Source organism: Salvia splendens, chromosome 16 (assembly GCF_004379255.2).
Source record: "Salvia splendens isolate huo1 chromosome 16, SspV2, whole genome shotgun sequence".
Taxonomy (NCBI): domain Eukaryota; kingdom Viridiplantae; phylum Streptophyta; class Magnoliopsida; order Lamiales; family Lamiaceae; genus Salvia; species Salvia splendens.
In genome coordinates this window covers 15,768,153-15,837,250 of record NC_056047.1, presented here as the reverse complement: position 1 = coordinate 15,837,250, position 69,098 = coordinate 15,768,153, and the positions used below count along the sequence as shown (strand labels likewise).

The window sequence follows — 69,098 nt, the reverse complement described above, 5'->3', positions numbered from 1 at the left end:
ATTATTGTCATTATGTCAGACAGATGTAATTCCAGCCATTTAAATTATTGATTCAAAAAGAGATGGAGATGTGATTTAAGTAAAAAAAGAAGTGCCTCATTAAATTTGGAAGCATTAATAAACTCGTTGATTGATAATTGGGCTTAAAACATTAAATAACATGAATTGGGCTGTCATGTAAAAATATTTTCTGAAAATAAGCCCGTTAGAATGAACTCAAATATAAATGGGCGATTCTGTTTGGTCTAGCTCATTATTATTGATATACACTTCTTTTTTTCCACAAAAACTTATGCGAGCTCATATTAGCTATACATTAATATTAAACTAATTGTTTTTTTTATTAAAAATTATAATTACTATAAATTATTATTATTATTATTATAAATTAAAGTTATAATAGCTATTTACCTCATGAAATTTGGTCAAATTCTGATTTTTCCCTTGAATTTTGAAAATAGAATATTAAACCACAAAGTTCAGTTTTTCTTAATTGTCTTATCCATGCACAAATGACATCTTTTGGTGATGTTAAAATATTTCAATAAACTGGCAGGGTTGATAACTCATCTAGGGATGAAATTCTATGAATAAAAATATCCTTTTTATTCATAGAATTTCATCCCCATATGAGATATCAATCCTACCAAACATGCACAATAGATAAATAAGAAAATAAATGAATATAAAAGAAAAAATTCTTATTTTATTGTTACATGTCGTTTTGAATATCGTTAAAAGACGACATTTATGCATGAATATTATGAGACAATTGAGAAAAATTGAAACTTCATGATTTTTAATATTCCAGTTTCAAAGTTCATGGGACAACCACTAAAATCACTTCTTCTCTTCTCGAACTTTAAGTTAGGTTTAAAATCTTGGATTGTCATTTTATTTCTAATATATCAAACCATTCACACAATAACATAAAATATGGAAGTCCACGAGCTCTCAAATCTTTTGAATGGAGTATAAATTCGAAACCCATACGTATATTGTGGAGGCGCACACTCCCATTAAAGAGCCATCTTCCACGATATCTATGCAAATTATAAACTTTTCTAACCGTGCAACTTTCCTAACCCAACTCAAATAGAATTTTTTTCGGCAGATTTTGATCTTACGTGACTATAATCTATGTACTAGTTTAGTCTGAATTATGCATAAAAAGACGCCATTTTAATGCCATAATTCTTGAATTTAATATTGAATAATATGTGCCTAATACCTCAAAGATTTATTGGATTTGAGAAAGACTTAGTCATGTGAAATTAGCACCAATCTTAAAATTTTTATTTTTTAAGATCATTTTAAAATTTAAATATACAAGAAGTTATCTAAAATTTATACAACTTTTAAGTCAAATAGTAGTACTATATTGTAAATAACAGACAAGATTAATCGATCAATCGAAATAAGGGTGGGATGATATTAAATCTAAAAGTATGATGATTTGTTAAGAAAAATAGTAAAGGACCTAATGAGACAAAGATTAGAAGTTCAATGACTTGTAGATGTATTTTGCCAAAGAGTAGTGATAAATTAACAAAAATTGTATATACAAAATTGGACATTTTAGGTATTTTACATTCACAATAGTTTATACATTACATATTTACCCTTTTATAACTATTTAAGGAAGGTTGAGTTTCTAAGTTTAATAACTGCATATTTAGGAAAGATAATTTATTCTATTATAAAGCCATATAATTATAGCTAAATCAAAACTAAAAGGATAAATTTATCACTTTCTTCACCATACATTTTTATAAATGTTGAGTAAGTATTTGAAGAATATAAAATTTCTTCTATTTTCTCAACACTCAAATACCTTAGGCAATAAAATCTAATTAATAAATTGATATATAAAATGTTAGTAGTCATTAGAAAAAAGTCACAGAAGATATTTAAATTTTAGTATTGTCATCCAATTAAATAAATATTATTATTTTTACTTTTATTACAATCCAATTAATTGAAATTATTATTAAGATTAATCAGCAATAAAAAAATAAACTGAAACAATAGTAATAGTTATTCAAAACAAACTATTTCATTAGTAAAAATTACATTAAATATCATTACGTCGATTTCTTTGAGTATTGTATATCTTTACTCAAAAATTATGAAATGAATGTAAAATAGTAAAAAATAAATATTAAATGATAAAATCATTCAAATAGAATGACTATTAAATTGTAAATTATAAAAATAATTACAGTATATATACTTAATTTCTTAGTACTATCACTCAATCAATTAGTGATAATAATTTTGGTTTACTTATGTACTCTTATATTGACTAAAAAATCATGAAATTAAATTAATTTTTATATTTATTAATAATAAAATTAACTTAAAACAATAATAGTCATTTACATTCAACTAATATATTATTGAATAATTCTAAAAAGTGACTACATGTATATATATTTAGTTTTTATCGTCACCCATATAATCGATAATCATTAAATCAATTTTCTTGTGACACGACCTTATTAAAAAACCAAGAAACATAAATAAATTCAATATGTACTACTAAAAAATACACTAAAGCTATATTAGTCATTCGCATCGAAAAATTGTAAATTATAAAATGACTACAATAAAAACTGTAAACTATAACAATGATAGTATAAGAATATGTACTTAATTTATGAGTACCGTCAATAAATTAATTATCATTAATTTGATTTCATTTTATTCTCTATATCCATAATAAAAAATCATGCAATAAAATTAAAATTGATATGATATTAAAAAATAAGTTAAAATTTTTTATTTGCATCAAACTATTTCATGATTGAATAATTATAAAAATTGTAAATACAAATGAAACTACTTGTATATTGTAACACCCCGAGTTTTCGTGCACAGATTTTTGGAGTATAAAAAAAATTTGGACGAAGAAACACTTGGAATTAAAGTGCAAGGAATTTAATTTTTATGAACTACAGTTGTTGAAAAGAGAAATGCCAATTTATCAATTAGATGAATGCTTTTGTTAGAAGGACAACTTGGAGATACAATTAATACAAGATCACATATATGAAAGAGACAACTCCAACCTACATTATACCATGAATTATGGGCTATAGCCTTGCTACTCTAGGGATGTAAAACTCCAGGACTATGTTGCTAGCTAAAAATGGTAAAAGGATCACTTAATCTTGGAGCAAATCTCTCCTCTGATCCTCTCCAGATTCGATGGCCCCATTAACCTAAGGAAAGCTTGTCTTCTTCTTTCCCTCTATACTTCTCGGAGTTCGATCCCCATGAAGCTCCAAGCAATTGTGGCAGCCAAGTGCATCTTGAGGACCCTGCCAAGTTACACAAAAAAAGGGATTAACATAGACTCATAGTTTGGGAAATAGGGGGAGACCAAACCAAAATGTGGGAGGGGACAAGATGAGCTAAACAAGATAGCTAAGAACCCAAATCAAAGCTGTAAGAGTCAGCCAATCTGTTTTTTTCAAGGTATCATCAAAGAGGGAATGAGACCAAAAGGGCCTCGGTAAAGTGAGCTTATCACCGAGCTCATCAGAGCAAAGAGCAAACCCCAAGGCTTGCATCAATTAAGTATGATCCCTATAATCATAAAGCTCAAAAGGGGGATGAGCTTGTAGCCAAAAATGGGAAGCACAATATACAAGGAGTAGGTCCTCCAAGAATTTCACAAATTTGGCAAGAAGGCTTTTTAGCTCAACTCAAAAAGAGAAGTGAGTTGTTAGCTCAAAATAGAAAGTGGAGCTCTCCAATGCCTTACACCAATTTAGGCATAGAAGCTTTAAGCTCAAATTCCAAAGTGAAGAAATCTTTATCCCAAATTAGACACAAAATGCCAAGGAGTTTTGGCTATAAATACCAGCCCACCACCACCTCCTTCCTCACACCTTTCTAAATTCACAAATCACAAGAAGTGCAGCAAGAGAGGAGGGAGTGGCGGCGAGCTTAAGGGCAGTCCGGCGTTCGAAGGAGTCATCGAGAAAGAGGTAAAACACTAGCACACCCTCTGCTTATGTTTCGGACATCATACTAAGCCCAAGAACGTAGAAACATGGCTATAGGAACCTCACAACAGTAGCAACTATGGAACATATACCATATAGATTAAAACCCCATTGAAACCAAGCTTGAGGTAAACATAGGGGTGAACTGTGAACAACAAATAGATACTTTAAAAATCACATAGCTACTGCCAGCTCACAATAACAACCAAAGAGCAAGATTAAACTGGATCACAACTAGGCAAAGTCCTTAATCACCAAAATATTGCATAACTCGACATGAATCGAGTAAGAAGGGGGAAAGGGGGTGAAGACTTAGCTTAGACCGAAGGGCAGTCCGGCGATGGCGGAACCCCGGAAGCTCCGCGGGGTGGCTACGGGCCGCGGCAGAGAAGAGGGAGAAGGAGGCGAAGCCTGCTCTCCACCGATGACTTCACTAAGAGAGGGGTATTCGGCGGAGACGACGGAGGGACAATGGCGACGTCAACTCGTCGGGAGAGGGGAGAATGCGATGGTGGCGGAGTTTCCGACGGGGGAAACCGCAAGGGAAGCGGGTGAAGTGCTGTCTCCCTGAGCGCTCGACGGAGCGAGTTAGAGGCAGACGGAGGTGGAAGGACCGGCAGCGACTCTGAACTGACGGCGGTGGCTGGACACGGGCGAATAGCAGCCCTGTCTGCGAGCAGCCACCGAGCCGGCCAGCTTGTGCTAAGATTGCCGAGTGGCAGCGGCGTGGAGCACATTAACTGAGTGAGAGTCTTCAATTTAGGGATTTTGATGGGAGAAAGAGTAATTGAGAGAGAAGAACGATTTGGGAGAGATAGAATGTTGCGTTGGGGAAGAAGAGACAGAAAGGAGTATTTTGTTGAACTCTTGACTTGGGCCAATCTAATTGATAAGTTGGGCTTAGAAAATTAAATAAGAGGAAGGATGATTTTATTTGAGGAAGTTGGGCCTGCAGTTTTTAATTACTCCAAGTTGGGCCTATGTTACATTATTGAGTGGGAAGATTAGAATAAGGAAAGATGGGCTGTGATTTGTATTCTCATATTGGGCCGGAAATGGGTATGCTTGGGCTGAGAAGATTTGACAGTTGGGCAGAGAATTATTTGTTGGGCTGAAATAATTGATCCTTAGGGCAAAATAAACCAAAAAAGGGAGAAGATCAGTTGGGTCGGATGGAATTAATTTACGGAGGAGCTAGGGCTGAAATTAATTTGGTTTTGAGCCGGAATTCTAATTAAGTTCTTGGGCCATGATTAATTAGGGCATGCATTCTAATTCTAATTAAAAGTTAAAGAATTTTCTTAAGTCTTGTTAGTAAGTTGTGTTGTTTTCAAAAAGGTTATCTCCGCGAGCTAAGGTCGGAGTCAGGAAAAATCAAGCTAAGAAGTTTAAGCAAACGAGGTGGGCTTTCGAACTAAAGTATTTTAGTGAGCTTTCTATTTATTATGAGATGTTACGTGGGCTTTCATAACTAAGTATTTTACGAGCTTTCTATTGTGATATACGATTGTAGGCTTTCGAACTAAAGTGTTTTTATGTGGGCTTTCGAACTAAAGTATTTTAGTGAGCTTTCTATTTATTATGAGATGTTACGTGGGCTTTCTGTTTAGATTACAGTTTTTATGAGAAGTATTTATGTGGGCTTTCGAACTAAAATGTTTTTATGAAGGTTTACAGTTACTATAAAGTTTTTATGAGAAGTATTTTCGTGTGTTTCTATTTAAGATACGATGTTAAGTGCGCGCTCGCTATTTGATGTGCAGTTTTTATGAAAAGTGCTATTTGCTTGATGCTATAATATGATGTTATGTGTTGCCTTATTGGTGCTTATGAAGTGTAGCCTTCGTTGATATTTGAGTTCGGTTTTGACCGATAAAAAAATGAGTTTATGTTTCAAGAGTGTTTTATGAGGAAATGGAAGTTTTGAAAGTTTTGAGTTCGGTTTTGACCGATAGAAGTGAGTTCCGTTGAGAGAACGTTTACGAGGAAAATGAAGTTTCGGAAGTTTTGAGTTCGACTTTGACCGATAGAAATGAGTTTTGATTCAAATACGTTTACGAGAAAAAAAAAAGAAGTTTTGAAGGTTATGTGTGCGGCTTTTGATGAAAGAAAGATGAGTTACGTCAAAAATATTTTATGAGAAAAAAATAAGGTTGCAAAGGTTATGTCAAGCCATGTTTTGTTTTGAACGTTGCCTATCCGACTGACTAGCAAGGACGATGTCCCTACTAGACCAGGAGTTTCAGTTTTGTGAATTCGGGTTTGTAAGCGGTTGAAGCCCATACATTCCGTTTCACCAGGAGTTAGTGAATTCGGGTTTGTAAGTGGGATGAGCCCATACATTCCGTTTCACCAAGAGTTAGTGAATTCGGGTTTGTAAGCGGTTGAAGCCCATACATTCCGTTTCACCAAGAGTTAGTGAATTCGGGTTTGTAAGCGGTTGAAGCCCATACATTCCGTTTCACCAAGAGTTTCGTGAATTCTATTCACTAGGAGGTTAGTAGGCTTCTGTTCCCCAGGAGTTAGTCAGATATGGCATATGTTCCAGGAAAATCTCGACTCGATCAATACTCCTGGACGTTCAACTGAGGTGAAAGTTAAAGAAGTGAGATTTTGAGGTCGCTAGAACCAAGTGCGACGAGAATGCCCACCTGATAAAGAAAATAAAGAAGAATCGAAAGGAAATAAGAACTTTCCTAGAGAATGTAGTTCAAATTGGAACTAGAAAGGATGAACTATAAATCCTATGATTGCTTCCCCGAGCAGTCGATTTTTGAGATAGATAATGTATCACGAATCTAAGCACATAGCGTGAACCCAAGAGAAACGACTTTTACAAAAGAAGAGCCAATGCCCAATGCATAAGAGCACGAGAGGGGGCAACTGTTGAAAAGAAAGACGAGGAACGATGCTATAAGGGAATAGCACGAGATAGATCCTCACTGTGGTCAAGCCACTCGTTTAGATCCGAAAAAAGATGATGTCTTCACCACGTTTCACGAAAGCAAGGAAAAGAAAAATGTTTTAGTGTTCTCGGACTTTTCCTAAAACCCCGAGTTCACTCAAAGAGTGGCTTGACAAAATCTGTTTTTATGAAAATATATTTCGGCACGTGTCCACTGAGTACACCAAGTACTCAGCCCTGCATATGTTTTAAAAATGTGCAGGTTGAGCAGTGATGACGGCGGGCGGTGTTGAGCATAGACGAGGAAGATCCTTCGATTGAATAGTACTTGGATGCGTCGTGTCTCCATACACGATGTCATCTACTCTTGACTCTTCCGCTGCAATGTAAAAGTCGAGTTTGCACTCATTGTATCATGCACTCTGATATATATATTATTCGAGTTATTTCAGTTCAAGTTCAGTTGTGCCACAGTTTTCCCCTTTCTTCCCCGCTTCTTTCATCCCCCTATTATTCGCAAACTACCCATTCTTATTATCCTTAATTAGAATTGGGTCGTGACATGTACTTAATTTTCTACTATAAACCTTAATATAAAAATACTCACCACTAAAAGTAAGTTAAAAGTATTCATATATCTGCTTTTGGATATATAATGAAAACGGAAACAAGCTAAGGAAAAATAGTATTAAAGGAAAATAACAAAAAATTCAAAAGATATTGCAAGAAATGTCAAATCATTATTGCTATAATATTTTCTCATGTAGTCCACATATCAAATATAGAAATGCTTTATTATTTTAATTTACTTTTTCGTATATTAAATTATTTTACTGTCACAACGTTGATGATTTATATCGTATGATAATTTGAAATAAAAAATTAACAAAAAATAATGAAACAAGTTATGAAAATATAATAAAAATGACAAAAAAACTAGATACTAAAGTATAAAATGATCAAATATAAATTTCTTTTAAAAAATAAGTATATGGTAATTTATTAAATTATACACTAGTCATTATTTTACAATTAAATATAATAGTTTAATTATGTAGTGTGGTAATTAGTATTACCATAAATAATTCATAATCTAAATCAATGATACTTTACTAAACCAATAGAGTTAAAAATATCCAACATTAAATAAGGAGAAATTAGTCATAAAATTATATCCTAATAAACAGAACTAAATTAAAGGGTAATTTGTATATACAATTTTTGTTAATTTATCTTTTCTCTTTGCCAAATATAAAATATAGCTACTTTGGTCATTGTTGTTTCAGTTTATACATTCACGTGCCTGCTACCAATTAAATATTCCGTGATGAATGTTTCCTTTAAAACAAAAGGCAAAAAAAAGTTTATACCATGACATTTGACCTTTTTTACAAAATATCTACAACTTAGTACAAAAAAAATAAAAATGCCTAATTTTTAATTTTCAAATTTACTGTAACAATTCTTTTAGGTTTGGGGCATTGAATCAGTTGTAAACAATGTTTTAAAAACCGGACCGGACCGGCCGTTTCGACCGGTTCAACCGCGAACCAGTAGGCAGTCCGGTCCGGTTCACCCCTAAAAACCACTAGCACATTGAACCGCCGCGAACCGGTGGAACCGGCCGGTCGGACCGGTCCAACCGCGAACCGGAAACCGGTTTTTCAATTTTTCAAATTTTTTTTTTTTAATTTGTTCAATTTTTCAAAATTTTTTTTTTAAAATTTGTTGTTGCTAAGACTTGAACACATGACCTCATCTCTAAATATCAACTTCTTTACCACTCCACCACATGATCATTTTGAAATATTATGAACATTAATTATCCTTATACATTAAATCTGAAATTCTTTTTCCACCAAAACTAATAATTCATATTAGTTTTGTATGCTTTTAAGATAATTCATTTTAATTTTATATGCTTTTAAGATAATTCATTTTAATTCTATATTCTTTTAAGAAATTATTAATTATAATATATTTCTTATATTTTAATTATATTTTTACAATCACTATATTTTACAATATAGGAGTTTATAATTATACATAGACTTTAATACTAGTTTTTAATATTGTGTATTATAGTTTATTATTGTATTCAAACTTAACGTCATTAAATATTCTAATATACTAATATAAGACTTGTTTTCTATAATAATACAATTAAAAGTATAATACTATAATATTTATTGATAAAACATTTAATTAAATTTTATTATTTATAACTAAATAAATAAATATATATGTATAAACAGTATTACGGTTCAACCAATGGTTCGACCAGTGAACCGGTTGAACCAGTGAACCAGTGACGACGCCGGTTCGCTGGCCGGTCCGGTTTTTAAAACATTGGTTGTAAACTACCCAACTACGGGTACCTAACCTTCAAACACTAAATTCAAATCTATCATAATCTAAAGTGTCAGTTTACTGAAAAGATAAATTTACTCTTTTTGACGGGAAAATGCAAAGCTATTTTGTTTACCCTTTTGGTCATTTAAAAAATGACAACATTAGAGGAAAATTGGTCCAATAAAATGATAACTTCCCAAGTAAGCTTTGGAACAATTAAAAAGCAACATTGAATCTGCAAAATGAAACTTAAGGGTGAGAAGAAGAAAGGGTGCATCGAGGACTAAAACAAAAGAGGGTGGGGGGGGGGGGGGGCTTAGCTACTGGCCGACGGGTGGTTGGGCTCTCGATCAGAACCGGAGCTCGGAGGGGGGGGGGGATCGATGCTCTTTTTCCCTCTGCCGAGGCTGGACGACGACAACACCAAGGCTGGAGGCGCCGGGTCACCGTGGAGTGACGAGAGGAGACGACGGACAGTGGGCGCATGACACTGATGAACGACGGACGTATTCCTACCGTCGTGAGAGCGAGCTAGCGGACGGTGGCTTCCGCCAAGGCGTCGGTGCCGCCCAGAGCGGTGGTCGACGGGCGGCGAAGGGGGGGATTCCGGTTTCACGTCAAGCTAAGGTTCCTACCTAAGCTGGAAAATTTGAAAGCGAGGCGAGAGAGGAGAGGTGGAGTCCGGCACAATGGTGGTGGGAAATGGCGGTGGCGATGGAGCTAGGATGGGAGTATATTTTTAAAATTGGGCTACTTTTTTTTCTTTGTGTTAAATTGAATTGGGCCACAAAAAAATGATAAACTTAGGCCTGATTTTAATTTCATTCGGGCCATCAAATTAATTCTTTTGGGCCACTTCCTTTAATAAATTTGGGGCCATGGAATTTAATTCCTTTGGGCTATGAAAAATGTTAGTCATTTCAATACTTTTACCAATAAATAATTAAATTAGACTTTTGCCAATTTAATACAATTAAGTATTTTAATCCAAGTGGTTTAATTTATGTTGCACAATTAATAAGACAAAATACAGAGATGGCTACTAATTAAAAATTACTTATTTGCCCTTTTGGCGGGAAAATGCAAAGCTATTTTGTTTTACCCTTTTGGTCATTTAAAAATGGCAACATTGGACAGAAAAGAGGCAGATATTATTGGACAAAAAATTGGGCTTTATTTGTGTTGGATTTTATGGTTTTGAAAAAATTTATAAAAATACAGTTTTAAATTGGGTGTTACGTATATATCATTATATTTATATTTTAAAATTTAGGTTTTAATTTTGAACTATTAATTTATTGGACTTTGTATAAATATTTTTTAATTTAAACTCATCTTTGTAATTAAGTTTATGTATTATTATTTTGCCTTTTATTTGAGTTAAAATTGGAATTGTGCTAAAGAGTTTAATTTGCCTTCTATTTGGGTTAAAATCAAAATTTTATTCATCATTGTAATAATTTCTTCTCTGAATTAATCTATAAACTAAATGGCAACACAAATATATAATTTAAAATATTTTTGAATTATCTAATATGAGTATACTGTTATTGTACGTTTCTTATTCCAATTTCTACTCTTTGATCTTTAATCACACATATTTTCTTTATTTGTATATTTATTCTAATTAACTTATATTCTTTGATCCTTAGTGACACATATTCTTTTTGTTATTAATTTTATTGTTTTTACTCCACTTGGATCATAAAATAAAATTTTATATAAATAATACATTCATTAAGGAGTAGTAAATTCTTCATTTAGAGTGAGAGAAGATAAGTACATTTTTTTTTAAATCTTCACATTGCTTTGAGTTCTTCTTTTCTATATTTTTATTATATTTTGTATTCGTTATTTGAAACTCTTATGTCCCGTGCATAGCACGGTGGTTAATACTAGTTGTTAGAAAGTAAGAGTCATTTTTTTTTCTTCTTAAAATTGTCACTGTAACCTATAGTGAAGAACTTCACAAAATATGATTTATGGAGTTGCAGATAATATTGAAATATACTACTACTACTACTACTAATTTTAGGAAGGGTTTGTGACTTTGTGTTGGTCCAAAAAATGTATGCCCTCTCAGAAAAAAAGATGGAGAGGACCACAGCCATCACTAAGCATTAGACGTGTGTAAAAACATATCTTCTAATAGGGCCAACGGCATAACCTCCCTGATTTTCTGCACAAAACTAATAATTCCTTTGTCTATGTACGAATGCGATGTTTTTCTGTATACTCCAATTTTTTATAAATTCTTATGTTTTACCTATTTATATTGATAATTTAGAACATGAAGATTATGAAATCGTATATAATTTTTTTTTATTATAGAACTATATAAAGCACCATCTTAAGAAACTATTTTGAAAAAGATACTTAGTTCCTTTTTTTTAGATAAAAATGCTCAAATGATTGAAGAATGATGAGCTGAAAAACAACGACGAACCATAAGAGCTCAAAGAAAACATGCTCCAAACGAGATGCTCCAGACAACACAGTGTACTCAAACATAATAAAATGAAACAAAAAAAGACAATCAAAGGCACACACGGGCAGTGTAGCCAGGCAGCAAAAAATTAAGAGAAGAAACGCAGCCATTGAACCTATAATCAAGAGAGCAACGAATAGCAATCGAGAGGCGGGAAATAGTACAACTTCAATCCAGAGAGAGGGTGTAGAATAAGCAAGTCGTCTTCATCTCGTCAAATAAGCAGATCAAAACAGTTAACTTTCAAAAATAGCCATTGAGTTTGCCCAAACTTCTAAATACCATCCTCTCATCCATATACAAAGGCACAAAAAAGTAGATTCTTTTCAAACGTCCGATTGGACTTAAATTCATGGAAAGTACTCAGTTCCTTAGATATAATAAAAATTATTCTTTGGGGTGCATTATTATTATTTGGCTATATTATACACTAATGTACTATCTATGTATCCCCAAGGCTTACAAACAAATCTAGCCAGCCTATTTATTTTAATTAATAAAAAGTCAGTTGGGCTTTTGAAGTTTTATGATAATAAGCTCAATAGCATATTAGTCATATGAAAAATTGAAGAAAAAAAATAGAGAGACACTAACTGTGATAACAAAATTATACTACCTCCGTCCAAAAAAACTATAATTTTATTATTTTGGATTATCCACTAAAATAAAGAATGTTTTATTTAAACAAATAGTACAACTCTATACATCATTCTAAATATAGATCTAGTAATTCAAAGCACTACTTTCACTACTTTTTTACTCTCTCTATCTCTTATTTTACTAATTACACATTAAAACTTTTATCTATTTTTTTTAGACGGAGATCATAGAAAAAGGGGATAAAGGAAACAATAGCTTACATGCTTTAGCCACTACCTTCTAATCTTCCTGGACTTTGATGCTTTAAGTTATTGTAATTATTTCCATAAGTATAAAACCTATGGATCTATCACTATACATTTACTTATACACTATGATAACTTATTTAGTCAAGGTCTATAGATCAAGTTATACAGTAACCATATTTCCTTTCAACCAATACTCCTCTCTTACTTATATATCAATTATCAGATGTTGACAGAAAACATAACTTAATATAATAATATCCATACTTTATACGCCAATATTATAATGAAAATAACCATATTATAACAATATTAAAAGAAACACATCACCTATATATTTGAGTAATTTTTGTGGGAGGCGTAGTGAACGCGACTTGCTAGTTGCTCCTACTCCTCTGCAAATCAATGTCACATTTCTTACTTTCTCCATATAAAAATCTAAGATATAAAAAACATTATGTCAACAAATTAAAATTAACACATTTTGTCGGTAAATATCTAACTTTATAATTATTTACAAATAAATGCATGCAAAACAGTACACGCACATGTCGCCACCCTCTTAAGTATAAATTCCCGAGTAGGCAACTACATTTATGAATTAAATAATTAAAAAATATTGCTCTCCAAAATAAATTTATAAAGAATTACTACTACATACTCGCATACAACATTGATGCTATCATTTATGATTAGAGGGAATGATGCATGAATGCAATAAATACCTCAACCAATAAGGGTAATAGTAATATTTTTTTTAAAACAGGGTGGTGATTAATTTATATAAATGTATATATAAAGTTAGGGTAATTTTGTCATCTTTCACTATTTTTAAAACTTAAAGAATTTATCTATTAATTTTAACTGTTTTTTTATTCTACTTTATAGCCCTCATGTTAGTTAAGAAAAGAACAAAACAACAATACTTTTAACTTACTTTATAAAAATGCTTATTTTTTTAAATAGGCGAAATAGGGCAAAATTATCTCAATTTTGTATATACATTTATATAAATTTATCTTTACCCTTTAAAATAATATTGAAAAACATGTGGTTATGAAATGGGATGCTCGAAAATAAAGAAAGGTTGACAAAAAGAGGTAGCTCCATTGCACCTACAAAATGGGGGAAATTGGCCACTTGTAACCATAATAATTGTAATGATAATTGTAACCTACTTTTCAGTACATATTTATCAAGTACTATACACAAACCACACAAAAAATTAAGGGCATAAATTCTCAATCATACAAATATATATACTCCATAATGCCTAGCTAATAGCATGAACGCGTTTATTGACTTTAATGCTCGCAATAATTATGACCAATCAATGCCAGTGAACTAATTAATTACTGATCGTCGTGTATTAATTTGTAATTATTTTTTTACTAAGATAAACACAATTTTTTTTTTAATTTTTTGTTATTTCAAGCAATTTTTTCTTATATATAGGAAGATAATGACATAAAAATAAGGCATAATGCATCTTAATTAGGGTCCTTATACTATTGTCTTTTAGTATTTCATTAGATCCCCATACTATTTTTATGTTTTAATGAGACTTTAGTTTTTACCTCCACTTTATTTTTCAATAATTCATTATTTAACGATGGATCAGAATCTATATAGTATTACTACATCTTTTTGCTTATCCAAAAAACTAATAGCATGCTTCCTATCTTGGTTGGGCACTCCTTTTCATAAGTTTGATGTACATTAGATTTTAAAGTTCGATTAATCTAAATTAATTGACCTTTTTGTGTATTGAGACTAATTTATACTCCATATACGCACTCTTTAACTTTTTTTGTTTTTATTGTGCGAGTCCAGATTCTAAATCCGTGGATTAGTCCTCTTTTTCTATTTTTTTTTTATTCTCGTTTTGGCGTGTTTATATTACTTTGCACATCAACGTGCGGAATGCACTCTATTACAAAAAAATGTTTAAAATTTGCATTTTATTTCCCTAATAAATTACCATTCGAATTATATATTGAGTATGAGCTAAGGTATTTTAATTAATGATAGCATCAAACCAGTAATAAATTTAATCGAAACATAATCCAACACAAACACTTTTACACTACTATAAAATCTCATGCAATTTAGCTTCACCCAGACAATAAAATGCATCTTAATAAGTACTCATGTGTTACTTTTGATAGAATTGATAACTTATCAGTCTTTGAGTCATATAATTAGAAAAAAGATTCATATAATTAGAAATGATCTAAAATGTGTATTTTTATCATGTCAAGTTTATTTATTTTCTTTATCAAAATGTCCATCCTTCAATCCATAAGTTTTTCCAACTAATAAATTGGGATTTGAATTATCACAGCTATATAAGAAATAAAACTTTAAATTACTATAGCTCCACAATAAATAAATAAATCATTATTACTCTCGATTATTGAATTCTTTGTCTTCACTCATTTCAGCTTAAATTTAGTAAAATAAATATCTAAACAATCACCGAAATTGTACTAATTCCAAATAAGGTTAAAGAATTTATCAGCACATCATATTTGTAGTTGTCTTTTCATTAAATGGGACAAAACTAATAATTGAAGGATTAAAGTGTAACAATTGATATCTAATACTCCTAGTAAGGAAAAAACATACTCCATTAGTTAAAAAATTACAAATGGAGGATCCCTAATTTGTGGTATAAAATTGATAAATACGTGCGTAATATTCCATACCAGTTCTTGGTTAGAATCGTTCGATAAGATGCTCATTTTTTCGATTGAGAAAATGTGCATTTCAAGAATATTACTTATAAAAGTACTCACATGATACAAAATACACACATTCAACTATATTTTGCCAAAAAGGTGGCTTATGAAATCAAATAACAACATAAAAGAACAAATTCCATTTACTTAAGCTAATATAATAACACTTCTTTTACTCATAAACACTCCAGTTTTACATTCGAAATCTATCCAACAACCCAAACTAAAACTCTTCCCTAACTCAGCAAAATATTTATATATATATATATATATATATATATATATATCAAAACGCCTCCTCACAGAGTTACGAGCGGATCCGACCCGAAGACATCCCCAAACTCAAGAAAGAAATCATCACCCGACCCGAATCTCGCTCCCAAGTCCGCACCCGACTCCGAAACCACGTCAGCGCACCACGCGATACCCGTTCCGTACAAATCGGTTTCCTGATCAAACCAACCGGGTGCGCCAACCGGTTCCCCCAAATCCGAGAACAAATCGTCGCCGAGAGGGAAAATCGGGAAATCCGCGCCGCCCTCGGCTTCTCCCGCCGCATACGACGTCTCCGCCTCCGCCTCGGGTGAGAAGAAGCGGAGCACCGATTTGGGTGACGCGGCATTATCGCGCGACGACGAGGTGTACCCTGACCTGTCCTTGTTGTACCCTCCTGGGTTGAAATTGGTCAGCGCGTCGGGCCCACGCAGCTGGATGGCCGCGTGGTCGTACACCATCGCGGCCTCCTCCGCCGTGTCGTAGGTCCCCAGCCACAGCCGCACCCGCCGCATGGGGTCTCGAATCTCCGCCGCCCACTTCCCCCACGGCCGCTGCCGCACGCCGCGGAATTTCCTCGCGCCGCCGCATTCCGCCGCCTTTCCCGCCGCATTCTTCGATTTTCTCCCTCCGCCGCCGCCGCTCCGCCTCTTCTCCGGCGGCCGCGCCTTGTAGTCTCCGTCTCCGCAGCAGGGGCGAATTGTGACTTGGTGGATGTATTTTCTGACTCTCCGGCGCTTGAGGTGAGAGGCGGCGGCGGTGGCGTCATCGTCGCTGGAGGAGTCGGTGGCGTCGGCGTCGGTGACGGAGACGCGGAGCGTCTTCATCGGGGAGAGATTGGGGGAATATTCCATCGTGGTGATTTGGTGGAGATGTTCAGTGTATTTTGTAGGCAACATGGTGCGTGTGTGTGTGTGTTATCAAAGTGGCATTGAAAGCGAAAGAGATTAAAGAGAGATTCTGAGAGAATAAAGAGAATTAAATAAGAACCGTTAAAGAGAAGAATTGAGACAAGGAGAAAAGGGGACAAAATCAGAGATTATAAGGAAAGTTTTTGAGGAAAGTAAATTATACTCCTACTAGTGAAAAGAAGAGCTTCGTAAAAGCTTCTCTGCGGATATATAGAATCAATGGAAAGCTTTTTTGGTTTGCAGATGAATATGTTAAATGGTATAGACAACATATTTAGAGAAGAAAGCAATGGGAGAAGATTATTGTATTTTGATTGAATGATAAAAAGGTACTCAACACCCATATATTTATAGGGATGTTGGTGACTTTTGAGATCCTACAATAAATGTATATTCATGGAACTACACTACTATTGGAACAATGCATGCACATCTTCAATGCTTCTTGGAACTCTATTCTTCTTTAATGCTTATTGATACTTCCCCTTTTCTCAACACTCCCCCTCAAATTGAGTGGTGGGATCTCCAAAACTCAATTTGGAAAGCACATCTTCAAAGCTCCTTGAGTTGACTGCTTTAGTTAGGATGTCGGCAAGTTGATCCTCAGAGCGAACAAAAGGGAGTTCGACAATCCCATTCTCAATGTTTTCTTTGATGAAGTGTCTGTCAACCTCCACATGCTTCGTTCGATCATGTTGTACTGGATTTTGTGAGATGCTTATAGCGGCTTTGTTATCACAATACAACTGGCACTTGCTTGGAGGGAGATTAATCTCTTTCATCAATCTCCTTAACCATAAAATCTCGGTCAACCCACTTTTAATCCCACGAAATTCTGCTTCGGCACTCGAAAGAGCCACCACCTTCTGCTTCTTACTTCTCCATGTTACCAAATTACCTCCAACAAAGGTAAAGTAGCCTGCTGTAGACTTCCTATCGTTTGGGTTCCCTGCCCAGTCAGCATCTGTATAACCATGAATCTCAAGATGCCCATTTTTAGCGAACAACACTCCATGCCCTGGAGTTCCCTTCAAATACCGACAAATCCTAAGTGCTGCCTCCATGTGATCTGTCTGCGGCTTATGCATGAACTGACTTACGACCCCAACTGCATAGGCAATATCTGGCCTAGTGTGCGAGAGATATATGAGTTTTCCGACTAGTCGCTGATATCGACTACGGTCAGCCAACTTGGCTCCTTCTCTGATTTGTAATCCGTGATTAACCGCCAGAGGAGTGTCTGCTGGTTTACATTCCAGTAGGCCAGTCTCTACTAGGATGTCCAAGATATACTTCCTTTGTCGCAGAAAAATTCCTTTGGTTGACCTTAGCACTTCAATCCCAAGAAAGTACTTGAGATTCCCCAAGTCCTTCATCTCAAATTCCTGAAAAAGATTTTTCTTTAATTCCTCAATCTCTTCTAGGTCGTCACCTGTAATAATCATGTCATCAACATATATGATTAAACATGTGATCTTGTCACCCTGCTTCTTAAAAAATAGCGTATGGTCTGAATTGCTCTGTGTATATCCATAGCTAATCATTGCCCCAGCAAACTTCCCAAACCATACTCTTGGAGATTGCTTCAATCCATACAAGGTCTTCCTCAATCGGCACCCTTCACATGCTTTAAAATCTGTTGCAAAACCTGGGGGTGCCTCCATGTAAACTTCTTCTTCCTTCTTCAACTCTCCATGTAGGAAGGCATTCGTCACATCAAACTGGTGTAATGGCCAGTCCCTATTAGCAGCAATGGATAACAACACCCGAATTGTGTTCATCTTAGCTACTGGAGAGAAGGTCTCAGAATAGTCAACTCCATATGTCTGAGTATAGCCTTTTGCGACAAGTCGTGCCTTGTACCTTTCTATCGAGCCATCAGGTCTTCTTTTGATAGTGAAGACCCATCGACAACCCACTGGTCGTTTCCCTTCTGGTAGAGCACATTTTTCCCATGTGTGGTTTCGAATCAGTGCATCAATCTCTTTCTTCATTGCTTCCCTCCAATGCTTGAATTTCATAGCTTCTTCCCATGTATGTGGTATTTCTTCTTCCTCATATAGTGCATTCTCGAAAGCCCGAGCCATCTCTGATAAATGACCTTTGGCTAGGTTCACAACAGAGTACCGCTTTTTCTTGTCAATCCTCTCTGGCGTATACCTTTTGGGTGGAACTCCTCTGTTTGACCTTGGTGGAAGTATGTACCTCCCAGTGTCAGGGTCAACTCCTTCGACCTCGACTTCCTCAATTTCCCTTTCTTCGGCCTCAATTGAATTTTCTTCTGCACTTACAGTGTTAGCCAAACAATTATCTGTATCCACGGGATTACTTACATTGGATAACCTTAACGGAGAAATATTTGAGGCGATGCCACTTTCTACGATGGACTCTACCACATCAGAGACTTGCTCAGCGGAATTGCTTACTGTTTTCTCTGATAGATCCGCATCAGGATTGCTTGGCGTTGGCAGTGGCATTGAGATCCAACTTAGCGGGTCCGTATCATTGTTATCCCTAACATTACTCTCCCCCTGACCGCTAAGATGGGTAAAGAAGTACTCAGTTTCAAGAAAGTTGCAGTTCATTGTAACAAACATCCGGTTGGACTTTGGATCGAAACACCTATACCCCTTTTGATTTACCCCATATCCTACAAAAACGCATTTGATAGCGCAAGGGGATAGTTTAGTTCTTTCATGTTTAGGAATGTGGACAAAAACGGAGCATCCGAAGACACGAGGTTCAAGAGTCAAGGGCGGAGGAATTTTTGTGAAGGTGGACAAGACTTGTAGAGGAGTTTTGTGTTTGAGAATACTTGTGGGCAATCGGTTTAAGAGATAGGCTGAGGTGGCAATGGCTTCTGGCCAGAAGTGTTTCGGGGCTTTTGACTCTATAAGCATAGAACGAGTCATTTCGAGGAGAGATCGATTTTTCCTTTCAGCCACACCGTTTTGTTCGGGAGTATGAGCACATGTGGTTTGGTGTATAAGACCTTTGTTTTGGAAGAGTTGTTTCATGGTAGAATTAACGAACTCCCCCCCATTATCTGACCGAAGGACCTGAATGGTTTTGTGAAACTGAGTTTGGATAAGGTTATAGAAATGGGTAAAGTGTGACAAAACTTCAGATTTTTGTTTCATGAAATATATCCAGGTCATGCGAGTGCAATCATCCACAAAAACTAAGAAATATCGAAAACCTTGCCCCCCAATAACTGGTGCGGGCCCCCAAACATCAGAGTGTACTAAGGCAAATGGGGTTTCAACACGAGTATTACTTAATGGGTAAGAGTTCCGATGACTTTTGGATAAAAGACAAGTTTCACAGTACATGTCATGCTTAGGAATAATACTAGGAAATAATAATTTTAAGTAACCGATAGATGGATGACCCAAGCGCCGATGCCAAAGCCAAGCTTTCCGGTCAGCTGATCCGTGAGTTAACATGGCAGTCCCTTTTTGAGCTATCTCATCCACATAGTAAAGCCCATCACGTTCAGTGCCACGTCCAATTATCTCTCCGGTTCGGATATCCTGCAACAGACAAAATTGTGGCTGCATTAGTAACGTACAATTCAATTCCTTTGTGACATGACTAATGGATAATAACTTATGAGACATCGAAGGAATATATAGACAATTTGATAACTGCAAAGTTGGGGAAATGTTAACGGTTCCAGCCCCCTCAACCACCGTAAATTCCCCATTGGCAGTTTGGATATGAGATTTTAGAGGTTTCTGAAGGTTGGTAAGGTCTGAGGCATCATATGTTATGGTATCGGTTGCCCCACAGTCAAAAATCCATTTATCATTTTTCTCATGGCCATTAGATACTGCACACACAACTCCAAGCTTCTCGAGAGGCTGAAATCGATTTTGGCAAGTGGTTTGGGAAATTATGGAATTTTCAGGAGATTTGGGGGCTAATTGTGACTGAGAATTTTGGTGGGGTAAAACCTGCAATTTCCCAAAGATTTGGGGGCTTCCAATAAAAGAGCCCCCTAACCCTAATCTACCTGAATCAGGCGCCGCCTCTCCCCTCATCAATTCTTCACTCCAATCGTGAATTACACTCCCACTTCCGCTGGCAACGAAGTTTGCTGCCCCGGTTGTGTTCGCCGGCTGAGCAGCTTCATTTCTGGTCCTTCCTCCTGGCTGGACAGCACCGGCGGTTTGCACGACCCCCTGCACGGCGTTGCCTCCGTCGCCTCCAACTGCTGCGGCGGCGTGCCCGCCACGGTTCCAGGGTGTTTGCGGTTGCGGCGGCTTGCCGTGCTTCTCTTCCCACCAATCTGGATATCCAACTAGTTCAAAGCATGAATCTTTTGTGTGTCTTTTCCGTTTGCAGTAGGAACACACCAATTTTGACTTGTCTTCTTCATCACTTCGCCGATTTCTATCATTGCCACTGCCGCGACCACCACTGTTGCTGCCGCGACCACCACCGTTGCTGCCGCGACCGCCACCCCGAGAGCCGCCGGTAGGGTTCTGCCACCCTCGGATGGCGAGGCCAGTTCCAATTCCATCCATGGCAGCTGCTCCGCCGGTGTTTGCCTGTTGTAACACTCGGAGTCGTGTCTCCTCCTGCTGAATCAGGTTGTACGCATAGTCGACGGAGGGAAGCGGATCCATTTTCAGTATCTCCCTCTTAGTTGTTTCATATTTGCTATCAATTGCATAGAGAAACTGACATACTCTCTGATCTTGTATGAATTTGTTATGAATCTCCATATCCTCTGGACATTTCATTGGGTTCGTCTGTTTTTGGTCGATTGAAATCCAGATCTCTCCCAACCGGCTCCATATTTCTTCTAATGAACTGCTTCCTTGTCTCAGTGTGGTTGCTTTGAACTGAAGATCATACACCTGGATTTTATCTCTTCCGCTCCCATATGTGACGGCCAACGCATCCCATATATGCTTTGCCGTCGGATGTTGTGAAACTCGACTGACCAGTCGAGGCTCAATGTTTTGTACTAACCAAGTGATCACACAGTGATCGGCTTGTTCCCATTGTATGAAGGCTGGATCGGTTCGCGGTGGGGAATGAGGCACTCCGGTGACGTGAGATACCATTCCCCGACCGCTTATTGCCGTCTTCATCAATACGGACCAAAGGGCGTAATTTTCTCCATTCAACTTATTCCCACCAATGTGGAGGGGCTGCGTGTCAATTCTGAATGGCATGGCAGCTGTTTCTGGTGGATTTGGTTGGTTCATCGCAAAACTATTGCGCATAAAGTTGGCAAATTGCCGGGCAAATTCATCTGCCATAGATGAATCTGAGGTTTCGGTTACTATATAGTTGTCATTTGACATTTTGGCTTATGGTTATAGGTACAGCGGAAAAAGGAAAAACAAAAAAACGGGAAGGGGCCGAGAAAGGTATCAAGGACGATGATGATACCTTATCTGAGTCCAAACCCGCTCTGATACCACGTTAAATGGTATAGACAACATATTTAGAGAAGAAAGCAATGGGAGAAGATTATTGTATTTTGATTGAATGATAAAAAGGTACTCAACACCCATATATTTATAGGGATGTTGGTGACTTTTGAGATCCTACAATAAATGTATATTCATGGAACTACACTACTATTGGAACAATGCATGCACATCTTCAATGCTTCTTGGAACTCTATTCTTCTTTAATGCTTATTGATACTTCCCCTTTTCTCAACAGAATAATACTCCATTGTGAATAGAACCCAGATGAATTAACTCGACTCACAGATTTTTTTAGAGTGAGAGAGTGTGTTATTTGAGGTTGTGTTTGTGTCACTTTAGCTGAGGACCAAGTGGCTACTCTTCAGTTTCACTATAATAATGAAAATAGTTAACTAATCTCTAATTAGTGTAATTAGTATTTGATTTGATCTTTTCTATAGCTACTTCCCGTTAATTATGAGAAGGTATTGTACATAATGTATTTTTACACCTATTAATACAAGTTTTTCAAAGCATCAATTTTACGGTGATTCCCATATCAATTATCACATGGTATTGGTATCAGCCATCTTGATCCTCTAAACCCTATTCTTCTGTCGTCATACTCTCCTTCTTGATCGGACTAGACCCCTCCGACCGGCTGAACTTGCCTCCTTCGGCCTCTCTCCCCACTCGCCATGGCAGCACAAACTCCAGACCCTCTACCTGTCAATACTATTGTCACGCCCGCCCACCCCAGGGGTGTTACAAACGAGGCGATCGTGACCAAGGGACAAACATTTAAGAATAGCATTTAAGGATAACAGTTCATAAGAAAGACTCAATTAGCTTAAAAGAATAATATATATCAGAGTGTATGATACACAGAGTGCAAACTCGACTTTAGCTCCAAACAAATGGGAAAAGCTCGAATAAAATCAGAGTGTCTTTTCAACAATCAGCAACTCGAGATAAAATTATCTCAACAATACTTGGCGGAAGCATTCGAGAGTAGAATACTATTATGTATGAAGACATAATATATTCAGAAAGTTTTATTTACAATCTTCTTCACTTTCATGCTCAACACCCACCGCGCTCGTCACCGCTCAACCTGCACATAGAGAAAACATGCAGGGCTGAGTACTTGGTGTACTCAGTGGACACGTGCCAAAATATATTTTATAAAAATAGATTTTGTCAAGCCACTCTTTGAGTGAACTCGGGATTTTAGGAAAAGTCAGAGAACACTAAACATTTTTCTTTTCCTTTTTCAAAAGCGATCTTTCGATCTATTTTCCTGGAACATATGCCGTATCTGACAAACCCGATTTCACTATCTCTTGTTCATTCATCAGTCCATTCATCATTCATCTTTCCTTTCATCATTCATCATATCTTAACATTCAAGTGCCTGGGAAGTGGTTACCTCCCACGGTCACCCATCAATCCATTCCATTCAAGTGCCGGGGAAGTGGTTACCTCCCACGGTCACCCATCAATCCATTCCATTCATCATTCATCGTTCCTTTCATCATTCATCATATCTTAACATTCAAGTGTCTGGGAAGTGGTTACCTCCCACGGTCACCCATCAATCCATTTCATTCATCGTTGCAGTCAGATAGGCATAGTTCCAAAACAAAATATGGCTTGACATAACCTTTTCAACTTTATTTTTCTGTAAGACCGTTTTTTTTTTTTTACATAACTCATCTTTCTTTCATCAAAAGAAGCACATATAACCTTCAAAACTTCAAAACTTCATCTCTTTTTTTTTCGTCGTAAACGTATTTGGATCAAAACTCATTTCTATCGGTCAAAGCCGAACTCAAGAATCAACGCAGGCTACACTTCATAAGCAATCGTAAAGCAACACATAACATCATATAATAACACCAAGCAAATAGCACTTTTCATAATACTTCACGTTAATTAGCAAGCTCGCACTTAACATCATATAATAAATAGAAAGCACATAAAACAATTCTCATAACCACTTTATAGTAAACTAAAAACCTTCATAAAAACATTTTAGTTCGAAAGCTCACATAAATATACTTTTCGTAAAAAAAACTGTAACTTTAACAGAAAGCCCACCTCGTTTGCTTAAACCATTCAATATCCATTTAAGGCAACCCTCGTTCCTTGTGCTCACGTACACACAATAATCCTTGCCAACATCACAACATAAGTCAGCCTTCCATAAACTCATTTTTTTCTATGCATGTCCTATCGTTCCTCTCTCATCGTTTTTCTCAATTTACCCAACCCAATGTTCAACACAAGAGGGAAAAACACACCATAACATATTTCAAAGTGCAACACCTAACCACACCAATAAACACACTCCTTAGATATACATGCATCATATAACACCATATATCTTGAAAATAAGCACTATTTTATTAAGGCATAAAACTGGTAGAACTGCGCGACCGTTTTGTAAAAATCACTAAAAATCCATCCGACCTCATATGAAGCTCAAATTTGGTCACAACACAGTAGACACATTCAAGTTCACCCAGTTAAAATTTCACACCGAAATCGTGTCATTTGGTCAGTCAAAACATTTATGCAACTCTCTGATCGGAACATAAAATTCTAGCAGCACTGCGTAGTTCATTTGAAAAATTCACCGTAAATTCATACGATGTCCAATAAGGCTGAAATTTTCACAAGACTCAGAAGACACTCCAAATTTTCATCTAGTTCAAGAATCAAATCGATCGGAGGTCATTTGGTCGGTCAAACAGATTTCGAAACATTCTGGCCGAGAACACATGTTACTGGCAGAATTGCGCAGTCGACTTCAAACATTTTTCAAAAATACATTTTTCGACAAAAAGGGCTGAAATTTATACGAGACACAGAAATCACCTTGAAATTTACTCAGTAAAATTTTCGTATCAAAATTCGACCGTTTGGTCAGTAAAATACACGTCGGAATCCACTGTCCGAACACCACAAATTTCATACTCAAAATTTCGAAATTTGAGTTTCTTCCACAATCATCCAAACAAAATTTTCTCATGCTTATAACACACAATCATGCTTGATAAGACTCTCTTAACATGTTTGCACGTAAACTTAGATCATTTACCAAGGATTCAAATCAAACTTCACACAACTTAATCAACAATAGCATAACTATCAAAGTTCTCAAGCAAACTCACTTTCCCACCGATTAACTTTGCGATCTATGATTCCTACACCCTCTATATGCATGTAGGATTCAAGAATAAAGTTTCAATGAAGGAGATGAGAAGGAAATCTTAGTTATACCTTCTTGAATCAAGAAAACGAACGGTAGAAACAAACGTTGACACGATTCGTCCCTCTCCCTTCACTGCTGCCGCCGCTGCCACGAATCCGCCGTCGCGGATCCGCCGCCATCGGCTTCTCCTCTCTCTTCTCTCTCTCGGATTCTCGATTGCGAAAGAAAAGAAATGAAATGAAATGAAAGGAGGTTGTATTTATAGAAAATATTTTCATAAAAGACAAAAATTCACGTCTTTTCGTTTCGATGTGACGCGTAATTAATGCGGCGTTGAAAAACGTGCCTGATGTGACGTGGTTCTTATCCACTTGGAAAACGTGCCTGATGTGACGCGGTTCTTATCCAACTTTTCGTCTCGATTTGTTTTCGAAAGTGTATTTGATACGTGGTCTATTCTTTCGTGTAGGTATCATTTTGGGCTCGTAACAATTGGGTTTCAAATTGGGCTAGGAAAAATAATTGTTTGGCCTCAAAAGTGAAATACTTCTCTCGACAAAAGAAACAAGGTCGAAAAAATTTTCAAATGCACAAACGACAGTCCTTTCAAGAACTCAATAAAAAGGTAGAAAAAGTCGGGGTGTTACAATCTACCCATCTTAACAAAAATTTCGTCCCGAAATTTGCTTACGTCATTCGAAACGCTCAACCTCACCCTTTCCTCCAAGCCTAGTATCAAGAACTTGAAAATTGATCAAGCAGTCTTACTTGGATATGAACTGATTTCAAAATCGTAGCAACACTGTTGAAAGTGTCTTAATCAGAACGGCTGCAGAATTAATCAAGAAAACAAGAACAACATTTCTAGCTCGACTCTTTTAGATCGCATCATCAACTTGCAAAAATTGGCTTGAAGAAAAATAAAAATAAAGCAAGGTCTAAGTTCCATTGAACTTATCATGTTCATTCTGGGAATTAAGGTTTCAGATGAACTCATAAAGCTTGAAACTTTACTTCTGATGAGAGCTCGAAGGAATATGAGGTAGATCTTGAAAACAGGATGAAACTGAATTAAGTCTCAAATTCCATAGTAGACTGCAAAATAAGATATTTCAATTGTCAAATCAAATTTGTAAAATTTCGGCATCAATGAATGATGGTTCAAACATGTCATGACACGAGATGGTCAATCGTGGGAGGATTTAGAAGCATAGACAAATGTCATGAGGTAGCACTGATCATGGTTCGATGACATCATGTTATTGAATAATAATGTCACATCAATGGATTCATAGGATTGCAACCAACGTGAAGTGAACTTTTTAGGAAGATCGGCTAGATCAACCACGTTAAGGAAAAAGAGACACAATAGCCTTAACTTGGTATTGCAGAAAGAAAATCATTGAGCATGAAACAATATGTAGTGAAACTGAGCCAAAAAGAATTTCACTTCTGCAAGGAAGAACTTGCCGCATGCATAGTTACGAAATAAAAGGTGTACAAAAGTTCCAAAAAGAATATTCCATCCTTTGAAGAAACATGTATGGGAGATGTGATCATACTAAAGGTCATAACTGCAAACAGCTTTAGGAACGAAGTTCAATGACAGAAGCTCATAAGGTCAAAATATTTTCCTTACGAAAGATGAATCAAAGAGGACTACTAATCAAGATGTCCAAAGTTACAAAGACAAGCACAAATTTTCAAGAACTGAAAAATGAGTCATGACTTGACATAGGAAAAAGAAATAATGAGCATTACTTGCAAGGTTTGAGTCAAACAGGGTCTTAAATTGACAAGGCTCCCTGTTAATCGAAAGAATGTAGAAAGAATTTCTTAGGATCCAAGTAAGTACTGCTGATTAAAATTTTCATTCTAGTTACGAGGGTCACACTCCCTCGCTCGTCTTTCTGAGGCCAAAATGGTAACATCGTTTTAAGAAACATTTTAATCATAAGTCGTATCTTCATAATATTCTTTGCACGTGATAACCGTCATTCTTTTAAAACGTTGTAGTTATTCTCGCGCTCTCAACATGCTATAACGGTCGTTTTTGTTGCATCGCCACCTTTGGCCGAAGATCGGATTTATCTTATTAGATCGCAGGTATGATCTCTACCTCCATTGTAGGATTACATCATTTCGCATCTCTTCTTGCCTCGAACGTTTTCTCGTTTGGAACATCTCTTCAATTTGCACTTCTTCTTTTCTTAAACTCTTTATCATATGCTATGTCTTTTCGCATTCTCCTTGTTCTTGTCATTCAGGGAAAAACAATACTGAATTTGTAATCATTCGATAAAGTTCGAGTTCACACCACATATTTCCATTTGTCCTATCACTCGGAAAAGTGATATTGCAGTTGTCAACAACTAAATTCGATATCATTCAATCTAACATATTTCTTAGGCACTCTAGGTTCACAACACATTTTAACATCTCATATCTCAACAACTTAGTATAACACACACAACACTTTCACATCCCAAAGCAAAACACTTTCACACTTCACATTTACATTCAAAACTTTAGAAACAAAAATTTTCCTTTACACTTTCACACTTTCCTTAAAAAATTTACAATCTTAATTTCAATTTTAAAGTAAAAGTTTTGACTCAAAACTCAAAACATACTTGAACATCAACTTTCATCTTTCATGTAAAAACAATCAATCAATCGTTCCTCTTCACAACTCGCTTTTTTTTTTTTTTTAAACATCAGCAATTACTCTTCTCAACTTGAAATCGATCCCTCATGGAAAGAATCTACTTCCTCGTTCTTATAAAATTTTCTCCTCTTTCCTTCTCAAAAATTTTCTCGTCGTCCTTTCTCCGAAACTTTCTCATAAAAATTTTCAAATAAAAAAAAAATATTACCTCTTTCTTGGTTGAGCGTGGCGAAGCGGGATGTTGAGCCTTCCAAATTTAACCTTATTTTAGTCTAGCGAATTGAATCTAGACTAAGACTGAAAAAGACTCTCGGGTCCAGAGCGGAAAGAAAAATTGCTCTGATACCATTCTGTCACGCCCGCCCACCCCAGGGGTGTTACAAACGAGGCGATCGTGACCAAGGGACAAACATTTAAGAATAGCATTTAAGGATAACAGTTCATAAGAAAGACTCAATTAGCTTAAAAGAATAATATATATCATAGTGTATGATACACAGAGTGCAAACTCGACTTTAGCTCCAAACAAATGGGAAAAGCTCGAATAAAATCAGAGTGTCTTTTCAACAATCAGCAACTCGAGATAAAATTATCTCAACAATACTTGGCGGAAGCATTCGAGAGTAGAATACTATTATGTATGAAGACATAATATATTCAGAAAGTTTTATTTACAATCTTCTTCACTTTCATGCTCAACACCCACCGCGCTCGTCACCGCTCAACCTGCACATAGAGAAAACATGCAGGGCTGAGTACTTGGTGTACTCAGTGGACACGTGCCAAAATATATTTTATAAAAATAGATTTTGTCAAGCCACTCTTTGAGTGAACTCGGGATTTTAGGAAAAGTCAGAGAACACTAAACATTTTTCTTTTCCTTTTTCAAAAGCGATCTTTCGATCTATTTTCCTGGAACATATGCCGTATCTGACAAACCCGATTTCACTATCTCTTGTTCATTCATCAGTCCATTCATCATTCATCTTTCCTTTCATCATTCATCATATCTTAACATTCAAGTGCCTGGGAAGTGGTTACCTCCCACGGTCACCCATCAATCCATTCCATTCAAGTGCCGGGGAAGTGGTTACCTCCCACGGTCACCCATCAATCCATTCCATTCATCATTCATCGTTCCTTTCATCATTCATCATATCTTAACATTCAAGTGCCTGGGAAGTGGTTACCTCCCACGGTCACCCATCAATCCATTTCATTCATCGTTGCAGTCAGATAGGCATAGTTCCAAAACAAAATATGGCTTGACATAACCTTTTCAACTTTATTTTTCTGTAAGACCGTTTTTTTTTTTTTTACATAACTCATCTTTCTTTCATCAAAAGAAGCACATATAACCTTCAAAACTTCAAAACTTCATCTCTTTTTTTTTCGTCGTAAACGTATTTGGATCAAAACTCATTTCTATCGGTCAAAGCCGAACTCAAGAATCAACGCAGGCTACACTTCATAAGCAATCGTAAAGCAACACATAACATCATATAATAACACCAAGCAAATAGCACTTTTCATAATACTTCACGTTAATTAGCAAGCTCGCACTTAACATCATATAATAAATAGAAAGCACATAAAACAATTCTCATAACCACTTTATAGTAAACTAAAAACCTTCATAAAAACATTTTAGTTCGAAAGCTCACATAAATATACTTTTCGTAAAAAAAACTGTAACTTTAACAGAAAGCCCACCTCGTTTGCTTAAACCATTCAATATCCATTTAAGGCAACCCTCGTTCCTTGTGCTCACGTACACACAATAATCCTTGCCAACATCACAACATAAGTCAGCCTTCCATAAACTCATTTTTTTCTATGCATGTCCTATCGTTCCTCTCTCATCGTTTTTCTCAATTTACCCAACCCAATGTTCAACACAAGAGGGAAAAACACACCATAACATATTTCAAAGTGCAACACCTAACCACACCAATAAACACACTCCTTAGATATACATGCATCATATAACACCATATATCTTGAAAATAAGCACTATTTTATTAAGGCATAAAACTGGTAGAACTGCGCGACCGTTTTGTAAAAATCACTAAAAATCCATCCGACCTCATATGAAGCTCAAATTTGGTCACAACACAGTAGACACATTCAAGTTCACCCAGTTAAAATTTCACACCGAAATCGTGTCATTTGGTCAGTCAAAACATTTATGCAACTCTCTGATCGGAACATAAAATTCTAGCAGCACTGCGTAGTTCATTTGAAAAATTCACCGTAAATTCATACGATGTCCAATAAGGCTGAAATTTTCACAAGACTCAGAAGACACTCCAAATTTTCATCTAGTTCAAGAATCAAATCGATCGGAGGTCATTTGGTCGGTCAAACAGATTTCGAAACATTCTGGCCGAGAACACATGTTACTGGCAGAATTGCGCAGTCGACTTCAAACATTTTTCAAAAATACATTTTTCGACAAAAAGGGCTGAAATTTATACGAGACACAGAAATCACCTTGAAATTTACTCAGTAAAATTTTCGTATCAAAATTCGACCGTTTGGTCAGTAAAATACACGTCGGAATCCACTGTCCGAACACCACAAATTTCATACTCAAAATTTCGAAATTTGAGTTTCTTCCACAATCATCCAAACAAAATTTTCTCATGCTTATAACACACAATCATGCTTGATAAGACTCTCTTAACATGTTTGCACGTAAACTTAGATCATTTACCAAGGATTCAAATCAAACTTCACACAACTTAATCAACAATAGCATAACTATCAAAGTTCTCAAGCAAACTCACTTTCCCACCGATTAACTTTGCGATCTATGATTCCTACACCCTCTATATGCATGTAGGATTCAAGAATAAAGTTTCAATGAAGGAGATGAGAAGGAAATCTTAGTTATACCTTCTTGAATCAAGAAAACGAACGGTAGAAACAAACGTTGACACGATTCGTCCCTCTCCCTTCACTGCTGCCGCCGCTGCCACGAATCCGCCGTCGCGGATCCGCCGCCATCGGCTTCTCCTCTCTCTTCTCTCTCTCGGATTCTCGATTGCAAAAGAAAAGAAATGAAATGAAATGAAAGGAGGTTGTATTTATAGAAAATATTTTCATAAAAGACAAAAATTCACGTCTTTTCGTTTCGATGTGACGCGTAATTAATGCGGCGTTGAAAAACGTGCCTGATGTGACGTGGTTCTTATCCACTTGGAAAACGTGCCTGATGTGACGCGGTTCTTATCCAACTTTTCGTCTCGATTTGTTGTCGAAAGTGTATTTGATACGTGGTCTATTCTTTCGTGTAGGTATCATTTTGGGCTCGTAACAATTGGGTTTCAAATTGGGCTAGGAAAAATAATTGTTTGGCCTCAAAAGTGAAATACTTCTCTCGACAAAAGAAACAAGGTCGAAAAAATTTTCAAATGCACAAACGACAGTCCTTTCAAGAACTCAATAAAAAGGTAGAAAAAGTCGGGGTGTTACAACTATGATCAATATGACTCCGGTGAAGCTCGATTCCGCCACTTATCTTATTTGGCATCGTCAAATGCTGCATATGGCCGAGTGCTTTGATCTCCAAGCTTTCTCGATGGATCGGTCGTCGCTCCTCCATCTTCTTTGACGTCTGTTGATGGCGTCTCTTCTCTTAACCCCGCCTATAACTCATGGCGTATGAAAGATCGTAAGTTGCTTTCTGTTATATGGACTTCTCTCTCTGCAGAAGCCATGTTTGAGGTCATTGAGTGCTCCTCGTCGCACTCTGATTGGTCGACATTACAGGTTGCTTTCTCAGATTCTTCCGCCTCTCGCACGCATCAATTGCGTGAGGAACTTCTCTCCCTTCGCCGTGGTGCTCAATCAGTTGAAGAATATGGCCAAAAATTCAAAGGCTTGTGTGATCAATTATCGGCGATTAATCGTACTGTCGATGATTCTGACAAAGGGCATTGGTTCTTGGGTGGATTAGGCACTCTATACACATCTTTTTCTGACACACGACTCGCTCTTACTCCCATGCCTATGTTTCGCGATCTCTTGCATCAAGCGAAGCAATTCGAGTCCATGCTTCGAGCCATGGATGCCCCACCTACTTCGCTTGCTGCCTTCTCAGCAGAACAGGGTCGGACGAGCAATGAGCAGCACCTTAGTGGCGGTCAGAATTCCAGCTCAGGTCAGTGCTTTGGTCGCAGCCGTGGACATAATCATGGCCGAGGTCGTGGGAACTCAAATCCACATCTAAATAATGGAAATTTCGGCCAGACTTCGCATTCTGGCGGTCGTTCGGGTCGTCGTCCTTGCATACCACGCTGCCAAATATGTCGTGGGGAGCACTATGCAGACAAGTGTCCCCAATTCTCAATGCTCGTAATGCTATTCATTCTGCACATTTGGCTGAAGCGTTCAAAGCATCTTGTAGTGTGGCTCCTCCAGCCTCTGATTGGTATCTTGACTCTGGTGCCTCTGCTCATATGACAAATCAACAATCTGTCCTTGACTCCTGTGCACCTTACTCTGGTAATGGGTCCGCTATTGTTGGTAATGGAAATTCTTTATCTATTTCACATATTGGCTCGAGTAAATTAACCAATGATGTACAACTATTGGATGTGCTCGTTGTGCCCCATATTACGAAAAACCTGTTATCTATCAGTAAATTGACCACTGACTATCTTGTTGATGTTCTATTCTCTGATAAGTCTTTTGTCATTCAGAATCGAGTAACCAAGAGCATCCTGGCTCAGGGTAGACGTGACAAGGTGTTATATTTACTTGATCGTGGTGTTCCAGCGTTAGTTGCAGCCCTCCGCGGCACAACTTTGAAAGCTAGTTTTTCTTTATGGCACTTGCGCCAGGGGCATGTCCCATTTCATGTCATTTCTTTGTTGAATAAATTAGGGCATTTATCAATTTCTTCATTATTGCCGGATCCTAGTGTTTGTCCGTCCTGCCACTTGGGTAAGAGTAAAAGTTTACCTTTTGCTCTTAATGAAAAACGCGCTACTGCTGTGCTTGAACTAATTCATTGTGATTTGTGAGGTCCTGCACCCATTGCTACTCCTGATGGTTATGAGTATTATGTTGTTTTTGTTGATGATTTCTCGAGATTTTCTTGGATTTATCCGTTACGAGCCAAATCAGATTTTTTTGACATATTACTACATTTCCATAAATTTGTCTGCAATCAGTTTTCTCGGACTGTAAAAGTGTTTCAGAGTGATGGAGGCACTGAATTTGTTAATGCCCATGTTCGAGTTTATGTCTGCAAATGGAATCCATCACCATTTGTCTTGTCCATACACGCCACAACAGAACGGCCGTGCAGAACGTAAACATCGACACGTCACCAAGACAGGCCTCTCCATGATGTTTCACTCTCATGCTCCTGCATCTTTCGGGTTTGATGCATTTGTTGCAGCGGTATACATTATTAACAGTCTCCCATCATCCGTGATACAAAACCAATCGCCATTTGAAGTTTTGTTCGGTCCTGCTCCAAATTATGCACTCTTTCGACCTTTTGGTTGTCGTGTCTTCCCATATTTACGTGATTATGCAGCTGATAAGCTTTCCCCTCGGAGTCACCCTTGCATTTTTTTTGGGTTATAACAGTACCTATAAAGGTTTTCGTTGTCTAGATCCAGCCTCCAATCAAGTTTTCATTACTCGGCATGCTCAATTTGATAAAACTTTATTTCCTTTCCCCAGTGAGTCGAGCTCTTCTTCACCTAGTAATCTGGATATCGTGAGTTTTCGGGATGGGGCATCTCTTCTGTCTGCATCAGCTGGTCCAACACCTTCGGTTCCTACTCCATCCACTCTAAGGCCTCCGCTTCGGCATCCATCTGCTCTCCTTGATGATGAAGAGTCTGAAGTTCTATATCAATCTGAACTGTCTGCTCATCCTGAGCATGTCGCGCAATTGCAACCTGAGCAACCTACTCCTCCTGCCACCGAGCCTGCAGCTCAGGTTGCACCTCCTGCCACTGAGACTGCAGCCCAGGTTGCACCTCCTGTCCAACATCCTATGGTTACTCGAGCGAGGGCAGGTATCTATAAACGTCGTTATCCAGTTGATTTGTCTTATACAACTCTCCTCTCTGCTCTTGTTGCCTCTTTGCAACCTCGTGGGATCAAGTCAGTTGCTAAGTCCCCAGCTTGGTCATCAACTATGCAAGAAGAAATTGATTCTATTCATGCTCATGACACATGGGATCTCATGCCTCGTCCACCTGACACGAACATAGTTGGTACTTTTCAGAATTAAATATTGTGCAGATGGGTCTATTGAGCGTTACAAAGCTCGGTTGGTTGCTCAGGGATTTACTCAAATTCTTGGTTTTGATTTTCACCATACCTTCAGTCCGGTTGTGAAAGCTGCTACAGTTCGTGTTGTTTTGGCCTTTGTTGTTCTGCGTGGGTGGCACTTACACCAACTTGATGTGAAGAACGCCTTTCTCAATGGTGTTCTTGACAAACCAGTCTACATGACTCAACCACATGGGTTCGTTGATCCTCGATTTCCAGACCATGTCTGTCGGCTTAAAAAGGCCATATATGGTCTTCGTCAAGCCCTCTTGCTTGGTTTCAGAGATTCATCACTTTTCTACTTAGTATAGGCTTCTCTCAAAGTCGAGCAGACTCGTCGTTATTCCACTTTCATCAAGGGACATCAACCATCTTTCTCCTTCTTTATGCGGATAATATCATCGTCACAGGTAATGATCAATCTTTGCTGCAGAGGTTCATATCTCAGACTCATAAGGAGTTTTCCATTAAAGATCTCAGTCGTCTCAACTACTTTCTTGGTCTTGAAGTTTCCTACAGTAATGATGGACTTTTTATCGGTTAGGCTAAATATGCTCATGATATTCTCAAGCGTGCTGAGCTATTAGACTCCAAGTCTATTGCTACGCCTTTGTCTGTAGGGGAGGTTCTTGTTCGTGATGGTTCCCCATTTCGGGATCCCACTGGGGCACTTCAGTACTTAATTATCACTCGACCAGATCTCTCGTATGCTGTCAATCTTGTCAGCCAGTTTTTACAGTCTCCTACAGATGATCATTTTCAAGCTTTGAAACGTATCATCCTGTATGTCAAGGGAACAATCCATTTCGGCCTATCCTTCACTCGTCGTACTAACTCTTCCATTGTTGGATACTCGGATGCCGACTGGGCTCGTTGCATTGATACTCGTCGCTCTATATATGGATATTCTGTTTTTCTTGAGGGAAATCTCGTTTCTTGGAGTGCCAAGAAGCAACCAACAATTGCTCGTTCTAGTTGTGAATCTGAATATCGTGCTATGGCCAATACTGCTGCTGAAATTGTTCGGCTCTCAAATCTTCTTCATGAGCTTCAGTCCTCTCCATCCTCTCGGCCTCAGCTCCTCTGTGACAATAAGAGTGTTATCTTTCTTAGCCAAAATCATGTGGCCCATAAGCGAGCTAAGCATATTGATCTGGACTATCATTTTTTCGGGAACTTGTGGCTTCAGGAAAACTCACTACCAAGTTTGTTCCATTGATCGACAATACATATATATAATTCTCCAACAATGTGTTGGTTATTGTTTCACTTCATATCAGAGTCACGAACTTTCTAACCGCTTCAATTTTCTGTTTTTGTACTTGGATCCGTACTTGTTGATTGGAGTAATACATAATTAAATTTATACTATTAAACTAAACTTTTAGTAGATTGGCTCAATTTTAGTTTACGATTAGTTGTTGGAGATAAAGAGTAGCATAAAAAAGGGCAAGCAAGCACCCAAAAGAAAAAAAGTATATTTACACTTTGAATAAAACAGTAGTAGTTTGAAGAATTCAATAAATGAGATGTGGACAAATTAACCCTTACAAAATCGCCAATTAAAAAAGCAGCTTCAACACTACTGGTAGTGGGCATGAGTGTGTGGGCGACAACTGCTGCCTGCGGCGGCTACTGTAACTACTCAGTACTGTTGAGGTGTGCTTTGCCTTGTGCATTACTATTTGTGATAGTACTAAAGTAGGAGTACTATTTATTTGTTTTATCATAGTATAAATAATTACATAAACTGGTGGCAAACGTAAACATTATTCAAGGTGGTTGACCGATTAATTCAGTGCATCTACTTTCCATTTAAATTTAAATTTTGATCGGTATTTGTGAACGATAATAATTGTTTTGAAGTTTATTTCTCTTTCAAAATTTTCTTCTTTCTCGATGTTCTATACATTTGTATTTTTATGGTGTTTTTTCAGTAGGAGTGAGGGACTAAGACATAAAACACAATCGTGTTAGTTTGATTCGTTTCCCAATTTACAAACATTTGTGTCGTAAATTTACTTATCATTATCAGTAACGTATAGTACCATATAAACCCATTAAAGAATCTCATGTGTACACAAAATTATTATGCGGAAACCTGAACTAAGCGTAAGTAGGGACACGAGTCACATGATGAATGTATTGTCGTCTTAATAAACTCAAGACCAACTCTTCAAAATTGGTCCCACCACACATAGATTACAATAGTACACAATATCCTTGTATTCCATTTTGATACTACATATAAAATCAAATCTATTTTGACAAAAGTTTAGTTCTTAGAAATAAATAGTGAACGCTTTTTATTGAATAAAAGAAACATTGGATAAAGAAGTGATAGTTTTTTTCAAGAAAACTGACATTTGTTTTGAAAAAGATATTAGCAAATATTCCTAGCAATTCTAGTAAAACTTGCATTTTTTTATATAAATGATAAATTATTGTTGTAATCAATAAAGTTTTCTTAATTGGGTCCATGAGTCCATCTATATTCGTTAATTTTTACTAAAATTCTCTTCCAAAAAAATTTACTCCTTCTTTACCTCAATATATATCTCACTTTAATATGGCACAAATTTGAAGAAATATAAATAAAATGAGTTCAAAAAATTAGTAAAATATGAATCATATTTTTATATAGAATTAGTTGTACAATAAAATGCAAAAAAAAAGTTAGTGACAAAAATAATAAAAATGAAATAAGATAATTAATGATACATGCTAAAATAGAAAACTGGAATACGTAATGGAGTGACCGAAGTAGTAATAATAGTATTAATAAATAAAACTAATTGTTGTTATAAACATAACTAAATGGATCGAATCGGAGTTAGGAACCAGATCGAATAAGATCCGCCCGTGAGTGCAAGTACATTGGATAACCACATAACTTAGAGCATCCGCAATGGAGGATGTCCCGGCGGACGTCGGACCGCCGTGCGGGACATCCGCCATTAGGCATGGGAGGGGTGGATCCGGACGTCGGCTGCGGACACCTCTCATCCGCGGCTTTCCGGCAACGTCTGCCATTGCAGTGTCACGACGGACATCCCGACGGACGTCCCGATTTTTTATTTTATTTATTTTATTTTTAAAAAAAAAACTCTATATATACGGCTATTGTCGAAATTTTAATTCCGTAATAAATTTTATATTTGTGAATTTTTATTATTGTGGATGTTCGCCGGGATGTCCGTCATTGTGCAGTGGGATGTTCTTATGACATGGCAGTGCAATGAGAGGTCCTTATGACCTGGCTGAAGATGTTTTTGGAAAGTCCGTTGAGACATCCGTTGCGCGGATGCTCTTAGGGCATCAGCAGTGGGGCGCCCTATGGCGCGCCACGTCATCAGTTTTATCCTTCTTCCCCCCCACCTGCAGTGGGGCGCCCTATGGCGCGCCACATCATCATTTTATTGTTTTGTTTAATTAATTTAAATTTTTTCAAATAACAAGTAACGAGTAAATAAAAAACGTCTAAATAACAAATGGCGACGCATTAATAAAAAAAAGTTACACCATTCAACTTACAAAAAAAAACAACTAAGTCGGTGCAATTCCCAACTTCCGACGCAGCTCATCGATTAACGCCCAGAGATATTCGGCTTTGTCGGGGTCGGTACACTTCTTGAGGGCCTTGTGCGTCTGCAATAACGTCCTCGCCATCGACGCTGTTGCCAACGACTCAAACGCGGTGGCCGTCTGGGTCGGGAGCGTTTCCGGGAATGAAGATGGGTTTGCAGCGGTCGAGGATGAGGTCGCGGCCGCCTTCCCCTTGGCATTCGCAGCCTTGACGCCGGGAGGACACCGGTGTGCCGGAACTCCCTTCATCCACGTACGTCTGGTTGAGGTCAACCGGGTGATTGCCGCTGCCGCTGCTCGTGTAATTACCAGCTTCGGTGGTCTTCGTCCTCTTCGGCGCACCAGTGTGCAAAATTCCACCTTGGAACTTCTGTTTGTCCCTCAAGAGCGCCCAGATGGCCTCGTGCTTGAAGTCGTCGTACATCGACCTATACGACAACAGCGCTTTAGCTCGCACGTCGCTCAAGCTCTCGCCGCTCCCCTGTGCCCGCGTGAACTTCTCGAACTCCGCCGCGTACAAGTTCACTTGCTTCTTCACTTGATCCCAGTGCTTACGGAGTTGCTCACGTTTGCGCTTGTACGCGGTCGGCGACTTAGCCTCATTGTAGAGGTCGGCGATGCGTTCCCAGTACGCGACCTGCCTTTGGTTGCTCGCGAAAATCGGGTCTTCCGATATATCTACCCAACACCGGGCCAAAATGAGGGTTTCGTCGTCGGTGTAGTTCGTACGGCCGAGGGCGTACTCATCGCAATTTCCGGGAGACGGCAACTTCTGCGCCCGCTGCCGGTTCCGCTTCTTTTTGGCTGGGGCGGAAGCGGTCGCGGTGGGTTCGGGATCGGCCGCTGCGGTGTCACGGCGGGAGGGAGCGCTTCGTCGGTTTGGAGACGGCTCCATGTCAGACAACCCGTACGATTCCGTACTAAAATCGGGATCGTACTGGGTGTCGGCGTCGAACGAACGATATTCGCCGGGTTTTATACCCGGCCAACGCGCCTCTTCGCTAAACATAGGACTATTGGGACTTGAATCCATTTCGTAGTAATTATGTAAATGTAATAAGTTTCGAAAGTGAAATCGTGAAATGAAATTACAAATGAACTCTATTTATAAAAAAACGAAACCGCGTGACATCGTCCGCGTCGATCGTCCGCGTAGCCCACAGTGGGCCGGACGATGGCGCGGAAGATGGCCTATCGTCCGCGTAGGCCGTAATGGAGCAGACGATGGCGCGGACGATGGGCATCGTCCGCGGCCTATGTCACGCACCCGCAATGGGGCAGGCGCGGACGATGCGTGCCATCGTCCGCCCCATTGCGGATGGCCTTATCTCTTAACAAGTTCCAGCTTAGAAGTTAATTAGAATAAAATATTGTGTTAATAAAAGTAAGAAGCAGCCGCCGTATCTGATGGTACCGTTTTGGTTTGGGTCACACAAATTTGCTTTCTCAGAATCCAAGAAGGGCAGCCACGTGAAAAGGAAAGGACGCACCGTTAATTTCGTCAGTCTAATTACCTGCTAATTTCTCATTTGTATCTTTGACTCTAACAACCTTTCTTCTTTCTTTTTAATTTATTTTTAATTAAAATGATTAATTATTAAAAGAGTGAAAAATAGTAGTATAAAAATGGTATTCAGAAAATGGTGAGTTGCACTTTTTTAATATCAACATTTACAAAATTATACGTTTTGTGAAAAAAATTAGTGAATCCTAAATTAAGTTCTAATTTTTACTACTCCTTCAATCCTTGAGCGGTAAATTTTATCCATTTAGCTTAACTTTAGGAGTGAGTTAGGGTACCAAATTTGTAATTTGAATGTCTGTACTTATGTTGTGATTTTTAGTAATATTATTAGATTTTTATATATTATTTAAAAACAAATTATTTAAATATTTGTAGTGCTATCTAAACATAAATAAATTATTTATATCTTTGTGAGATTATTTAAATTATTGTATTACAATTGGGATATTAAACCTATAAAAGTAATTTCTTAGGTCCTATTAAAATATGGAGTAATTTTTTTTAGTACTGTATGTTCCATAAAATAATACTACCAATCAATTAAAATTAGACTTAACAATTATCTCCTCAACCAAACCGAAAAATTAGATGAAGACAGGTGGAAACGATATGCACGAAATACTCATTTGAGTAGGCTTATTCATGGGAATGTTAATTCTGCATGAACGTGGCAGCCAGCCTAGGTTTAATTCGATGCAATTAAAATATGAATGATAATGTTTTGAGTCAGTGTCCTTGCCTTTAATTTTTTCAGTGTCCAATTCTCAACCACGTCCATCTATATATCTCATCCATAAATATAGATCTCTACACTTTTTCTAATGTATTACTACTATATTGTTTATAATTTTCGCCACATACCCATCTTCATCCTGTTACCTTATCAACTATAAACAGTTTTGACTCCCGTAAAAAGGTATAATCTTTTAATATACCATATTATGTGATTTTTACTCATAGTTCAAGCCTTGTTAGTAAACCTTGTTAATATGACCTTCAAAGCATTCGGCTATGGGTCTCGAAGTAATTTAACTTGAAAAAGTAAAATTATATAGTCATTTGTGGGATGCCGGAATATATGATCATATACTTTACTCAACAACCAAAAATGAGATTGATTTTGAAGTATTATTGAAACTAATTGCCCTTCATTTTAGATTTTAGTATACAACCAAAATCAAATCAAACAAAGTTGAGTAAATGTCGGAAGAGTGGTACGTACACATATATGCTTTATGTTTTCTCTCAAGTCATAGAAAAACAAACCACCGGTACGATATGATTACCTTTTATTATACAAAAGAAATGATCATGCTGAGGTGCAACGAGTAAAATAGTCGTTAACAAACAAACGATCAAGCAACAACAAAAGACACACACAAAAAACCTATGCAAATCCCCACATATCTTCCACTTAACCTAAAAAATCAGCAAGCTAAGCAAAGAAACACTACGAGCCATCAATAGCCCGACCCCAAGCCATCCCTACCACACCACTCGCTCAACTAAGAACAAGACACCAATAACATAACAACAAAAGCATTAGAGGGAAAAAGAAAGAAAGAAGAATAACAACAAAGTCATAAAAGAGCGTACATCCAATGTCTTCAGCCATCTAGTTCCCTTTACTTTCAAAACCTCGCCAGCCTCTAACATCGTTCCAGTTGTCTACACCCATGTGCCAAGGTACCACAAAAGTCTTCTCTTTTCAAACTTCCAGTTTAGTGTGAAGTTTTGGAAAATTATCTTATTCTGGATGCCCAAATCATGCACGAGACAACAATGATTGGCTTAATTGGACTGAAATAAAGATTGCATAAAAAAAGGAAAATATAAAAAAAACATATATATACGTAAAATACAAAATTAATTATTTCTTCGATTTTTTTGAACCGGCTCGATATAGGATTTTATTACCAGATTTCGGCGAGTTAAGTATTGAAATTAATTGCAGATTCCGTATTCTTTATCTCTAATTGATTATGTATGTGTTTTTAATTGTTTTATATTTAGTTTTAGATTTGATGAATTAATCTCCATTTGCACACTCAAGAGAAATATTTAATCAACATCTAAGAGTTCATATTCAATCGAGAAATTATGCCTCATGGTTCATGCAAGTCACCTTCGAAGAATACTAGTATCTTATTTTAAAATTAGAATATTTAGCATGCCAATAGATTTCTAGCTCTTTAATAAATCTTGAATATTTCTAATAGTTTTGTATTTAAGATTCTATTGCTTTTCAACTTGAATTCTTAGGAACAGCCTTACCTGTTCATATTTAAAATTTTAAATATTACTCCCTACGTCTCAACTCAACATAAGTGAGGTGCTTATTTTTTGCACTCGTTTTGGAAAAATAATACGAGTATAAAATAATTAAAGTGGAGAAAATGTAAAATAAGAGAGAGAATAATGTAAAAAAAGACTTTTCTCTACATTATTCTCCCTCTTCATCTAATTTTTCTCCATTTTAACTATTGTATAATATTATTTTTTCAAAACGAGTGCGAAAAAGAAGCGCTTCGCTAATCTTGAGATGGATGGAGTATTATAGTATAATGAAATGACCAAAATGATTGAATGTACAAAAGACATTTTTTTGGTCTTTAATTTATGCATGCATAGACTTATAACCTCTTAGGATGCAGTATATTTCGGTGCATTTATTGATACTCAAAATTTGAAATCCATTTCAGAGTATATATATATATATATAGGGTCATGTTAAAGTCCTTTTCTATCATTAGATTTAAGTTCCAATTTGATTTGGATCATTGGATCTGCTAGATGAACGACCCGGATTTGATGATTAGTTAAGCATTCCGTAGTTCATTATTTGGTTTATTTCGTGCATTATGAGGGTGAATTAGTAATTTTATTATCTCAAATCTGAAGAATACGAGGAGCTGCGAGTTTAGCGGGATACACCCACAGCTTTCCATCTACCGCCTCATTCATCATAAACCGTATTTACTCCCACTTCTCTCTCCATAAACGTTCTCAAATTCCATCCAAACAGCAAAACCCTAGCCGCCAAAAGGGTTGTTTTCGGCGATAATTCTGAAGTTCAACCGGTTTTTCAGTCGATTTTCATTCTTCCTCGCTGTGCTGAACAATACTCCACCGCGTTCTAAGAAGAGGTAGGGTTTTCCGATTGTTAATGGACTGCTTCAATTTTCGAGTTTGAACAACCCTTTTCCAATATTCGCTAGTAACGCAACTCCCATACCACAATGCACCCGATTACCACCAATCGGCCGTATTTGTTAATAGAGTCTAACCCCCTTTTGTTTGGTTGAATTTCTGCGTAGATCTTAAAATGACAAAACGAGGACGACCCACCAATTCTAAGCAATCCCAGCTAGAGGGCGAGCTCCTAGTTTTTTGTGCAATTCGAATTGCTTTGTATGTTTGGATTGTAATCCCACATTATTTTTGTAATTGTGTGAATTAATTCAAATATCGTATCCATTATTCGTATGGTGGTTGATTTTAATTGTATAAAATAATTCAATGTTGGCTTGTTCACAACTGTAATGGATATGCACATTATATGTGTATTTTGTTTTCCATCCAAATATCATGTACTCTGCATCATACAACTGGAGTTTGAATTTATCCAAGAATAGGAGTAACATGTATATTTGCATTCCATGTTATGATAAATGGTGTACAAAATCAGTTTGTTCATTACTTGATATAAACTCTTCATTATCTGCCAATGTGACTACATTATTTTCATATGTGAATGTAGTTTGCTCATGTCTCTTTTAAAGTGTCAGATAACGAATGTAATATTTGTATATTCATTTAATCATATAGTCTATGCATTATTTTAATATGTCAATGCATTATTTTTCCTATATGTGTACATTGTGAATGTTATTGATGTGGTTTTAGATTTTGAAAGAGTAAATTGAAAATGTGTTTGTTCATTACATGTCAACATCTATTCATTATTTTACAAATGTGACTACATTATTTTAATATGTGAATGCATTATGGTCATTTCTGTTTAAAATTGGCAGATAACAAATGTGATATTTGTTTATTCATTAATTCATATAAACACTGCATTATTTTCAGAGGGTGGTCATTGTGGAGATAGTGGATGCAGAGGTGTATTTGTCATTAATAAAATTAGTTTGTTTGTTAATTTGTATTCTATATATATCTTGCATCATGCATCATGCCAGTGTTAGGATTGCATTATTTGAATATGTGATTACATTATTTGTTTATGTGATTGCATTATTTGACTATGTTAATGCATTATGTTGATTTCTGTTTTAAACTGTCAAACATTAACTGGAAAATGTTCATAACTAGCCTGAATCTGTACATTATGTAGCTATTTCTATGCATTATTTATCTTGTTTTATGCATCATTTGACTGCTGTTGTACATGAGTCTAAGAGTGAATGAAATATTTTTATCTGTTCATTACTTGAGTGATTTTGTTCATCATTTGGCTATTTGAATGCATTATTTATCCTGTTTTATGCATCATGTGACTGCCAGTAGGAATTGCCCAGAAATTCTGGGAGCGAGTATCAGAGGCCGGGACTAGTACAGCTCTGGAAGAGACGGAGGATAAGAAACCAAGGGGTAGGAACGTCGACCATCTGTAATTTCAACGAACCCCTACCGAGTTTCTGAATTGTATAAAGAGTTTAACTCCACGACAGAAGGAAGCCGTCACAGAACTTGTACATGAGTCTAACAGTGAATGCAACATTTGTACATTATTTAGCTATTTCTATGCATTATTTATCATGTTTTATACATCATTAGATTGCTATTGTACATGAGCCTAAGAATGAATGCATTATGTGTATGTTCATTACTTGATTGATTCTGTACATTATTTGGCTATTTGAATGCATTATTTATCTTGTTTTATACATCACGTGGTTGCTGTTGTACGTACTAGACCCTAGCCCCTAAGCTTGTTAAACCCTTAGGGAAAATAAGGAACGTGCGCCAAACATCGAAACACGGCACACCTTAAATGAAACGGGGCTGGATATATGTTCATTACATATCATAAATAATGCATTACAGAAACTAAAACCACACATTACACTACATAATATGTACATTATGTATATCTGTTTTAAAAAATGCCTACGCGCTATGCATGTGCAACCTCCGAGGAATTACTGCAGCTCGTGTATTTGGACAACGTTTTTTAGACTTAGCACATACTACACCCTAGCCCCTAGGCTTGTTAAACCCTTAGGGAAAACAAGAAACGTGGGTAAAACATCGAATCACGGCACAACCTAAACTAGGGGCTAGGATAAATGTTCATTACATACCACAAACAATGTTCATTATAGAACCTAAACTAAACGGGTAAGGATAAATGTTCAGTACATACCACAAACAATGCGTTACAGAAACTAAACTACGCATTATACTACACAATATGTACATTATGTATATCTGTTTTAAAATATACCCACGCGTTATGCATGTGCAACCCCAGACGAATTACTCCAGCTCGTGTATTTGGATAACGTTTTTTAGACTTAGAACATACTACACCCTAGCCCCTAGGCTTGTCAAACCCTTAGGGCAAACAAGAAACGTTCGGCAAACAACGACACACGGTACAACTTAAATTATAATATTGTCAAGGAGTTGATCGAATATTTGTTTGTTCATTACTTGGTATAAGCTGTTCATTATTAGGCGATGTGATTACATTATTTGCCTATGTGCATGCATTATGTTCATTTCTATTTTTAATTGTCAACAACCAAATGGAATATTTGTTTATTCATTACCTCACATAATCTCTGCATTACGTTCATATGTTAATGAATTATTTTCTTATATGCATGAATTGCTGTTGGTCATTGTTGAAATAGCGGAGACAGAAGTTTTATGCTCATTAAGTAAATGATTTTGTTCATTAATTTGTATATTTGTATTCATTATATGTCATGTATCATGCATCATGTCAAAGTTTTTTTATATTGTCAAGGAGTTGATCGAATATTTGTTTGTTCATTACTTGGTATAAGCTCTTCATTATTAGCCGATGTGCTTACATTATATGCCTATGTGCATGCATTATGTTCATTTCTGTTTTTAATTGTCAACAGCCAAATGGAAAATTTGTTTATTCATTACCTCATTTAATCTCTGCATTACGTTCATATGTTAATGAATTATTTTCCTATATGCATGAATTGTTTTTTCTTATGTTTTATATAGTCAAAGTGTAAAGGTATCAATTGTTACATTGTTTGTATTATAACTATTATAACTGCATTATATGAAGTATACTATACATTACCAAACACAAAGAATGCATTATATAATCATCCTTAAACATTACATTTATAATATCGTCCAACTATGAATTCAATATTAAACCAGACACTATACGAATGGCTCCAATTCGCGGACATACATACATGTCCCTCGCCACCTCCTCGACGCGGCGGTTTTGATCCATGACGGGGGCCATGAGCTCTTCGTTGATCACGCTTCTGATGCTGTTCATGTTGTTGTGATTCTTCGTGGAAACGTCGCGATTTGGTGATGATTTGTTGCTGATTTCTGATTGTAGTGATTTGTGGCGGCGATCGTCGTCGACAATCACGCTGACCGGATAGAATCTCACGAATCTCTTTGCGCCGGCGGAGTGGTTTCCTCTAGACGATGGCGTTTTGCTGAGGCAGGATCGGGAGAACGAAGAAACGGAGGAGCAACAACAAAACCATGAAACGTCAAAAATGTTTCAATAAACCAATACAGAAGCACAACAACAGGAAACACAAATTTGCTGATCTAAGACGATTGGGGCATTCGACTGAATTACAAATAAAAATTGACAGCAACCAAATCAATACACATAGGCGACAATTGCAGTATTACCTTCTTCCATTGATAATCGAAATTGCGGGGAGGAACCGTATGCGTAAGATGTAGATACAATAAAGCTGTTCAAAACCAATAATCGGCGATTTGCAGTATGCTGATAAAGAGAAAGAATTAAGGATAAAGAATTAAACTAAATCAGGAACAAATTTACTGAGAAACTGCAATAATCCTCGACGGAGGAAATCACGCCTCATTCCATAACTAACTACAATATAGAATATCTATTTTACCCTTATCACGTTAACAAAGCATGCAATCTGATAATTATATTAAATTATTTAATCCATTGGATCAGCTTAAATACACGGTGGAGATTAAGAAGGAGATTGGATTAAATAGGTGAAAAGGATTTGAATACAATCCTCTATATATATATATATATATATGATCAAGTATAACATATCTATATATAAAGCGTAAGTAAAAAAAAGCAAAAAAGTGAGACTGTACAAATTGGGTCCAATAATTGCAAGCTAAGGAGTTTAGGTATTGACAATGAATTTACCAGTTAAGATGGTACCAAGATTTTATTGTGTTTGGTCGATAATTATTCGAAAGAGGTAATAATGTTTCTGTCAAAATAAACAAGGGTACATATAATGTCTCTATAACCTTTTTACTATACCTTCCGACAATGATCTACTTCGAGAAAGACACTCCACATCAAGAACTTCCGTTCACCACCTAACGTCCTCTTTTTACCCACCAATTAATTCCTCTCTACATTCATCTAATTAGTATATATATATATATATAATATATGGGACGTGATCAAATGTAAACTCCAAATATTGTATAAACTCTAAATTGTGATATGGATCATTAGAAAATGTCAACAAATGACAAAATAACCTTAACAAGAATGTCAACACAATGTCAACAGTTGATGCTGTGTTGACATCAAAATATTGAAATTTTACAAAATGTTGACATTGTGTTGACACTGCATTGAGGAGTTTTGAGTTGTACAATATATATAGTTTGTATTTTATCAACACGGGAGTTTTGAGTTTGTACAATATATAGAGCTTTTATTTATCACTTCCCTATGTATAGGACTGAATTGTTATAAAAACTAGTACTCACTCTGTCTCTTAAATTTTATCACATTTTTTCATTTTCATCTGTACCATAAAATTGGTCACATTCCACTTTTTTACCATTTTTGGTAGTGGACCTCATATTCCATTAACTCATTATAACTCACATTTTATTATAAAACTAACACACAAAAGTATGACCCACTCTTCAATAACTTTTTTAACTCATTTTCAATTATATTTCTTAAGACTCATGGCATCACAAATTAAAAGGACGGAGGGAGGGAGTATAATTTATATATGGGGCACATGCTACAATAATTTTCATTAGTGCTATGAAGGACTTAAAACAGCTAATTATTATAACATGCTTCATCAATTATTTCACCCAAAGAAACAACTCGAAAGCGAATTCACCATTCTCACAAATTTCTCTATAATCGAGTTTTAATCTAGAAATACAATCAACTATCCATAAGGAAAGAACTAATGAGCATCCAATCCTTTTCATTTACGGGACCATTACCCTTTAATCAAACATTATTAGTACTACTTTTTTCAATTAATTCCATTTCGAATCTTGTCATATTATTTCATGATGTGCTTTTAACCATATTATTTAAAGAACTTTTTATTTAGATTGAAATTCTGGATTTTGGATTTTAATTTTGTAATTTTCTTTTATTTTGTAGTTTTAACCTAATAAGAATAATACTCCCTTCGTCCACAAAAAATAGAGCAATTGGTGTATGACACGTGTTTTAATGTAGAATTGGTAAAGTAAGAGAGAAGGGAAAAAGCATAATTAGTAAAGTAAGAGAGAAGGGAAAAAAGTAAGAGAGAAGGAGAAAAAAGTAAGAGAGAGGAGAAAAAATAAGAAAGAAGTAGTGGCATAAGTGGTAAATAAAATGATGTGTAAGGTTGTTATTTTGTTGAAAACTTTTCATAAATGAATGTGCTCTATTTTTTGTGGACGGCAAAAAATGGTAAATGTGATCTATTTTTTGTGGACGGAGGGAGTAGTACGGAACATATATACCTTTTGACAATTATACTTTAAAACTGCTGCTTATTTTTTTTTGGCACGAATACGGTTTTACTATGTTTATTCTTTCACGTATTATTAGTATCTTTTTGTGATTTAAATGACTATTTTATAAGGTAAATAGTCATTTAAATCATAAATTTTGATCAATCTTTAAAATTTGAAAATTAAATATTAAATCATGGAGTTTTATTCATGCAATTGCCTTATAAATTCCATGTTGGAAGTGATGTGAGAGAATCATATTGTAAAGCACACGAAAATATTACTTTTGAGAATTTATGCGCCATCAAGTTGACTAAAACCACTAACTAAGATATATGTTGGGAATAAACATCAGCATTACGTTTCTTAATCCCCAACCCCAAGCAACTGATCATAGCTTATAATACTTCAAATATTTGCTAAACTGATTTAACAAATAAAGGTAAATTTTAATTAATTTTCATTTTATGTAATATAGTTACTTAATCACACAAGGATTATTTACAAAAAATATTTCATTATTTGTTTTAATTAACTTCCTATGATTATTTCCAAATGCAAAGAAGTGGAAGGGTGTAGTAATAAATTGCAGATGTGAGTGGGCCTGGGGCGGCCCAAGATCATTGGGTCGCATTATGTGGGGAAAGCCCAAACGCTCTGTCGCTACAGTGCTCTATATACTCCAGCTTCCATTTTTAAGTCTATCTAATTCATAATTGATGATTTATACTAACTGCAATTATATTCAACTTTAAAAATATTTCACAAATGTTTTCATTTGTAGATTCCATGCAAATTCGATTTTCTTTTGCATAGTACTCAGCCAGATTTTAGACTTTCATCTAAGGCCGAAATTTAGAATTGGTGCAAATATGGTACTAAAGTGTATTAATTTATAGTAGGAGGGTGAAATAGTTATAGTTTGAACTGATAATAAATAAAGATGTATTTAGTCATATTTTACTCATGATCAACCTGCAAAGTGATATATGTATATATAGTATGCAGTTTCAATATCTACGGTGAGACCACTACTATGTGGTGGATGAGGATTGGCTGATAACGTCATGATGTGTGTTTTTGTTTTAGGTTTCTTATTTGTGTACAATTTTTGATAAAAAAACACTTGCTTATTTTTAATGTATTATATTCTAAACCGCCTCTCTATCGCTCGCTCGTCTAAAAATTTTAGCTTGAGCATTTTATACCATATACAAACGATATAGTATATGATATCCAAGGCGAACATAGATGTTTGCACAGTAATAACAAATATACATTATGGTCATGTTTGTTTTGTTCAAATTAAGTTGAACATAGATGTTTGCACAATCCATTCTCATTAAGGAATAGGAGTACCAAATATGTTCCTATTATAACTTGGTAATGTTATACGCACAATTTCAATTTAAACACAATATATATAAATTATTAATAAATAATATTTTTATACATATTCAACAAATCAGAGTGGCGCAGCGGAAGCGTGGTGGGCCCATAACCCACAGGTCCCAGGATCGAAACCTGGCTCTGATACTACGGAGTAGCTTCCAACTGATTTAACTTTTTTCTGGTTTATTTTGAATTCTTGGGCTTTTTTGGTTTGTGTTGTTGGGTTTTTTATTTTATTTGTGTCTCGTTTAAAAATTACTGTAACTCCCCAAGAAAATACATTCCCTTTATTGATTTAATTTTTTTAAATCTTTTTTATTTAACTACTCCATGATAGATAGGAGAAACCTTACCCCGTCCTTTTTAATATCTTAATTTTCAAAATCTAATTAAAATGACCTAAATTCAAGGCATGGTGACAACCTGATGCCCAAGTTGAGCAGCAAAACTTCCCTTCCCTTCCCTTCATCAACATGTTTCAAAACTTCCCTTTAGCAAAACTTTTCGGATTAATTGGGTTTTGATTTATGACTTTTAACAGTTGTGGAGTTTCAAGATTGTTAGTATTATTCAATTTGCTCAAATTCTATTGCTATATGACTAGCTGATTAGTGATTAAAATGGAGTATAACTATTTCTTTTTGTATAAAATGTGGGTAGCGTCTAATGTATATAAGAAATATTTATTTTATCATAAAACAACCAACTGTTTAGACTTGTCAGTGGAGTTCCTAAAACAAGAACTCCTCTAACAAAATTATAAAAAAATACGATAAAAAGTTAGATGCAAAATTACATTCTCTATTGAAATGACAAACCACTAACAGACTCAAAATCCTAAAGTAAATTGTGTACGTTTTGCACTATGAAACCACTAACAGACTCAAAATCCTAAAGTTAATTGTGTACGTTTTGCACTATGAAGCGACAATCGATAGAAATATCAAAAGGATCTAGAATTAAAACATCCTAAAACATAGCTCAAATTAGTGTAACTTTGTATAGAGCCGGTAAGTAAATATAGTATTATCATATTAAATGAAAACAAAGATAGAAAGAATCAAATCGCAATATTTCGACTAAAGCAATTAGGAATTTTGTTTCCAGCCAATGAATTAATTCCTGACTCATAAATGGCACATTTCTTGGATAAGACAAAATTTAAAGAGATATTAGTAAGTCTGTTATCGACTTATCGTATAAAGAGAAAGATGGTTGACAGTCTTAAATAAAGACAAAAACTAGTTAAATATTTTATGTACAGAACAAAATAAGTATTATAGAAAAAAGTTGCTTATTAAAAATCGAAATACATACACTTATTTACTATTAAATGAAAAATAGTATTAGAAGGATTAAATCAACATTAATTATTAAGTTAATGGAGTTTAAAATATCAATTTTTGCTTAAATAAATTATTTTCTCTGTACTGAAATTTTAATTATTTTATAAACATGTAAAATCTTACACTATTTTATGAATACCTTTTATAAGAGAAATCAAACTTAATTGTTGTATGCGATGGGATGGATGTTTCATTAATATACATTAATATAAGGACAAATACACGCATCTATAATTTAGGCATCAACCAATATTGATATTAGTCTGTGAATTAGATTGGGCTAAGTTCAAATTAGGTAATTATATGCGTGACCTTACTTATGCCATTTATTATGTTATCTCCATTCAAAATATTTGTACTTAGTTATAGAAGTGTTGACCACATGCTATCACACTATTGTAAGATGGAAGTACTCCACATGCTATTTACACGACATAAAATTGAAGATAGAATTAATAAAATATGGTAGATAAGAGAGAACAAGTAGTAGTTGTTAATTGTTATCATAGGGAAATATACATTAAGGGGGTGTTTGGTAGCTAAGATAAGCCCTTGATAGATGAGTTATCTTGATTTATCTTGATTTATATGAGTGTTTGGTAGGTAAGATAAATTATCTATATAAGACTTAGGCCCATCTCGGCCCGAAATAAATTAGTTCATTTTCTCATCTATGTTATCAGGCCCAAAGAGGTGTGATAATTTATCAGGCCCATATCCATCACCAAGTTAAAATATAAAATTACTAAAATACCCTCCTCTTTCATCTCTCTTATCCGATTTTGTAGCCCTAATTTATGAAAAATCCCCAATTCTTCTAGCCCTAATTTCCGGGAAAGCTCTCTCCGACGGCGCCGCCGATTAACTCACCTCGACGGATTAGAACGTCAGCTCGCCGACGTGCCACCTTGTAGACTGTGATTTCCTTCCTTGACTGTGACAGAATATTGCCGGTATTGCAAATATTGATACAAATTTTGCTTTTTTTGAAGATTTATTCATAGCGTGTTTATCTTCTTTATTTATGGTGTATTCCTGTTTTTACTTTTGATTTAGTATTTTGACAGATCATTTTTCCTAAATCTCTGCTATGGAAATCTGTGGCTATCTGTATTAATAAAAAGATTGAATAAATGGATTTTGAAATAGGGCTTAGCTACTCCCACTTCTGAATAATATGTTATAATCGTGCTCTAAGTTATGTTTGTACATGATTGGAAATGCATGTATTGTTCATATGCATAATTTCAAATTTCAGCTGAACAAATAATTGAACTTGACATCAAAATAATTTTGATATCTCGTACCCTGGCTGTGAGTGCTTATTTATCTTGTCTTACTTTCTTTTATATGGATTTGATATAGCTTTATTTTCACAAATAGGATAGATGCCGGGTGACGTTGATGCCCACTCCCCTACTTACCTAATTATAGAGGCGATAATCGAACTATATCGGCTGATTCATATGTTTCTAATCAAACTACTTGTCATCGAGAGACGGAGGAAAAGGAAACGAAAGCGTAGCACATCAATTCTTCGGTATTCAATGGTTGACAGAATGCCTAACCAAGTAGAACACATGAATCGATTAGTGGGTATTACTGATATTGATTGCATGTCAAACTTCAGAATGAACAGAAATACATTTGGTAAGTTATGTTCATTGCTACGCCAAGTAGGGTTGCTACATGATGGAAGATATGTAAATGTGGAAGAGCAGGTAGCCATTTTCTTAGCCATTATTGCTCATCACAAAAAAATAGGATCGTTCGTTTTGATTTTTTGAGGTCTGGACAAACTGTATCACAATATGTCCATAAAGTTTTGCACTCTATTTTGAAATTGCATGATATTTTGTTGGTAAAACCGAATCCGATACAGGCAGATTGCACAGACCAACGGTGGAAGTGGTTTAAGGTAAATCATAATATGATTATGTGGTTTGTATATGCTTTGGAGTGATTAGTATTTTTTATATTGTGGTTGCTAATGCCTTCATATGATTGTCTTGGTTTATTGGATGGAACCTACATTAATGTACTTGTTAGTAATGAGGATAAGCCGAGATACAGGACACGGAAGGGCCATATTGCTACCAATACGTTGGCAGTTTGTGATACAAATTTAAAGTTTACATATTTTTTACCCGGGTGGGAGGGATCAGCCGCAGACTCAAGGGTATTAAGGGACGCGATCAACAGAGAGGATGGCCTTAGAGTACCGAGAGGTTAACCATCTGTTTAAGTTTGTGTTTGGTTTTTTATGTTGAAAATCGTTAAACTGACCATTTGTTTAATTCTTCTAAAATTTTTTATAGGAAACTATTATTTGTGTGATGGTGGATACGCCAATTCCGAAGGCTTCCTAGCACCATACAAGGGAGTGAGATACCATTTGAAAGAATGGGGTCATGAGAATCAGAGACCTCAGAATGCGCGTGAATTGTTCAACATGAGGCATTCAAGAGCACGCAACGTTATTGAGCGTGCCTTCGGTATAATGAAGATGCGATGGGGAATATTAAGATCAGCGAGTTATTATCCGATAAAGGTTCAAAATCGGATTATCATGGCGTGTTTCCTATTGCATAATTTTATTCGTAATGAGATGGAGATAGATCCCATTGAAGAACAAATAGAAATAGAAATGCCTCACTTGGACTACGAGGACGATGGCGGGCATGCGGATTTTGTAGATATCTTTGAATCAACTGTGGAATGGAATCAGAAGCGCGATGAAATTGCACAAGCAATGTGGCTAAATGTGAGACAAACATCATATAATTTTCGCATAATTTTATTAGATATTTTATGGGAAACTACATTAATCCACACAATTACTCTCTCTCTCTTTTTGTCAGTATAATGAAGGCGGGATGTGAAGACTACCACAAGAATGGCCAAAGTACCAGAGCTTGGTTTCTATTTTATAGTTGAAATGTCATGGTTATAGGTTTCTAGTACCATAGCTTGACTCTTTTGTGTTTTATGTTTGGCAAGTGAGAATTTAGTTATGTCTTACTTTGATGCATTACTACTACATTTGTCCTTGTTGACAATCGACTTTTTTTAGTATAATCAAGTGTTTTGTTCATGTGTTATGGATTTGAATCCCTGCGTAATTCAATGTTTGTTTCTTGTCACTTGGTGGGGTTCTAACTTTTTATAGGAATTTTTATAGCCAAAATCAACACTGTCAAGGCAGAAAGAAAGAAAAAAGACAATCTTGATTTTGCTCAGTATATCACATATTCAGAAAGCAAAATTGAGGCTTTGGACAGAATGGGTAGACCAAGATAGGTTTTAGGCTTAAGCATTTGCTAGTGCATCTGTAAAATACATCAATCAACAGGTGAAGGAAAAATATAGATTCACAAAGAAAAGCAAAAGAAACATAAACCTTGGTAATTAATTTTCTGAGAAACACTTTGGTACACTTTCTGCAGTACACAACCTAAGCTCATTTAGTCAATAGTCAAAGCTAAAGTCTGCCTATTAAACAATGATTACAAATCAAGTTCATTTATTCTGAAAAACATCGAGAATGTAGGTAATGTAGTCGAGGAGTTCAAATTCAGGCAAGGCAAAGACAACATCAAGATGCTCCTGTTTCTCAAGTAGGATGCGAATTGCCTCAAATTTATCTCTTTGGGCTAGACCTGGTATGCCTCCCAAAATCTTGACAATATTTGTTCGTTTGTTGCTTAGGTCAATCTCGTACCCTATCCTTGATGACACACTCTTCAAACTTTCAGTTGTGTCAGCGTGCATCTTACTAAGCAGGTGGAAGGTAGGATCTGTCGAATCATCTCCCTTTCTTTTCCGACCACTCTGCTTTAAACCCTTTGTTCCCTTCTCCTGGAAGACTGAAACAGTATCATTCTCCTCCCCCGTGATATCATCCTTGTCCACGTTGATACTATGCTCTCCAGAAGTATTTGTATTTCCCATGGCCTCCTGTGCATCTAACTCATTCACTGCTTTTTTTATGCCCTCAGCACTATCTCCATTGGCCCTGTCTTTTCCAAAAATTATCTTCCATTCGTCGAAGTATGGCCATGGCTTATTCCTCATAGATCTTGCATTAGTATCAACCTGAAATGAAGACGAGTAAACTTGTTATTGCAAGTGCATAGGAGTAACATTTTCAGTAGCAACTAATTCTAAGACTAGGATGATACACCATCAGTTTTTTGCATCTATGAACAACAAATCAACAAGTGTATTACTCCCTATACAGTTAGAGGCATCAACAAATCAAGAAAAAATGGTGTTTTAATGTCAGTAAAAATCATCAGAATCTAATGCTTCATGTTATGAAAATTACATTCATAACATGTTCCCACTGGTCATTGCTGAGGTCTATTAAAAAGTCTCCTCTAGCGTTAAATCCAGCACCTCTCAAGCTCAACATATTTACCAATGAGGAGTAGTTTTTCTTCCACGTTGTCAACTTCGAATTAATATGAGGTTTTTCCCTGATGTCTGTACCTGGGAACTCACGTTGCATGGCTATCTCAAGCTTCTTTCCATACCCCCCTTTAAATCCGTTGTCCGTCTTCCATCCAATTGCGACAAGTTCCTTCAGCGAAGATAGAAATATTTCTTCTTCCCGGACAGACCAAGCGCGCCTTCCCTTTTCGATTTTAACAGGTTTCAAAAGAGCAGGATCAACACTACCTGCGATTGATTTAGAAAGGAATGCAATTATCAGAAACAATAATGTATAATTTTATATTGACATTAGTATTGATTTCATAAATGTTATTCATTTCATAAATGTTATACCAGAATTTAAGTTGGAGAAGGAAGAATACCCCCTTGCATCACCCATGGCTTTCACTCACCCTATAACAGAAAATAAAAAATAAAAAATAAAAAATAACAGAGTTAGGTATATTATGAATGCAATTAATTTTCAATAGCATCCCCAAATACACTGTTTTATGCCAAACTAACAACAAACAACAAATTGCCTCGATTCTCTCAATCAATAATGTTACACTGTATTTCAACAACAAATGCCACAAGAATATGCTAATGTTAGTCCATCACAGTTCACAGACACAGGTCTATATACAAGGCTTCTAACGTACAATAGGTTCAACTCCACACTTATAAATTTGGTGAAATTAATAGTCAGAATGGGCTGACTCTGCGGGCTAATCGCAACATGAACTCGGGTACAAGCCGCCTCTTTAGAGGTGTTGTGGTACCCACAACTCAAATTTTAAACCCAGATCGGCATCAATTTGGAACCTAAATTCTCCTATTACAATGAATTCAACAAAAGTTTCCTTGTATACATACTTCATCTATCCTAATTAGATCTAAGTCACAGCTGCATAATAATTGATCCAATCTATCCAAGTAAAATATAAATTATCCGTAATTTTTTCATATAATCATACAAGGTCAAAGAAAACAATTACATGACTTAGAGCTAAAATCAACCAAAATGAAGCCTCAAAAGTGAAAAGCCGAAATGGTTGGTGTTAGTCTTCATGTGGAGAAACCTTATCAGAATCATAAGCATTGATTTGAAAGCCTAATTGGATGGGACTAGAAAATTAGCAGCTGCAGCTCCAACCAGAAAAGAGGAAAATATCAAAATTAACCAGAAAAGGGGAAAATATCAAAATTGTCAAATTCAACCCTAATAAATTGGTAAAAACAGAAAATCTAAGCTCTCGCAACACACAGTGACTAATAACATTGCAGTTCCTACGACTTTTCCCAACCAATTTTTCCGAAACCAAAAGTAATTCAAAAAAGTAATCGACGGAAGCTATCTCAAGAGATGCAGAGGAATGAGCGGAGAAGAGATGTTGCAACAAGAGAAATGGGTGGAGAAGAGGCGCTGGATTGGAAAGAGGCGCTGGATTGGAGAGAAGCCGGATCGGAGAGAGAAGCCCTACTCTTTTGGGTTTAAGAGAAAATGGGGAAGAAATGAATGATGAAATGGGTGCTAGGGACAAATTTGGGATAAGATTAATTTAATTAGGTTAAATTAGTCATTTTATGTATTTATCCTAATTTTTATCATTGTTACCAAACAAGAATACTTGATAAATTATCTTAGATTTAATCTTAATTCTTATCTTAAAGCCCATCATAATTAATTATCTCATGATAACTTAACATTCCTACCAAACACCCCCTAATGAAATTAATTTTTAAGGACATTGCATACTTTTTTTATGGTCCGTCCTGGCTTACGCGGCCCAACCTCACAATGTCAACCGTCGATATATACTTTGATTTAAATTAACACTAACTCTAACAATTTAAAATTAGAACAATAAAATTTATGTTGTTATAATAAAGATTAAGAAAAATCATTTAATACGGAATAAGAATCAAAAGGAAAGTGACACTTGAAACCTCTGATAGGGTGGGTATTTCACATCTGGAGCTTTTAATTGGTTCAGGTCCCAACCAAGGAAACGATGCCGTTTCATGGGTCCGCATAGATATAATCGCTTCTCACCCCCAACCTTTCACTCCCTCGACGGGTCCGCCCATGTTCAACACCCCCCCCCCCCGAGGGCATTTGCGTCATTTCGGCCCTCACTCCGGCGGCTCTTCTCAATTTATATACTCCTATCTCACTTACTCCATAGCTTAAACTTGACTTTCCCCCAAAATCTAGATTCTCTTCGATTTCGCCGGCGGCACCACCACCACCAAATTCCGACAAATGGAGTCAGCCACGCTATCGCAAATCGGTCTCGCTGGTTTGGCAGTCATGGGGCAGAACTTGGCCCTAAACATTGCCGAGAAAGGGTTTCCCATCTCTGTTTACAATCGCACTACTTCCAAGGTCGACGAAACCCTAGATCGCGCCCACCGCGAGGGCCAATTGCCGCTCACCGGCCACTACAACCCCAAGGATTTCGTCCTCTCCCTCCAGAAGCCTCGCTCTGTTATCATCCTCGTCAAGGCGGGTGCGCCGGTCGATCAGACAATCGCCGCGCTCTCCGCCTACATGGAGCCTGGCGACACCATCATCGATGGGGGAAACGAGTGGTATGAGAACACCGAGCGCCGCATGGTCGATGCATCTGCCAATGGCCTGCTCTACCTCGGCATGGGCGTCTCCGGTGGCGAGGAAGGCGCCAGATATGGTCCCTCTCTGATGCCTGGTGGCTCTCACCGTGCTTACTTGAATATTCACAATATTTTAGACAAGGTCGCGGCTCAGGTAGACGATGGCCCCTGCGTCACATACATCGGTGAAGGGGGTTCCGGCAATTTCGTGAAGATGGTCCATAATGGGATCGAGTATGGCGATATGCAACTCATTTCCGAGGCGTATGATGTGTTGAAGAATGTTGGGGGTTTAGGAAATGATGAGCTCGCCGAGATTTTTGGGGAGTGGAATCGCGGTGAGCTGGAGAGCTTTCTGATTGAGATCACATCCGACATCTTTAAGGTGGAGGATCATGAATCCGGGAAGGGGCATTTGGTGGATAAGATTCTCGATAAGACGGGGATGAAGGGAACTGGGAAGTGGACCGTGCAGCAGGCAGCCGAGCTGTCCATTGCAGCTCCCACGATTGCTGCTTCGTTGGACAGCAGGTATATGAGCGGATTGAAGGATGAGAGAGAGGCTGCCTCTGAGATTTTCAGAAAGGAAGGGTTGACGGAGGAGATCAACAATGTGGGGGGCGTGGATAAGAAGAAGTTGGTTGATGATGTTAGGCAGGCTCTGTATGCATCCAAGATTTGCAGTTACGCGCAAGGGATGAATCTGTTGAGGGCCAAGAGTTTGGAGAAGGGGTGGGGATTAAATTTGGGGGAGCTGGCACGGATTTGGAAAGGCGGGTGCATCATTAGGGCCGTGTTCTTGGACAGGATCAAGCAGGCTTATCAGAGGAATCCAGGGCTAGCTAATTTGTTGGTAGACCCGGAGTTTGCTAGGGAGATGGTGCAGAGGCAGGCGGCTTGGAGGCGAGTTGTGGGGTTGGCGATTCAGAAGGGGGTTAGTGTTCCTGGAATGTCAGCTAGTTTGCAGTATTTTGATACCTATAGGCGCGGGAGGCTCCCTGCTAACCTTGTGCAGGCACAGAGGGACTACTTTGGGGCGCATACCTATGAGAGGGTTGATCGCCCGGGAGCATATCACACTGAGTGGTCCAAGCTTGCTCGTAAAGCCAGAGTCTAGTGGAGAAGGCCTTGTGTGAGGTTTGGTTGTTATTCCTATGGTTTTCTTGAGGCATTAAGCTTGAATTTAAGTTGTATCCTCTGATGAGAATTTGTTGTTGACAAAAATATTTTGTAGCTTTGCATTGTTTGTTGCATATGCAGTTAATAAGAGAAGCATGCCTTATTTGAAGTGATCTTCTTGATTGCATTGATTTGTTTAGTTCTTCCTTGACCTGTTTTATGCGGTTGTATCTTCTGCTTCTGTTAAAGATATCTGTATAGGATAGTTGATTCATATGTACAGTGTAAATAATCAGTCTACTATGTTCTAAAAAATCCCAATTCAAAACATGCATTGTTCATACTTGGGCATATTTGATAGACTGATCCCTTGATTGTATTAACTGTGGAGAAATGGCCTTTTGCTGTAACATTTACTCCATTAGGTGAATTCGGATCACTTAGGAACACATTCCCAAAAGCCCCATATGCAGCACATTTTGCTCCCTTGTTGCCTGATAAACTGTTAAATGCAATAGATGTAGTCTTTCCGTTGGTGCTGAGCTCGACTCTTTAGCAGTTCTTGCTGCTCAAATAGGATGCATCATAGACCAGAAAACCAACAACTGGGGTGAAGAGTGTTTAACCTGATAAGCTGTAGTATGAATATGAGTAGTTGCCCAGATTGCAGTAAACAACAATGATTCTCTTCACATATGGCACGAGAAGTGTCTTTAGTCAGATGGGGAAGCTGCTAAAATTGCCCCCCTTCTTCATAGTTCTGCCTCTGAGTCCTACCACAGAAACCTTCATCCCAGTTAGATATTTGGGGAGCCTAGTGTCGTAGAGCTCGTCCGAGTGCTGTCTCTGCTGACTCATGACTCCAGAGAATCAGCTAAGCAGTGGATCAAGTGCAAAAACGAGATGAAACAGAGATTGCTTTTCTTCTTGTCCCATGAGGGAGTTCAATTTGTCTGAATTTGTTTGATGGCTTTAGATATGGAGTACTATATTATTTTGATGGTGACGAAGTTAACCTTAAGTAAAAGATGGACCCAAGTAGAGGTTTGTAAATTGTGATGATAGAGGTTTGTGAATTGTGATGATAGAAGTGAGGTGTTACCGCATGCTGTTGTTTCCTCTTTTTTACTGCACTTTGAAGTTTATCTAAACCTCATTTTCTAGACCCTAAAATGTGCAGCAGATTGATCAGGATGTATTGATATTTTCCTTTTTTTTAGCAGTAGTCATATGCATTTAACTGATAGATAGTGCATTCACCCATTTATATGGATTGGTTCCAGTTATAAATATCGACATTCATCTTGTAATTAAGATCCATAAAATGAAACTTATATATGTAGCTTGATGAAGAGGAGAAATGTAACAAGTCTTCTCCGATCACTCTGTGAAGTACATACAATATCCTTGCATTGCATCCAAATTCTTCCAAACCCACTCAAACACAAGTCTCCTTCAAGCCTAACCAAAAAACACCTCAACATGATTCATAAATGCAATAACTTCCTAATTCCGGTGAATCAAGAAAACCAACAAGATTAACGCATTCATCTTAAACAAGTATTCCAAAAATCTTGAACTTGGAAGAAGGAACGGAACTGGGTTACGGTTAAGAGGCTGCAGGGTGACGCGTTGTTCTTGCAAATCATGGCCCATAGGACCGTCTCACACAAATTCTTGTACAAAATAATGGATGACTAAAACTGCAGCGAACAAACAATAGTGTGAATTGGCAAATTAGCTGTTGTTCTATAGAAATGAAAATTAGTGTAGGGTAAAGTTGAGAGCTTTGATTAATTCTCAAGCAAACCGCTGCACATAAAACAGAATTTCTTAGACACCGATGAATATTTACATCATGGGCTGAGTTTCATTAGCAAAATGTTACACCAAACCTTGCATATGTTATTTATTGATTGTGAGCTCCGCCCTAAGATGCAGAATGCCATTGATGAAGTAAGGGCTGTCGTCGGCCATGAACGCAGTCCACGGCGTCGTGAATAGGTTGCGGTAGCCCACGGCCTTTCCTCCCAAGAACATGTACTTCCCTTTGTACTTGCTCTCAAAATCCTCCGAGGGCTTCATTCTTGCTGCAAACTCATAGTCTACGGTGATGGAAACTGAACCCTTCTCTTGCATACCCAGAAATAGGCCAAAGCAGTGGAAAGAGCCATTCTGATCCATGTTGCAATGCCCTGACAAGAAAAACCCTTGCCCACCCAAGTGAAAAGCCTGTGAGTGGATCCGGCCAGAGGGAAAGAGCTGCGCACATTCATCTCGCTTGAGATCCAGGTAGACTATGCACTGCTTCCTAGGTGATTCGAATTCAACCACCTTTACTGACCGGTATTTATATGACCTCTCCACGAGTCGATGGTATGAAGCATTGGCATCCTCTGCCACAAGAGAGCGCTGCCGATGAGGAGTTTCAGCCTTGAAAAAGAGAGCCTCAAGAACGACTTTGGATGCCAATATGGGGTCAATGTCACCACAAATTAGGACTTTCCTTAGCTTTCTGCTAGTCATACATGAAAAACGAATCAAACGTATTAGACGGTTGCTCAAGACCTCTCGTCGTTCCTCCAGCTTTGAGTAATGTACTCGGGCCCACTTCAACACAATATCATAAATGGCATCCTCTGAGGGCACCTGCAAATCATCACTAGATAAAACTGCCTCGAAACCAGCTAAAGGCAGTCTTATAACCTCTTCCTGATACCTAAAACAAGAACAGAAATCACATCACTGAAGCAGTGAAACATGATGACAAAGTGAACATAACAAATTTTAAGATACAATGGACTTTTGTCTGACTTTAAACAATATATGTATATCAGAGAAGGAAATATGTAATAATTTGTTCTTCAATTGGTTCAAACTGAAAATGGGCAAAATGAAGCAATCAATCAAAACAGTTTACTGTCAATTGCTGATGTATATTCCTCATCTGACAGTAAGATATAATATTGCTTACTTGATTAAGTCCTTGAAGTGGGCAGCAAGAAACTGTTTGGCAGCATCCCTTAGTTGCTGAACTGTATCAGCCATTAAAACAGTTGAAGGAAGATCCAAGTAAAGCAGGGCTGATTGACAAGTCATTGGCAAGCTGCGCAGTAATCGGCTGCAATATCTCATACATGATGCAACCTCGTATTTATCAGCCGCCATCAATACATCCAATAATGCAGTTGGTGTAGTTCTTTGTAACGTATTGCTATACATGAAGTTTAGCAAATCCATGAGGGCAGCTTCCTCTGCTCACCAAAGCAGCAACCAAACAATCTCAATAAAACTATTATTCAGATAAGGACACACACGCACACATACACACACGAGGGTATGTTAACATGCATGCAGAAATCCATAATATATTTGTATAGGCAATGCTAATAAATATTTTCCTAGAAATGACAGTAGCCCAAAATATGAGAGATGAAATTAGACCGAATTGCAACAAAGAATATCAGCCATTCTCTAAAGAAAACTCTAAAGGAAACTGATTGATTCACAAACTGATTCAACACAGGTGTGCAGCTAATGCTTACCTGAGACTTGAATTCGTAAAGTTACATGTCGCTGCTCCGACTCCCTCATTCCATTTGAAAACAACTTGAGAACACAACATAGAACATTAAGAGAGAGAAATCAATAAAGAGCTGGGAAAAGTAACAAAAGAAACCCTATTAAAAAAACTTACCTTATAAAAGAAGGGACTCCTTGCAGCCAAGATCGGAGAGCTAATGTGTACAGTCCTAACTTGAACTGGTAAATATTCCGTGCTAGATGATGGCTCACTGTCCTTAGTAACTTCAGGACCTGTGAGAATATGAAATTGAACTTTTTACACAAAAAAACATACTTTCCAACAATCAAATCCCAAAAAACAATGTAACAAAACCAAGTCCAGTTGAGTAATTAAGGTACGGCAAGCATCCAAATCATGTGCTACTGCTCTAGATGAAAAAACTCGGGTCTGAGATTTGAGATAATTAGGAAACAAATTTCTAAAAAAGCAAGTTAGATCCATAAGCACCTGCAAGGCAGCAGGAATCAGTCCCATTGGGTTGGTTCAGAGTCATTTCTTCAACCACAGGTAACTCTTCAATCATTGGAACAGCTTCCTCTTGATTTTCATAAGTAACACCATCTTCCAAATCAGGCATACTGCTATTCAAGACCTGTACTTCACTTTGTTCTGCCAGGTCTATACATTCCAAACACAAATAACAAAGCGTAGACATTAGCGGGCAGACATATTCACAATGAATGTGTAAAGTCACAAGCTTTTATAAGATAACTTCTTGTCTCTCTAGGAGGACCAATCTACAAAAAGGAAGTATACGAAAGTACATCTTCATGCCTAAAGTAATCAAAATATCATTCCACTAATACCTCAGATTCTCATTCAAAACAACCAAATTCATAAATCAGATATTGTAGTTTGGATAGCCTAGCCTCACAGTTGTCCAAGAAGGCTAGGAGAGCGCTCAGATGGTAATGAAGACTCACATGTTCATTACTCATCAATACAACTATGAAAACTAAAATGCCAATGCTCAGAAAAAGGAAACCCTTAAACCACACCACATTGATCATACCAAAAAAAGAGTTTCCCCTCTTACACTAATAACTCTCAAAACAATTATCAAGACATCAAAATTTAAAGCCGAGGGGTAATACAATAAGCACGTGAACTTCAAGGCTCCCCGATGTTTGATCTCCAAATACAACTACTTAGCCCAAAACTATATGACATATTCCCCTTGAAGCTAATCCTCAAACACTAATCCTGATTAACTCAAAATTAAATGCCCTCTTCATGTACTGGATAATAATAAATCCCCCTTCAAAGTGAAATGCATAGAAGAAAAACAATTCCAGAAAAAACATCCTAAAATCCACAAAACTATGGAAAATGGCAAATAAAACAGAGAATAACCTCAGTTACAAAGAAAGTGGAACCAACAAAATTACAAACGTTGAGCTCAATACACAAACGTTCATAAATTTAGGTATAAAAAAAAGAGTATTTCAGCACCATTTGAATTAGACAGGGGGTCATCGCGGCGACGCTTCCGGCTGGGGGCCCAATCACCGTCGTTCTCATCCGGGTCGGGTTTGGATCGCGGTAAATCGGGTAAGATCTCGATGCGCATAACCCTATCCGAGAAATTGGCCTCGTCAAAGGCAAACCCGTAGTCGGTAGGCGGGGATTCAGGCGAACAGGCGGCCGCCGCCATTAAAATAGCTGCTTCTGACAGGAAAAAAAAATGCAACTTTCTAACCCGAAAATCCCGCTTTTTAATGTGCACAGGGGGGATGAACTAAAATTTGAAGGGGATTACAGGGTGTTTGTTCTAGGATTTACTGGGGTTTTCAGCTGATTTGGAGTGTAGAGCAAAATATTCTTCCAATTTTGTAAAATTAAATCGGGGCTTGTTGAATTGAAAAGGGTTGATTAGCTCGGAAAAATCACAACCAGATTGACCCGCAACCCGAATAGGATTAACCCGAGACCTGATGGGCTGGCCTGATTGATATCCCTAGAGTTGAATAAGGCCATCTGCAACGTTGTCTCTTATCCGTCCCTTAAACGTCTCTTAAATTACTATTCTTGGCTCTCCTTACTTTTTACTCCATCTCTTAACTAAGGGACAGAACCTACAACCCTCCATCTCTTATCCGTCTCTTAACCATCTCTTAAATTACTATTCATTCATTTTCATTTTTTATTTTATTTCCAACAAATTCAATTAATAAAAACACATTTTATTAAATAAAATAAATTTACAACATAAAATTCTAAAAAAAAAACATAATAAAAAATCCTAAAAAATGAAAAATACATAATTTAATTTCTTCCGCACACTCTCACTAAATTCAAAATCTTTAAAGCTCAAAGAAGCAGAAGAACGACAACTATGTGCGTCTACCAGTTGCCAAATTTTGCCCAAATGTGCTCAATTAGATCATCTTGGAGTTGGATGTGGGCGGTAGAGTCACGTGTCCTTACTCGAATAGACAACCGTTCTTGTATAGACGGATGCACTTCACTGCGAGGCGGACTACTTGCGGTAGAGCTTCCGGGGGCTTCAGGGTCGAACCAGTTTCCCGCCTCAGGTCCTTCGTCTTGGACAGTCATGTTGTGCAAGATTATGCACGTATATATGATGTCGACCATACTCTCCATAAACCACGTACGAGCCGGGGCTTTGACAATGTTGAAGCGAGCTTGGAGAACCCCGAACGCTCTCTCCACATCCTTGCGAGCAGCCTCCTGCTTCTGCGCAAAAAGAGTCTCCTTTGCGTTCACATGCCTGCTGCACATCTTCAAGAAGGTTGGCCACTTCGGGTAGATGCCGTCGGCAAGATAGTACCCCATTTTATACCGTCGGTTGCTAGCGATGAATTTGATGGCCGACGCTTTACCATCCAAAACTTCGGCGAAGGGGTCGGATTGGTGGAGTACGTTTACGTCGTTGTTCGATCCGGGGACCCCGAAGTACGCATGCCAGATCCATAGCCGGTAATCGGCAATGACCTCGAGTATAACGGTGGGGTGAGTGCCTTTGTGGCCGCTCGTGTACGACCCCCTTCACGCCACAGGGCAATTCTTCCATTGTCAGTGCATGCGATCGACGCTGCCGAGCATCCCGGGGAATCTGTGCACTTCTTCGTGAAGGTGGAGCAGAAACTGGCAATCAGTCGTGCTTGGCTTCCGGAGAAATTCGTCGGTGAAGGCTGCCCGAACGCCTTTGCAGAATTGGATCAAGCACATTCTCCCAGTGCTTTCTCCAATGTGGAGGTATTCGTCGAACACATCCGACGTTTGTCCAGTCGCAAGCTAGCGGATTGTTGCAGTACATTTCTGCAGCGTCGTGTGGCTGGGACGGCTGACGGCGTCGAACCTTTCTTGGAAGAACTCTTCCCGAGCTGCCAATGTATTTGCGATGTGGAGAAATAGCGGTTTCTGTATGTGGAAACGGTGACGGAAGTAAGTATCTCCCCAAACCGGGTTATCGCAGAAGTAGTCGCGTACTAACCTTGCGGCAGCTTCCTCCCGGTTACGATGGATGTAAGTCCGGGAGCGTCTTTGGGGTGGCGCGGCTTCCTCCGCCTCCCGGCGTCGATCTTCTTCAAGTGATTCTTCCATTATTCGCCGCATTTGCTCATATGGATCCATTATATCGATTAACTTTGGGGGAAGAATAAAAGAGTTGATTTGAGATGAAAATTGAAGTGGAAAGAGAAATGATTTGAGAAAAATAGATGTGTGTTTGTGTGTAAAATGAGGATAAAATATGAGTATTTATAGAGTAAAAAAATTGGGAAAACGGTCGAAAAACGGTAATATTACTGTTTTTGAATTTTAAATTTTTTTATTAAATAAATCATTTTTTTATTAAATAAAATGGTCAAAAAATGGGCCGGTGAGTGGGCGTCACGCATCGCGCCGGAGGGCGCCACGTCGCGCGCGCGGGGCGAGACGGGTGTCTCGGCGGGCTGGGGACGGGATTCGAGCCACCCACGTAACGCTTTGCGGGTGGCCTAAGGATGGACACAACGACTCAATACCTTGCCACACAAACTGGCATTTTAATTTTTTGACTTAGTTGGACTAAATACGAAATATGCCGAATTTTAATATGCATAAATTTAAAAGATGATTAAAAATGTCATCACTTTTCTACACAATCGACGTGGTCTAAAATAATACTACCTCCATCTATATAGATTTTAATGTATAATACAATAGGCAAAACAAGAGCGATAAAAAAATAATTAAAATATTATTAGTAGAAAATAGGCTTACCTTATTAGAAAGAAATTATTTTCTTGAAATAGGAAGTTTCAAATTTTAGGAAAAATGCAAAAATAAAAATGATTTCTATTTTAAAAGATAACGAACAAATGTTTTGGTCATGCAATGTGTGTTTAAATTTGCTTCTCATCAACGGAACAAATTAGTAAGTCATAAACTCATAATATCTACTTGCCCCAAAACCAATCACCATCATGTGGCAAAATCGATAAGGAACTATATCGGGCACGGATGAGGTCTATGACCAAGAAAATGCAAGAAGCCTTGAGCATACTCATCCTTCAGATTATAATAAAAAAGAAGCTCGAGTTGTGGATACCCGAAAGACCAAAATTGTGCTCGAAGCCACTTGGAGGCACAACAAAGTGGATGGCAGAAGGTTTGCCCGAGATCAGGCGATCAAGAAATCAGTCAATGCTGGATTGGACGTCTCGCCTCAACTGTCCAGAAAGTTTGCCTGACTCGGGCGATCGGGAAATCAGCCAATACCCAATTGAGCATTTTGGACGTATCAACAGTCCAAAGAGTTTGCCTGACTCGAACGACCAGATCGGGTGTTTTGCCGCGTTTTGTGTCCAGACTGTTTGCCTGACTCGGGTGACCCAAGAACTTGGGATTGCCCGATCAGGCGATTTGCTCGGGACATGATTTTTTTACCAAGACTTATTTTATCTTGCTCATTTTGAACATTGTAAACACGGCAAAGACTCAATTTTGAACACAGTACACATTGCAAAAATACTCAATTTTGAGCATCCATCTTCATCTTTGAGTATTTATCAAAATTCCTTGTGGTTGTATTCAATCTTTTGCCGGGCTAAAATTAAAAAAAGTATGTCTTACTAGTTCTTGTGTTGCTTAGTTTAGTAGAGCCATTAGGTTTTTGTTTTGATGAAAATTTTCTTAGATCGTCTTTATTGTTTTGGAAAAGATTCATAGGTCATAATAATTAATCTAATTCATAATAACTTCATCTTCTTTTCCTTATCACCATTTTTATTGTCTGATTTCTCGATTGGTTTGTGTTGAATTTAATTTGATCTGATTTCTTAGTTGGTTTGTGTTGGATTTAATTTGAGAATTAGAAGAACAAGTGTTGGGGCATGTTTATATTTCTTAAATTCACAAGATCCATATTACCTAGCCATCTATATAGCTTCCACCATTTCATTATTATTTTACAATGAAAATATTTATGTGTTGGTCGAAAGATTAGTGATCCCAAATCCTTGTATCTATCTGCAATTAGAGACCCTTGGTTGAGAGGCTATAACTATCCCAACCCCCAATCCACTTGTGAGGATGTGTCCATGCATGCACTGATGATAGTCAAGTGATAGAGCCGTTGGAGCTCAAGGAAGAGATTAAGAAACTCGGTTTTGGTGAGCTCGAGCTAGCCGTTGGAAAGTGGCAGTTATAACTGATTTTTTAGAATGTGAAGTCAGTTGGTTTTGTTACTTCTTTTTCATCTCTTATATAGCTTGATTTCAGTTGATATAGCTTGATTTCAGTTGTAATGTAGTGCATGAGATCAACACAATACACATACACAATTAGGAGATTACTACTCTAGCTTGTGATTAGGGCTTTTGAGTATTGTGAGAGTGAGTTCCTGGTATTCGAGAGTTCCATCAATAAAATTCCGGTCATCTTCTCCGTGGACGTAGGTGTTTCTTCACCGAACCACGTTACATCGTTGTGTGCTTTATTTTCTCATTCGTGTGCGTGTGAGATCGGCGGTATCACGACCCAACAAGTGGCGCCGTCTATGGGAAGCGTTGAAACGTCTTCTTGATTGGACTTCTGGGCGAGTTGAAGTCCGAAAGCTTTGTTGTCTAAGCCGATCTTGGCGATTGCCCACCATTTGTTCGAGAAATGTCCACGGCCAGGTTTGATATGGAGAAGTTCACCGGCAAAAACAATTTTGGGCTGTGGAGGCTGAAGATGAAGGCCATCTTGGTGCATCAAGGTCTATGGGATATCTTGAAGGGAGGCAGTGATGTTAGGGAAAACCCTGAGGCCGATGAGAAGGAGAAAGGGATGCAATACAAGGCCTATAGCACCCTGATCTTGAACTTGACAGATAGGGTGCTGAGGGAGGTCTCCAAGGAGGAAACAGCCGCAGGGGTGTGGACAAAACTTGA

General features: G+C 37.2%; 5 protein-coding genes, 1 long non-coding RNA gene and 1 other non-coding gene across 9 annotated transcripts; 4 read left to right on the top strand and 3 right to left on the bottom strand.

Annotated features, from left to right (window-relative positions):
• Positions 1-2,966: 2,966 nt before the first annotated feature.
• On the top strand, positions 2,967-7,375 carry LOC121770592. The gene is made up of 3 exons (XR_006043768.1): positions 2,967-3,995; positions 5,352-5,414; positions 7,181-7,375. It is a non-coding gene; the product is annotated as an uncharacterized LOC121770592 (long non-coding RNA).
• An 8,086-nt stretch (positions 7,376-15,461) lies between these two features.
• Positions 15,462-16,827, bottom strand: LOC121770025 (ethylene-responsive transcription factor CRF2-like). The gene has a single exon (XM_042166818.1). It carries the CDS (start codon positions 16,514-16,516, stop codon positions 15,644-15,646), a length of 873 nt encoding a protein of 290 aa, XP_042022752.1. The 5' UTR covers positions 16,517-16,827; the 3' UTR covers positions 15,462-15,643.
• Positions 16,828-49,689: 32,862 nt separating this feature from the next.
• Positions 49,690-49,761, top strand: TRNAM-CAU. The gene has a single exon. It is a non-coding gene; the product is annotated as a tRNA-Met (tRNA).
• Positions 49,762-51,760: 1,999 nt separating this feature from the next.
• Positions 51,761-54,064, top strand: LOC121770586 (putative nuclease HARBI1). Of its 3 annotated transcripts, XR_006043767.1 has the most exons (5): positions 51,761-51,916; positions 52,347-52,881; positions 53,013-53,191; positions 53,282-53,727; positions 53,825-54,064. XR_006043767.1 is itself a non-coding variant. In XM_042167327.1 (4 exons), the coding sequence occupies exons 2-4, from the start codon at positions 52,954-52,956 to the stop codon at positions 53,843-53,845; spliced, it is 705 nt and encodes a 234-aa protein (XP_042023261.1). In that variant the 5' UTR covers positions 51,761-51,916; positions 52,352-52,953; the 3' UTR covers positions 53,846-54,064. The 3 variants fall into 3 exon arrangements, 2 of the variants coding, with proteins under 2 accessions (XP_042023261.1, XP_042023260.1); XM_042167327.1 differs by having other exon boundaries at positions 52,352-53,191; XM_042167326.1 differs by having other exon boundaries at positions 52,347-53,191.
• Positions 54,065-54,481: 417 nt separating this feature from the next.
• On the bottom strand, positions 54,482-55,793 carry LOC121771504. The gene is made up of 3 exons (XM_042168298.1): positions 55,752-55,793; positions 55,455-55,643; positions 54,482-55,058 (listed from the first exon to the last, which is right to left on the bottom strand). Exon 3 carries the CDS (start codon positions 55,035-55,037, stop codon positions 54,483-54,485), a length of 555 nt encoding a protein of 184 aa, XP_042024232.1. The 5' UTR covers positions 55,038-55,058; positions 55,455-55,643; positions 55,752-55,793; the 3' UTR covers position 54,482.
• A 1,678-nt stretch (positions 55,794-57,471) lies between these two features.
• On the top strand, positions 57,472-59,301 carry LOC121772673 (6-phosphogluconate dehydrogenase, decarboxylating 3, chloroplastic-like). The gene has a single exon (XM_042169864.1). The coding sequence runs from the start codon at positions 57,664-57,666 to the stop codon at positions 59,128-59,130; it is 1,467 nt and encodes a 488-aa protein (XP_042025798.1). The 5' UTR covers positions 57,472-57,663; the 3' UTR covers positions 59,131-59,301.
• Positions 59,302-60,902: 1,601 nt separating this feature from the next.
• Positions 60,903-64,565, bottom strand: LOC121769824 (BTB/POZ domain-containing protein POB1-like). The gene is made up of 6 exons (XM_042166587.1): positions 64,171-64,565; positions 63,166-63,336; positions 62,830-62,948; positions 62,678-62,741; positions 62,107-62,386; positions 60,903-61,851 (listed from the first exon to the last, which is right to left on the bottom strand). Exons 1-6 carry the CDS (start codon positions 64,370-64,372, stop codon positions 61,038-61,040), a joined length of 1,650 nt encoding a protein of 549 aa, XP_042022521.1. The 5' UTR covers positions 64,373-64,565; the 3' UTR covers positions 60,903-61,037.
• Positions 64,566-69,098: the final 4,533 nt, after the last annotated feature.

What these genes read in the sequence shown, in the direction of transcription:
- LOC121769824 (XM_042166587.1), bottom strand. Translation starts at nt 64,372, where the DNA reads ATGGCGGCGGCCGCCTGTTCGCCTGAATCCCCGCCTACCGACTACGGG. An exon ending in CCCCCTGTCTAATTCAAATG is followed by an intron (nt 63,337 to 64,170) that starts GTGCTGAAATAC and finishes TGGAATGTATAG; the next exon opens with ACCTGGCAGAACAAAGTGAA. An exon ending in GGAGTCCCTTCTTTTATAAG is followed by an intron (nt 62,742 to 62,829) that starts GTAAGTTTTTTT and finishes TGTGTTCTCAAG; the next exon opens with TTGTTTTCAAATGGAATGAG.
- LOC121772673 (XM_042169864.1), top strand. Translation starts at nt 57,664, where the DNA reads ATGGAGTCAGCCACGCTATCGCAAATCGGTCTCGCTGGTTTGGCAGTC.
- LOC121771504 (XM_042168298.1), bottom strand. Translation starts at nt 55,037, where the DNA reads ATGAGGAATAAGCCATGGCCATACTTCGACGAATGGAAGATAATTTTT.
- LOC121770025 (XM_042166818.1), bottom strand. Translation starts at nt 16,516, where the DNA reads ATGTTGCCTACAAAATACACTGAACATCTCCACCAAATCACCACGATG.
- LOC121770586 (XM_042167327.1), top strand. Translation starts at nt 52,954, where the DNA reads ATGCCTTCATATGATTGTCTTGGTTTATTGGATGGAACCTACATTAAT. An exon ending in TGGCCTTAGAGTACCGAGAG is followed by an intron (nt 53,192 to 53,281) that starts GTTAACCATCTG and finishes AATTTTTTATAG; the next exon opens with GAAACTATTATTTGTGTGAT. An exon ending in CACAAGCAATGTGGCTAAAT is followed by an intron (nt 53,728 to 53,824) that starts GTGAGACAAACA and finishes TCTTTTTGTCAG; the next exon opens with TATAATGAAGGCGGGATGTG.